This window comes from Acomys minous (genome assembly GCF_964271855.1).
Source record: "Acomys minous genome assembly, chromosome: 12".
Classification (NCBI taxonomy): Eukaryota; Metazoa; Chordata; class Mammalia; order Rodentia; family Muridae; genus Acomys; species Acomys minous.
In genome coordinates, this window is record NC_140493.1 from 370,617 (window position 1) to 440,000 (window position 69,384).

The window sequence follows — 69,384 nt, forward strand, 5'->3', positions numbered from 1 at the left end:
GATACCACAAAACTAGCCATGCCACCCAGAAGCAAGAAACTGCTGGCGGGAGGCCAGAGTGCTTCAGAGGCAGCACACTCTGGAAGGAGATCAGGCATGTGAAGAGCCCAGGGCACACAAAATGGCAAAACGGATAAGCACCATAAACCCAGAGGTGACCAATGGACCCCCAGCTCCCTGAACAGGCTCTGGGCAGTTGGGCTGGGTGCCTGTCAGGAGAGCACAGGCTATGTGCAACCCCTGCACCACCGAAATACAAGTGTGTTGGTTCTGTTGTTGTTGCACAGTCTGCTGTGTAATAGCAGTTAAATCAACCTTCTGTCAGTTTCCTGAGGACACCAGGATGCATAGACATCCATGCAGGCAAACATACACACTTTTTTCCCCAACAATTATTTTTATTTTATGTGCATTGGTGTTTTGGCTGCACGTGTGTCTGCGTAAGGGTGTTGGATGCTCTGGAACAGGAGTTATAGACAGTGGTGAGCTGCCACATGAGTGCTCGGAATTGAACCACAATCCTCTGGAAGAGTTGCTGAGCCATCTCTCCAGCCCCCAACATTTCTTTTTAAGATAGGGACTCACTATGTAGCTCTGGCTGTCCTGGAGCTTACTATGTAGACCAGGCTAGCCTTGAACTCAGAGATTTGCCTGCCTCTACCTCCTAAGTGCTGGGATTAAAGGTGTGCGCCGCCACTCCTGGCTTTTAAAAAGTTTTCTAGTGGGACTGGAGAGATGGCTCAGCAGTTAAGGGCACTGCTCTTCCAGAGGACTAAGATTCAAATCCCAGCACCCACATGGCAGCTCACAACTGTCTGCAACTCCAAGATTTGACACTCACACAGACATATATGCAGGCAAAACACCAATATGCGTAAAAGTAAATTTTAGGGCTGGAGAGATGGCCCAGTGGTTAAGAGCACACTGTCCGCTCTTCCAGAGGTCCTGAGTTCAATTCCCAGCAACCACATGGTGGATCATAACCACCTATAATGAGATCTGGTGCCCTTTTCTGGTGTGCAGGCACACATGCAGGCAGAATACTGTATGTAATAAATAATTTTTAAAGTAAATTTTTAAAAATGCACTATCCTTTTAAAAAAGTTATTTAGCTTTATGAATTTTTTTTTAATGTTAGTAGGCTGGTAAGGTGTCTCTGTAAACGTGACTGAAGCCCCAGGCCTGACGCCTGGAGCCCACGTAGACGTGGAAGGAGAGAACCGAGTCCACAAAGTTGATCTCTACACATGCGCTGTGGCATGGTGTGCACGCACACATGCATGCTCACACATACCTCGTTAATTCATTAATTTAAAAATATTTACAAACTATACTTGTATAAATTTATAAGGTTCGAAGTAATCTGTATATACACTGTGAGATAATTGAATTGAATAAACATATCCATCACTTCAAATGCTTCTCATCTCTTACTCCCATCTACCTGGACCTTTTTCACCCTTTGACCATCATCACCTTCAGGCTCTTCCAGGCACTTCGACCTACAGCTCAGAGGAAAGTGAACCGCTCCAGGCGTCTGGGTCCTCTGTAACGGAACCCGGCTTGATTCCAGCAGAACTCCCCGAGAGGCTCCTTTCCCAGAGACTTAAGCCCAGTCACCCTACTCTTCCGCTGCCAATTTCGGGCCTGTGACCACTGTGAGAGGTGGGGTCCCCAACTCCTAGAAGATAGCAGCTGGGCTAGAGCTATCAGCCCTGAGAACCTGGAGTCAGGCTGCTCGAGGTGATTTTGGGGTTCGTGCTGCCCTCTGGCAGCCACGATTGAAATCGCGTCCCAGTCGGCTCAGTGCAGGAGCAGACCACCTGGGCCACCATGGAGTCCCATCCGACTGGATGCTGGCAGGACTCAAGCCCAGTGTCCAGGGTTGCCAATGACATGTTCTCCCCTCCACGGCCAAGGGAGCCAGGGACGCCCCTTTCACTCCATGAGTGGGGTCTATCTGGGTCATTCCACGCGTGCCGGGGAGTCAGAACCACAGCCTCTTGGTCCCATCTGGAACTCTCCCTGCGAGGCTTGCACTTGGAACACCCAGTACACTTGCTGGTACTGGGGGTGGGGTGGGGCAGTTTGGAGAGCTGCGTGGGAACTGGGCTCATAGGAGGGAGGGTCTTTCCTAAGTGCTTTTCACAGTTACCCTTGAGGCTGCCTGCATGACCTTGGAGCGTCTGTTCGCCATGCTCTTGCTGCCTGAAAGGATCTGGTTTCGCTGGCTAGTTCACCATCCAGTGTTTGTGACTGACTATCCCTGGGGCTCTAGACTCTGTGGCCAAAAGTAGGACGCAGCAAAGAACTGACATGTTCCCTGTCTTGAGAGCGCTCACAGTCTGAGGAGGGCGAGGGGCCAGATGTCTCTGCAGTGCCGGGGCAAAGGCCTTGGTGCCAGGAGACCCGTGGAGGATGGCGGAAGCTCTTTTTCTTTTATCCTGGGGCGTGTGTGGAAAGAACCTTTCATACTGCAGGCGAATGCTCTACCACTGAAATATATTCCCAGCCTTTAAAGACAAGCATTTTTGTTTTGTTTTGTTTTTCGAGACAGGGTTTCTCTGTGTAACAGCACTGGCTGTCCTGGACTAGCATTGTAGACCAGGGTGGCCTCAAACTCAGTGATCCACCTGCCTCTGCCTCCCCAGTGCTGGGATTAGAGGCGTGCGCCACCACCGCTCAGCAAAGATAAGCATTATTAATAACAATCATTATTGTACCAAGGTCCTGCTGTGTAGCTCTGGCTGGCCTGGAATTCACCAGGCAGCCTCGTCTGAACTGAAACTCAAAGACAATGCCCCTGCCTCATCATCCAGGGTGCTAGTTCAGGTGTCAGCTAATACCTGAGACAGTTTTAAAATTTTATTTAATAGGGTCTTTCTACGTTGCCCAGGTTTTGCTGGAATTTGTGATACTCCTGTCAACCCCGAGCAGCTGGAATCCCAGGCCTATAGCACCAACTCTTATCTGTCCAGGAGCTGAGAGGGCTGGAGGGCCGTCTTGGTGGGCGACAGCTCGTGAGCAATCCAAGGGGTGCAGGTAGTCAGGGGTAGGGTTAGAAGGCCCAGTGGGTGCAAGCCTGGCCCAGAAGCAAGAGACCAAGCTATACAGGGCTGTTGGCAGAAGGCAAAGGATGACCTCTTCCAGAGCAGACATCATAATCCCTGTTCGAAATTCTGAAGAGCCCCTGGAATTTTGGGGGTACCCCAATCACATACACCCCATTTCAACAGGGTATCTGTCTAGGAGATTGCACCAATCCTTCAGGAAGGTCGGACAAGGAGGGAGCCCAGGCTTTCTTGGAGGATAGTCTGAGTCTAAGATTGGGTGTAGGCAGGCCTCGGCAGGCAAGCGAGGCCCAGGGATGCCCAGAAGGTGGCGCGAGCCGGCGATGGCGGTTGGGCACAGACAGCGGATGCTCCGGTGGCGCTCAATCTCCGCTGCAGTACCGCCCGCCTACCAGGAACCGAGGGCTGCAGCGGTGCGCAGCTGGGTATGCAACTAAGTGCAAATGACAGGGCGGCAGCGAAGATTCAAAGGGTGGGGGAGGGAGGGCGGCGCTGTCACCGCTCCGGCTTCGAAGTGGGAGTAGGGTGTGCATGGTCCCAATCCTGCTTTTTGGGTGACCGTTTCCAGTGATCTGGGATCCCACACACTCAGCCGCACCCTGCGTAAGGTGCAGGCAAAGAGCAGGCCTCTGGCATGGAGAAATATCTCCGCCCCGCCTGACAGCTTGAGCGTGGTTCCTTAGTGAACAGGCAGGTGAGACACGGCAGGCCAGGCCGTACCGATCCCATGACAACCCCACACTCACACCCGCTCAGAATCCACTCTTCCCAGGACTAGGCGATGGCCGGATCTGCAGATCTGCCCCCCTCCACCCCTTCGTTGAGATCCGTCTTCCTGCTCGCTACCCGAAGTCCTTCCAGGAGTCTAACCGCAGTCCCTCTTGCTGCTGTTTGTACTGCACTTTTCCTTGCGGTTTGGCGAAGCCGTTCTGCAAGTCCAGACTGCTGTGTTTTCAGGGTGCGTGAACAGGTTGAAGGATTCGGGCGTGGGGCGGGGCGGGGCGCTTCTGAGGACGTCGGGGAGTGAGTTCCTACCCCAGGCTTCTGAGAACCCCGGGAATAGGGTCCTGCGCCTGGCGGCTCTCCCTCGCCTGCGCCTCCCGCAACCGCCACACGGGGTCTTCCTTGCGCTATGAATGGGAACTCGCGCGCCCCGGGAGGGTGCGGGACTCTGCGCGGAGCCTCAGGCCTCCCACCACGCACCTCCCTCCCCCTGCAGCCGCCCGCGACCTTCAGCTTCCGACCCCCAACCCCGACCAGCGCACCGTAGGAGCTGCTGCCCTGAGCCCAGAGGGCCGGGAGGGAGCCACAGGCGCAGTCCGGTGCCCTCCCCGGGAAACTGGTCCAGCTTTGTGGGGCTTGGGTGTTGGCGTGGAAGAGGGCGATCAGGAGCAGCGTTTGGGTGGCCCGGATGACAAAAGCGAACGGGATGCAAGATGGGGGATCAAGGGGTAGGGTAGGGGGAGCTTCTCCTGGAGGGGAATGGAGTTGTGAGCATGGGAAGAAAAATCAAGGCGCTCACTTTCTCCAGTGAAGGTATAACATGTAAGATTTGGCTGCGGCTGCAGTAGGAGAAACGGTGGTTAGACCCCTTGAAGGACTTCCCCAAAGCAGTCAAATCTGGATATCCAGGGAGAAGGGCTGAAGATGACATTTCCGAGGACTGTGACTTGAAGCCCCTTTACACTGGAAACTGGTGGAGGGACGAGGGGTGGGAAACGCTGCCTAGGGTGAGGCGGTGGGTGGAAGCTCAGGTGGAGTGGGTCGCCCTCCCCACGGAAGCGGCTGCGGGTCGCACTGGGGCGCAGGTGTCCGGCAGGGGGCGCCCGTGAACGTGAGGTCTTGCCCTTGGCGGCTCGCCTCGCGCGCGCCCTCTGCTGGCCGCGAGGCCGCCTCCGCTGCCCCCGATCCCTGCGGCAGGCAGGCCTGGTTCCTCTCCATCCATCCATCCATCCATCCATCCATCCATCCATCCATCCATCCATCCATCCATCCATCCATCAGAGGTGTGGGAAGATTTTCACAACAGCGCGCCCACCCAGTTCTGCAGCCACTCAAGACCAGGAGAGAAAGGAAACTCCTGCAGCCCGATGCCGAGGGATCTTCGCGTCCACCATGGAGGCCTGGAAGGCAGCCTGTTCCCGGGGTCTCCCAGCCTGGCGCCGTAGTGTAGCAGCGCTGTTCCCCATTTGCCAGAACTGCCTTCCTAACACACAAATCGGTGTGAGTCTCTCTCCTACCTCCACACTGACCACAGGAAAGGGACACTCCTCGGGCCACCCCAGCCTTGCCCACGTCCACGTGGGGTGCCACCCTTACACACTTGTTCTGCTCCTCGACAGCCTTGGCCGTGGCTTGTAGCCTTCACTAGTAGTTTCCTGCTCTTTTCCTTAAAGCTTTGTCCAGATGTCCACTCCGGAGTGTTTTCTTCCGACAGAGTCCAGCTGGGCCTCTAGCTTGTAGCAGAGTCTGGCCTTGAACTCCCTGACGCTGGGCGCACACCACCACCCTAAGGTGCATGAACTTTAGAAGCATCTCTTTTCTTAGGAGGCTTTGACCCTAGGCACGATCTACTTACTATTCTACTTTTCATGCTTCCAGCTAGAAAAAGATAGAGTTCTTATCCACACTTAGTGATGCTGGGAGCTCACCTTAGCTCTCTGTCAAGCACCCAAGCACCCCTGGCTCAAGTGTGGTGCCTAGGCCTAGACTGACCTCCACCTGTCCACCAGAGGGACAAGCCACTTCTGGAGTAAGCTGTGTCTCCATCCTCACCTCCCAAGAGACCCGCTGTCTTATTTCTCTGGCTTGGCTGAGAACCTGAATCTAAGGGGTCTGCAAAGCCTAGATGCAGATGGAGGGGGCCTCGCTTCCTGGAGAGTCCTGAGGACTCTGGCATCTTCTTGGGTCCCGCCTAGTCCTTGTTCATCTAAACTGGGGACTGGGGACAAAAATCATAAATTTGGAAGGCAAGAGACAGATAAAGATCATTTGTTGAAAATGGTGTCGTCAATCGTGTGCTGGAAAGAATGCATGTAAGAATCCTCCAAACATCCAAGCGTGGTGGCGCACGCCTGTAATCCCAGCACTAAGGGAGGCAGAGGCAGGCAGATCTTGGGAGTTCGAGGCCAGCCTGGTCTACAAAGTGAGTCCAGGCCAGCCAAAGCTACACAGAGAATTCCTGTCTCAAAAAACAAAACAAGGATTCCCCAAACCTAGGTGTTCAGATGCAGGGCTCCAGGCCAATTTGAAGTTGCCAACCTCTAGTAATCTCCTCTCTGCGCTTAAGGTTCCTGTGGGTTCCTTTCTTTTCTCTGTCTGTGTTATCTGAACTGCCCCTCGCCCCCAGCCCTTTCCTCTCCCACCTGGGAAGGGTTTTGGGATGGGGAGAGAGACCCCCACCCACCCTGTTAAAGATTATATTTTTGAAAGAGCCTGGAGGGGAGATTCCCAAACTCCCAGTTTCCGAGTTTCAAGTTGAGGATAGCCAGATAAATAATGGCTTGCCAAATTAATTAATTATTTTATTAACCTGAGTAATTATTAATCAGGCCATTAATCACCCAGCTGTGTCCTATGAATAGCAATTAGTTGGGTGGGGGTGAGGGCATCGGAGAATCAGGTCACGGTTGTAAGGTCTGCCAGCCTAAGAGATTTCACTGTGTCCCCATGTCTCTCTCCTTTCACCCTCACACCCAGATGTGGATGTGGACTCCAGAGTGGGGTCTGGCAGGACGCCTTTGCCCTCTCTCTTGGCTTTCTGAGGTCATACCGGATAAGACCACATACATAGGGGAAAGGAAGTAAAAACTGGGTATAGAGATGGGCTGAGGAGACAGACGGTGACATATGCCAGATGTCTTCACAGCCCCGACAGGATACCGACATAAGAGATGAATGACTGTTTTGCCCCTAACACAATGAATGTGACCATGGAGTGCAGAGATGGCTCAGTGACTAACAACACTTGCTATTTTCCAGAGGATCCAGGTTCAATTCCCAGCACGTAGAGACTCACAACTGTAACTTTATTTCTGCAACTCCAGTTCCAGGGAATCTGATGCCCTCTTTCTGGCTTCTGAGAGCACCAAGTGTCCCTGCGGTACACAGACAGGAGAAACACTCATACACATAAAGTGATGATAAAATGATTTTTTAAAAAATCTGGTGTGTTGGGAGTGTGGAGAGGGGGGAGGTGGAGGACCAAGGGGAGTAGGTCAGGTGGGATGGAGCACAGCCGGGTGGAGGACCAAGGAGAGTAGGTCAGGTGGGATGGAGCACCGCCGGGTGGAGGACCAAGGGGAGTAGGTCAGGTGGGATGGAGCACAGCCGGGTGGAGGACCAAGGGGAGTAGGTCAGGTGGGATGGAGCACAGCCGGGTGGAGGACCAAGGGGAGTAGGTCAGGTGGGATGGAGCACAGCCGGGTGGAGGACCAAGGGGAGTAGGTCAGGTGGGATGGAGCACCGCCGGGTGGAGGGAAAAGGTAAAGGATGTGCTGGAGACAGATTGGCTTTTTACCTTGGAGTTAGGAGCCTGCCCCTCCAGAATAGATGTGGGGGGTGGGGGCGGTGCCATGGGGGACACTCACTGCTAAAGCAGCTTTTGGTTTGGACCTAGCTCTTGATTCTCAGTCCCTTGGTACTTTCTGGCACCCTGTCACTGCACCCTTGGTAGGGGTGTGTGAGATGATGGAGAGCTGGTGAGGCTGCGATGGCCTGGACGCAGCCTCTGTGCTATCTCACCCCCTGCCCTTCAGGTGTCTAAGAGCACCCCTCCCTCTGATGCCCTGGAGATCCTCTCCCCTTTCTGTTTATGGAGGCCCCCCGCTTTGTATTTACAGTAGATCTGTTTGGTTTACAACCTACCCCCACCCCACCCCCCTAGTCCCCACCCTGGCCCACTCCCTCCTGCCCCCACCTCTCCCCCACCTCCCCACAGCTGCACTTGGGAATCTCAGGCCCTGTTCCTTGCACTGTGTTTACTCGTGAGTGAAGGAGACAGTCCTGACAGCTGGGGGGGGGGGCGCAGATGCGTTAAAGAGGCAGCACCCAGAACACAGACACACTGGGGAGGCAGGAGGGACCCCTTCAACCCGCTTGCTGCCAAGTCAGCTGGGAAAGAGACTTCTCATGCCAGGCCAATTTTTTTGGGGGGGGGGGGCGGGGAGCTCAGGCTAACTGTGGAGAAACAGTTTTCCTCCAGCCTCAGACAGGGAGGGCCAGTCCACCAGTCCCTCTCAATGTATCTTCCAGTAGAGCTCTGGGGGTCAGAGGTGGGCAGCTTCTGGCCAGACAGAGCTTGCCCTGACATAAACAGGGCCTGGATCCCAGCCTCTTGTTTGGAATTCTTGGCAGCTGGAGTGGTGGTGTGGGAAGGGAGGGTTGGGCAGCTGGTGGGAAAGGGAGTGGAGAGGGCAGGGCAGACCTCAGGGCGGGTGGGGATGGAGTGGGCGGCACAGCTCCATGGACTGTGACTGTTGTGGACCTTGGCTTTCAAGAAAGGTCTACCACCCAAAGTCTGTTGAGCTTGCTTGACACCCTCTCTTGCACAAGCAGGCGTGGACAGGACAGGAAGCAGGAAGAAAGAAGGGCTGCAAGACTTTATGGCTTGGGGCCACATAGACTTTCCCCTATGGAGTTGGGAGCCTGCCCCTCCAGAATAGATGTGGGGGGTGGGGGCGGTGCCAGGGGGGACACTCACTGCTAAAGCAGCTTTTGGGTTGGACCTAGCTCTTGATTCTCAGTCCCTTGGTACTTTCTGGCACCCTGTCACCGCACCCTTGGTAGGGGTGTGTGAGATGATGGAGAGCTTCCCCTAGCACCTCCTTCCACCCACCTTCCTCAGGCTGGGGGCATCTCAGGAAAAGGCCATGTCAGTGTTTTTTCTCTAGCTCCTCGGCGGAGCTAATGAACTACTGCCCCTGAAACTGTTCCACAAGGGCTACGTTCCACCTAGAGCCTGATTCCTACGTCCAAACCTCTCTAGTCTGCATGCCTGTGATTCCTTTGCAGATTCCAGGGGACCTGGGGACGTGGAGAGGAGCCCCTTCCAGCCCCAGGTTCCCAGACAGTCCGTGGCAGAGAGTGCAGTTCTCCGCACTGCCAGCAGAGGGCAACACGAACCCAAGTGCGGGAGAAGGGTGCGGAGGGGCGCTGGAGGTCCACCCTAGGGGGCGTAGCTTGGGCAGAATCAGCGGACCGAGTGTAGGGCTGCTGGGCGGAGGGATTCTTCAGTTCTTTGGCTTATTTACAGACTCCATAAAGCTAATCATATCAGCTATAACTTGAAGCAAGAAGTGTGTACCTGACATGTCACATTCTCGAAATAATCGTGAGGAGCTAAGATTTCCATTCTTCGAAGACTGAACTGAAGCTGGGGGAAGGTTAAACCACGGAGCCCAAGGTCACAAGGCAGGAACAAGCAGGGGCGCTTAGGTGGCGTTAGGTGGCCCTGCCTGGGGGGTCCTGCCCCTCCAGCTCAGTATGCCCCCCTGCGGGCCCCGAGTCCCAGCCTCTTCCTTCCGGCGCCCAGCAGGGTTCAAAGGAGGGCTGGGCGGGGAACCCCCCCCCATCCCCGCCCCCCAAGCCTCCTGGCCAGGCCAGATGCCTTTGGGGCCTGGAGACAAGGGCTGGAAAAAGGGGCAGCCATAAACAGTGTCCGGGGCTGCGGGAGGCTGTAAAACTAGCGGAGGCTGGAATGCACAAGGATCCGGGAAGGGTTTTCCGCAGGGTCTGGCTGATAGCATCTTTGGGGCCCCGGGGTCAAAGGGGAGCTCACCTCCCTTCCCTCCCCCCACCCCGCAGTCCTGCAGCCCGGGCACTGTCTGGCGATGCCTGTCACGTGTCTGTCTCCCAGACTCTTCCTGCTCTTTCCCAGGAGTAAGGTCCCCACTTGAGCCTGCTGGCTGTGTAGCTTCAGGCTTGCTCCGCCTTGCCCCGCTTCTCTGTGAAACCCTAACCACTGAGACCACATCCCCTCAAATCACGCAGGGCAGGACCTAGCTCACATTTCGATTGTTTATTCATTTCTAAATGCCACCGTGTCCCTGATTCTTTCTCTGTGGAGGGATCAGGGTCAGCGGAGCCTCTTTCTTGTTCTCACAGCCTTCACTGGGACCCAGGAAGGAAGCAGTTGGGTAGGGTGAGCCTAGGGACAGGGTGAAAGCTGGTCAGCCTATCTGCCACCAAGCCTAGCTGTGGCAGGAGAGGCGGCCACGCCACTCTTGGCCAGCAGGGGGCAGCAGACGCCCGGCCTGTGGCACTCAGAAGTAGTGTGCCAGCTGACCGGGCACTGGTGGCAAGGCTGAGGAAGACCAGGGCGTTAGAACCGCAAGGTCAGGCCAATGCCTTTAACTCTGAACCTCTGTGTGTACGAGAGTGAGGTAGGAGAGGGTCTCCTCGTCCCACTATAATCCCAGTGATATGTATGTCTTAGAATGCAACACCCAGTCATTTTCTTATGGTCAGAGGGGACTCGGACTGTCTGATGGCCCAGTCCCTTAATCTTAAGATGAGGTAGCTGGGGGAGGTCAAGCTGCTCACCCAGGCTTGCAGCAGTTTGTGTGTCACTGGTCTGGTTGGTGCAGAAGCTCAGCCTGGGAGCTCGCTCCTGCTGCGCTCCCAGTTCTAACTCTCCTGCCTCTGCCCTGGTCTCTCTCCCTTAAGGCTCAGGTGACCCACTTCGTGAAGGCAGAGCACTTTCTTCTCTGAATTCCAGTGTTTGGAGCCAGGGCAGGACATCTGGTAATAAAAAGTGTAAACCTTGGTGGGTGTGGTGGTCCACGCCTTTAATCCCAGAAGGAAGCAGAGGCAAGTTGGTCTCTGTGAGTTTTGAGGCCAGCCTAGACTACAGGGTGAGTTCTAGGACTGCCACAGCTCCATGGTGAGACCCTGCCTCAGAAAACCAAAAAGAAAAAAAGAAAAAAAAGAAAAAGAGAAAAAAGAAAAGAAGAGAAAATTCTCCCCCCCTTCCTCTTGAATGTGTCTTGAATAAGAAGCTAATAGTCCTGATGGGATCAAGCCCACTGTGTACTGACCTTGAATTCCTGTTCTTGTGCTTCCTCTCTCTTCCCTCCACATCCTGAGTGCTGGTATGACCTGTGTGTCCCACTATGCCTATGATGGATAGGGATACACAGATGCTAGGCAAGTGCTGCACCAACTGAGCTCTGCCCTCAGCCTAAAAGCCACTGTTATAGCTGACATTTGTACGGAGATTATTGCCACACACATCAGATCACTTAATTACTCTATCCCTCAATAGCCCCACAAGGGAGGCATCCTGACCACTCATCCTTTATACACAGACATCGAGGCTCAGAAGGGTCAAGGGTCTAGCCTGAAATCACACAGCCAGCCAGTGCCCAGGCTGTAACGAGCACCGAGTTCCAACCATAGTGTGTCCCATACAATGATGCCAGACACCTGACAACCTGCCAGGTAGCCTCTAGGATGCTCATCCATCAAATGCCAAAAAATCACTTCTCACTTACTATGGCCCTGAATTGCCAGGCAAGCCCTGTAAAGCACTTTACAGAAGAGTGAGGGTATGGGGGAGAGGTGCCAAGCCTCTCAGCCTCGTTGTCTGGCGTCTTCACTAAAGTCACAAGCACAGCAAAGTAGATTCTGAAACAAAACCTGGATTCCCGGGGCCTCTCTTCCAGAGGACCCAGGTTCAAGTCTCAGCATCACATGGCTGCTGACAACCATGTGTAACTCCACTTACAGGAGATCTGACACCGTCTTCTGGGCCCGATAGGGTGTGCAGGTGATCTATGCCAGCAACCCACAGTCAGCCAGTCAGGCACGCAGACACACACACACACACACACACACACACACACACACACACACGCGCACACACGCGCACGCGCACACGCACGCGCACGCACATGCACGCACATGCATGCGCACACGCACACACGCACACGCACATACACACACGCGCACACACACACACGCACACGCACATACACACACGCGCACACACACACACGCACATGCACGCACGCGCACACACACACACACACACACGCACATGCACGCACACGCATGCGCACACGCACACACGCACACGCACGCGCACACGCACACACGCACACGCACATACACACACGCGCACACACACACACACGCACACGCATGCGCACACGCATACGCACACGCACACACACACGCACATACACACACGCGCACACACACACACACGCACATACACACACACACACGCGCACACACACACGCACACACACGCACACACACACACACACACGCACACACACACACGCACACACGCACACGCACACGCGCACACACACACACACACACGCACACGCACATACACACACGCGCACACACACACACGCACACACACACACGCACACACGCACACACACACGCACACGCACACACACACGCACACACGCACACACACACGCACACGCACACACACACACACACGCACACACGCACACACGCACGCACGCGCGCACACACACACACACGCACACGCACACATCTTCTTGGGTCTTGGTTTCCCCTTCGGCTCATCCCTCCTTTTCTGCTGCTTGCTGTCATCCCCGCTTCCCAGATGGGCTCTAGGTCACTTGTTCACTGGCTTATAGGTGTGGCTTTGAATGGCAGTGCCAGTCTGCCCTGCAGTGCTGCTTAGTCTCGCACTCACCTTACCTAGGATGATGCCTGCACCAGATTCCTGCAAGAGAGCGTGAGGGCTGGCTGCTGGCTGAAGAAGGAGGCAGACCTTGGCACCGGGTGGAGGTGGGGTATCAGCCATACTCAGGCTGGGAATGAAATGAGTTCCCAAGGTCACCTCTGGCTTGCAGTAGCCAGGCCCCGTTGTTGACTGCTCCCTGCCTTGGCTAGGGTGCTGCCGCCCCATTTCCCAGAGTTTTCCCTGTCCCAGCATAGGTTCAGGATCTTTGGTGCCCTGGCCAGCCCAACTGAGGGAACTGGGACCCAGGCCTTTTCCAGACCCTGGCAACATGCCGCTCTGCAGTGTCCAGGGGCCCTTCCCATGGCAGCCACAGAGCTGGGCTCAGACTGGCAGAGCCTCTGGCTCTGGGGACTGAAAGGGGATTTGGGGTAGGGGCCACCACAATCGGAACCAGGGGCTGAGAGGCAGGACAGTGTGTGTCCCCTCCCCAGAAGGTGGAAGCCAGCTTGGTAGGGCCTGGCCTTGTTTCCCTTTCTGTGTCAGGACAAGGCCATGTGAGTGGGTCGGTGGTGACTTAAAACCAGGGGTATGGGGAACGAAGACCCCAATGCCTGGGTTCTAAGGGGTAGCACACAGAGGCCTGAGGAGATCTTCTCAAAGTCCGTGCCCCCCACGAGCACTTGTCAGTCCACATGGGGAACCAGTGTGGGTGTGCTCAAGCTAGGCCTCAGTCAGGGGCCATGCCTAGCCATGTCCATCTGAGGTGCGGTCGTGGACAACGTGTCTGTCGCCTTCTGTGTGTGTTTATTTCTCCTCTTCCTTCCCTATCTCCTGTCCTCTTTCTCCCTGTCACGCTCAGTTTCTAATTAGCTAATGTGTTTTCAGAGAATGTCATAGTGAGTCCTGTTCTGGGAAGTCCTCCCTGTGGTCTCTCTCAGGTCTCTTCTCCGAAGCAGCCCATGTCTCAATTCATCCTCAAGGGAGAAGACAGGCCCTATACTGGTGTCCATCTAACTGTCACAGCACTGTCTGATACCACCCTGTCTCCCTCCCTCCCCTTCTGTTTACCTCTCTCTCTCTTCTCTTCAGAGTTCCAAAATAGTTTCTTGGGTTTGTTTGTTTGTTTTTTGAGACAGGGTCTCTCTGTAACAGCTCTGGTTTTCCTGGAACTCTGTAGTCCAGGCTAGCTTTGAACTCACGGAGATCCACCTGCCTCTGTCTCCCAAGTGCTGGGATTAAAGGTGTGCGAAACCACTGCCTGGCTTCCAAAACAGTTTCTATGGCTTAAAAAAGGCAAGAAGCAGGGCTGCAGAGATGGCTCAGAGGTTAAGGGCACTGGCTGCTCTTCCAGAGGTCCTGAGTTCAATTCCCAGCAACCACATGGTGGCTCACAACCATCTATAATGTGATCTGGTGCCCCCTTCTGGAGCGCAGGTATACATGCAGGCAGAGCACTGCATACATTTAAAAAAAAAAAAAAAAAAAAAAAAGGCAAGAAGCTAACCTAACCCCCATAGTGAAATTCTCTAGGTTAGACGTCTGGACGAACTTCCAAATAGCCCAGGAGAGTAGCCCTAGAGAGTGCGGGTCCGGGAGGAGACTGGCCTCTGTGTTAGAGTTCCTCCCAAACTGGGTGTGGTGGTGCACACCTCTAATCCCAGCACTGGGCGTGGGGGGATGCAGGATGGTGGTTAGGGGTTGGGGGGGTTGAGGCAGAGAGAGGCAGGCAGACCACTGTGAGTTCGAGGCCAGCCTGGTCTACAAAGCAAGTCCAGGACAGCTAAGGCTACACAGAGAGACCCTGTCTTGAAAAAACAAAACAAAACAAAACAAACAAACAAAAAGGTCCTCCCCCCTCCCATTCCTTCTTACCACACATTTCCTACCCTGTAAGGACCCTCGGCCTCCACCATGACAGCTAGCAAGGGTCCAAAGCTCCTGGTCTCCTCAGCGCCCCTCTCTCTTGCCCTTTGCTCCTGGTCTAGGACTTATACTCAGCCATCTGCTTATGGCCAGCCTACCGAGTCTCTGGGCGAGCCACATGTGGGGAGCCCCGAGTGTGGAGATGTGCCTGTGGCTTCAGTGGTGTGGGAGGCTGAGCATGTGTGAGTGCCTCTTACCCAGGACAGCAGCCTCTGGGCTCTGCTCCACCTTGACCCTAGGCTCTGTGTGGAGGGAGAGGATCACAGCCCAAGCGCATGGTGACACGGCAAGGGGGATGCCAGCTCTTGAGGGTTCCCTGGTCTCCTGCTGGCCTCTTGTGGTCCCAGGACAAGGCTTGGAGGCCACCCAGCCCAGAAGGCACTGCAGAAGGGCTTGAGTCTTCAGGGTCTCTCTGTGATTCCTTCTAGGGGATCCTGGGGCCCCCAAAGATCTCAGCAGGGGGAGAGGCATGGGGCGGGTAGAGCCCTTGGTACCTCTGTGTCCAGTACCTGAGCCTTCACCCGTACGATACACTGACACCTTTTTGTCTTTGTCTGCTTTTTGTTTTGTTTTTTCAAGACAGGGTTTCTCTGTGTAGTCTTGGCTGTTCTGGAACTCCTCTCTGTAGACCAGGCTGGCCTTGAACTCAGAGATCCTCCTGCCTCCTGCAGGAGAGTGCCTTGCTGGAGTTTCACATGCTGAAGCCTTTACAACTGTTCACAGAAGGCCAGATGTGGTAGTTTCAGCTTGTATTCTCAGCACTTGTAAGACAGGAGGGTTGCAGTAAGTCTGAGGCCAGCCAGCTCCTCTGGCTTCAGTTCTCCCATCCCCCGGGGAGGATGAGGGCTGGGGTTACACGTGTGCAGGAATCATCCAAAGTCAATTTGATCTCTTTGGATGGATGAGGAGACATGCCAAGGGCCGGTGACTGTGAGAACCCAAGGCATTAGCCCCTGTCCTCTGCTCTGGGCTGTCCAGCCAGGCCTTACAGCACAGCCAGGCTGGGTGCGAGCTCCGAAGCCAGTCCTGTCCAAAGCGGCCACAAGGGGGCTCTGGGACCAGGCTTTTTCCCTCTGGTGGCTGATGCTGCGAGGACTCCTGCGAAGCCAGCACACAGCTTCTTCGCACCTTGGGTAGTTACCCCAGTTCCTGCCCCCCCCCCACTCCCACCCCCACCCCGCAGCTACCACCCAGAGGCCTGCCAGACCTATACAGACTTTGACGCCATCTTCCTATCCCAGAATTCCTCCCTTGCCTCAGTCAGCTAGTCCTTCCAGTTGTCTGCCCTCCGTTTCAACTGCAACAAGGGGAGAGAGGAGGTGGAGGGCGCTGCCTCCTCCTCACAGTCCTCCCGGTGCTCCCCCTCGTCCTCAGCCGGGTGCTCCTCTTCCTCCTCCCACTCCCTCGCTTGCCCACCATCCCCCAAAGCACTAGAGCTCTGGCTCTGCTCTGTCATTCTTCAAAAATGGAGTATTAAGAAAGATGTAAGCTCCGGCCCAGGAAGGAGTCATGAGCTACATTATTTGGCGAACTGGAGGAGGCTGAATTCAGGAAAGCGGCTAGTTCCTCTGGAGCTGGGCTCTGGCTCTGTGGGGGGTGACCCACTGGCCTCAGCCTACATTCCCTCGGGAAGCAGAGGGGCAGTGGCAGTCCAGTTACCTGCACTGCGCATCTTTGCGCCTCGGACAACCGTGGACACGCGGCGCCAAAAGCGCCTGAGCCTTTTGCCAGGGTCAGAGGAAGGAAGCAGCTTCTGCAGTCACTCGTGTGCCCGGAGGCTCAGATGGCTAGATAGAGGCTGACAGCTTCCCACGAAAGGGTAAACCCGCCTGCCTGCGCCCGGGGCTGCACAGTACCCGGGTCTCAGCGGACAGGTGACAACCTTCTGCCGGCTCTTATTCCAAGGTCGGGGAGAGGGCAGTAGGGAGACGCATCCATTTCTCAGACGGATAAACTGGCTAAGTGTGTGTATGGCGGCTCACACCTGTAATTCTAGCCTCGAGAGCTGAGGCTGGAGGATCACTGCCAGTTTCAGGACAGCTGAGACCACACTGGGAGACCCTAGCAAACAAACAAAGCCCAAATCAAACCAAACCAAACCGAAAAACCAGGGCCGGAATGACCAGGCCCAGACCGCACCACTGGGCTCCGCCCTGCCGCTCCTCCCCGCCTCTTCTACCCTTGCTTTGCGTTCCTCTACTTTTCCGTGCCTCCCCCTACGACCCTCCCTTCCAGGGTCTAGTTTTTTCCCTCCACCCGGTCCTGCCCTTCCATGCTCTATATGCAAAGGGACCATTTGGGAACGCAGAAGGCGTCCTTCGTGCACCCAGGACCCCAGCCTGGTCCTGGCTTCCGGGGTTGCTATTCCTTCCAGACCTCTCCTGGGGTGCGCCCCTGCTGGGTACTTGGAATGCTAAGGAGATCTGAGCCGTGTCTCTTAAGTGGTGTGTTCTGGGGAAGGTTGAACAGTATGTGTGGCTCCTGCCTAGTGCTGAGGGTGTTGTTGTTGAGGAGGAACGTTAGGGAGGGCTTCTCAGGGGAGGTGACTGTTGAACGGGTTTTGAGGAATGCGCTGGAGTTTGCCAGGTTCATAAAGGGAGAAAACAGTTCTATTTGCGAGATCGTCATGAGTTGGTCTATAAGCTGTGAAAGCCCTGTGCCATCCTCTGGTGACAAGACAGACAGTTTTAAAGGGGCCTTTCAGCATGGAAGAGGCTGGCTGCAGTTGGGCTAAACAGTTGAGGGCCCGGGAGGGGTCAGGGATCGTCATAGCCCGGGCTCCTGGGATTGGCAGGGCCTCCTGGGGCCGGGTGGCTTTAACCCGCGCAACGGTGACTTGTGCTGCAGTGCGCAGTGACTCCCCTAGACTCCACTGGGCGACTTTCTCACGTCCAGTGTCACTGGGGCCTAGCTGAAGTCCAAGGCGGGGGTGGGGGTGGGGTGGGGGTGCACTGCAGAGTCCGAGGGGGAGGACTGGGAACTGCTACATGTAAATGAGATGCAAATGATGCGCCGGCCACACCCACACTTTGGGCCTGGAGGAGCCACACCCGCGCATCCTAGCAGCTTTGCTGGGCTGCCTCGGCCTTCTCCAGCCTAGAATGTGCCTTGAGCCTTCCTCCACTGGGGAGTCTGGGAGATTCCCCACGCTCATAGAAATGTCTGTTTCCATGAGCTAGGGCGAAGGGCAAGTCACGAGGTGCGGTGACTGGACCGGGGTCACAGATAGGGGGGAACGAAGGGCAGGCGTGGTGAGCTCGGAGGCAGGAGAATGAGAGAGACGCAGACTAGAGCCAAGTACCCAAGAGACCCCGGTCACATTCCTGCAGAGCCTTGAGTGACATGGGCAGGCGGGAGGACTGGTTCACGTGCCTGCCGGCGGACGTGCAGCTGTCTCTGCCTCGTGGCTGTCTGCCTGTCCCCAGCTACAGTCCCTTTGTCTGTCCAGAGCTTTGTGTGTTTCTTTGTCTGCTCGCTTCTCTCCCATCCCCCTTTCTTCCTCTGCCCGCTGTCTGTTGGTCCAGACCCCGCTGTCTGTCCCTCCGCTGTGCGTCGGCGCCTTGGGTCCTAGCCTGTTTCCAGTTCGGGTCTCCATTTTCTTCTTTCTAGGATGGCCCAGCCGTCTGTCTTCTATCATGCTTGCAAAACTCAAGAGCGTGGGCCGGTGGCTTTACTTGGACTGCTCGGGCATTGTATCTAACAAAGGATTTAAAGCATGTGAGAGGCGGCATGGCTCTCTTATCTTCCAAAGACGAAACAAGAAGAAAATGAAGCATGAGGCACAATGGTTAGATAGCCAGAAGGACTTCCCCGAAGAGAGGTGCAGCAAATATTAGAAGTGGTCCATAGAGGTTAACCAAAGAGGTTAAACGACCACCATTATACTCTGCATCAGGAGGACGGACGACAAAACCTAGTCGCCCCAAGAAAAGGCAGCAGGGACTTGCACAGGACACAACCCCTGTGAGGCTGCCACCTGCAGAAGCTCTTAGGTGGGGAAGGGGCGCGCGGTCATGGGCGGCTCCCCACCTCCACCCGGCTTCCTCCCATCCTCAGCTCAGGACCCCGGCCAGCCCCCCCACCCCGACTCCCCGCCGCTCGCTGAGAGATGTCTGCTGGGGACGGAGTGATGTATGGAACGCAGATAAAATGTCAGCAGTTCTAAATGGGTCCGGAGATGCAGCCGTGGGGGGCGCGGGGTCCCACCCCCACTCCCTGCGAGCCCCGCGGCCGGAGCCCAAATGAGGTTTTGAAGAGGAGCCGGCGGGCGGGGCGGCGGCCGGGCGGGGCGGCGGGCGCTGATGTATGGCGGTTTCATAACTTCCTCGGTATTAAAGGCGGGTTCACGCGGAGGGCAGCGCCATCAATCAGCGGCCTCAATGGGCTGGGATCCTCCGCGAGACGCGCGGCTGCGCGGCCCGGCCGGCGCGGGGGCGCGGGGACCCAGGCCGCACCCCGGAGGATGTGCGGGGTGGCCCGCCCGCACGGGGCGAGGGGCAGGCTTTGAACGTGAAGTTGATCACATGCAAATCGCATGCAAATGTATGCAAGGGAGCTTTTGCTGCGGGGGCCCGCCGCTCCCGCGTCCTCCTTCCCCGGGGAAGGCTGGGGAGGGTTTGCATCCGGTTCCGCCTGGTGCCCCGGGGTGCCTGGGCTCCCTCTTCATCCTGGCTGCGGGGGGGGGGGTAAGGGTGGGGGCAAGATGGTACCAGCCGGAGTGACAGGGAGTGTTGGGAAAGGCCGCTGATAGACTGGACAAGGAGCAGAAGGTCCCTGGTGCCTGGGCCTGGCGTCCTCTCTGACAGGTGGAGTGTCAGCTCAGCATAGGTGGCAAGCATGTATCACAAGTCCGCTCTGATACTTTGTTTCTTAACGAGCTGGAGTCAGACTCCCGTTGTAGCTGAGGAGGATGACCTTGAGCACCTGAAGCTCCTGCCTCCAGCCTCCCTGCTGGACTGCAGGTGTGTGCCACCTTGCCTACTCTGTTATTTTCTTTCTTCCTTGTGGGGGTTAGAACCCAGGACCTGGAAGCTGCTCAGCCAGGGCTCCCCAGCCCCGCACGGGGAGTCACTAGACACCCTGGAGAGAAGCAAGTGCCAACCTCCAGGGACACACACAGGCTGGCAGAGCCATAAGCCCTAAAGCTCCACCAGACAGGCTGAACTATCGGTTCCAAGGGTTGCCAGCCGGATACAGGCAAAGGGGAATCTTTCCCATAGGGGGTCTTGGGATATGGGAATAATTCCAGGCCAGAGGGTGGTGGCATTGAGGATGAGAAAGTCAAAGTGCTGGACCGGGAGTGCTGGGAGCCCTCCTGAAGCACTTCCGTGGGGTGTCTGGTGTGGGAGGAGACTCAGCAGAGCTCAGCCTCTCCTGCTGGCTTCCCAACACTGTTCTGTAAGCCGTGGAGTGGAGTATAGAGGTGAGGAGAGGGTCATGTGTGTGTGTGTGTGTGTGTGTGTGTGTGTGTGTGTGTGTGTGTGTGTGTGTAGGGGGGTATGGGGGCGTTGGAGAGTACTACATGGGACGGAGCCAAAGAAGGGGGATGTGGGAGAAGGCTGTGAGAGAACAGGGATAAGTATGGCCTTCAAGTCTTCCTTTGTATCCCGCGGCTGTGGACACAGTCAGGGGTCAGGGTGATGGCTAGGTGGCATGTTGGGTCACAGGACACCTTCTCACTTGGCTTTGTGGCCTTGTTTCCGGCCTGGATCTCCTTCCTTTCCTAGTTGCTCTGCTCGGCTCAAGCGTGGGAGATGCTCTCAGTCTGCAAAAATCGAAATCTGATGTCCATTTTTCTCATTCCAAGACCTGGGCATCAGTCCCCCACCCCCGCCCCAAATGCTGTCTGTCTGATGTCTGTGTGGTCCCCTCAGGATAACTGGTCTGAACAGCTCTAACACCACTCAGACAGATTACGAGGCTCCCAACCTCTCCCACTCCACCACTGCATCCAGCCAAATTACTCAGCATCCCCCTCCCCCAGCCTGGGGCTCGGATGAAATCCGATTAGTGAGAAGCGAACCTCACTGAGCTGACGGGTCCTCCAATAATTGCTTCCCAAGTAAGCAATGCACATCAGCTCTCGAGCTGCCCACCCCTCTCCTGGGTACCCATGCATCCAGAGCCAGGAGCCGGGCATCTGAGCTGCAAGATTAGGAAGCTGCCACCTGCCTTCAGTTAAGTGGGTTTTTCTGTTGGTTTGGGACTGAGGGTCAGAGTAAAGCTTTAGCTAATGGACGTCCACATTTCTACCGTCTCACCACACGGGGAAATCTCCATACCTATTTCTCTGTAGGATAGAGGAAGGCAGACATAGAGACCAGAGGCTGGGAATTGGCTTGATATGAACTCAGCTTCCCTGCTTGGGAATTGGAGCCTGGGCACCTGCAGGCAGCATCTATAGATTAACTCCCGGAAGAACTGGACAGTCCTGTAACAGATGCCTTTGCAGGCTGATCAACCTTTGAGGTTTCTGAGCCAGAGTCAAGGGTAGCCTTGGCTTTACACACATGCTTACACACACACACACACACACACACACACACACACACACACACCCTGCCCTCCTCTTCCCCAAAGCAGGACATTTAGTGGGTTTGGTGTCTGCTTGGCATTTATTTATTTATGAATGTGTGATCATGTGCCACTACACATATAAAGGCCAGAAGACATCCTCTCCTTCTACCATGTGGACTGGAGTCCTTTACCTGCTAAGGCACCCTGCCAGTCTAACCCCTCCCCTTTTCTTTCTTTTTCTTTTTCTTTTTTCTTTTATACAAGGTCTGGCTGCATAGCTCAGGCTGGTTTCAAACTTGTGATCTTCCTGCCTCAGTCTCCAGTGTTGACATTACAGGTCTATGGAGCTATACCCAGCAAGAAGGGCATTTTATGTGCCTGCTAATCTCTCCTCATTGTCTTTCAGTGGTGTGTGTGTGTGTACACTGGCATGGGACCCAGTGTGTGCGTGCTAATCTGTACTTCACCACTGAGCTATGCCCTGCCCTCCTTCCTTCGTCTCTACTGGAAACCCTTCCTTTTTCTGATGGTTCTTCTAATGTCCTCCCGACCTTTGGAGACTGAAGGGCACTGTGAACCACTGACTCCCAGGGCGAATCCTAACTCTGGCAGAGTGTGGTCTCTGATGGACTCTCGGGGTGGGGGTGGGGGGACCACTGACTCCCAGGGCGAATCCTAACTCTGGCAGGGTGTGGTCTCTGATGGACTCTGGGGGGGGGGGGACCACTGACTCCCAGGGCAAATCCTAACTCTGGCAGAGTGTGGTCTCTGATGGACTCTCGGGGGGGGGGGGGGACCACTGACTCCCAGGGCTCATCCTAACTCTGGCAGGGTGTGGTCTCTGATGGACTCTGGGGGGGGGGGGCGGATGAGTTGGCTAGTACTGTGCCTTTGTGTCTGGCCATGAGGTGGAGGGCTCGGTCCAGCATCTGCCTGCAGGCCTGCCTGTAGCCATAGCAACAAGGACTAACCTTCACACGGGGCCCCTTCTGGGCCAGGGCTTAATAAAGCACCTTGCCAGTTAATTTATTGTGAAAGACATAGAGATTTCAAGGATTGTACCATTTTACAGCTGGGATAACCGAGGCCCAGAGAAGTGAAGTAACCTGCCTGAGGTCCCCATCTGTAAGCCAAGATCATGCCTGCAGATCTAGCCCCAGTTCCAGACTATCAGTTTTCACTCTGATGTTCCCTCATGTTTGCTGACCTGGCTGGGAAAGAGGGGATCAGAGCGTGGAGAGAAGCCCCAGAAAGTCCTTTGGAGTTTCCCAGGGAAGTGGCCAGGTGACACCTGGTACCCAGAGAGGGGGAAACGTGGCTTGCATTCATCCAATAGGCAATTTTAGCTTTGTGCAGCCACGGAGGTCCTTTGCAAGGGAAGGGAAGGGCTGCCTGGCCTAAAAATCTCAGCAAGGCAGAACCAGCTCCCTCAACAGCCAATAGATGGCACTCGTGGCCCAACACAGCTCCCGTAGCCTGGGGAAATCCGAGGGAAACAAGAAAGCAAATTAACCCTTCTGCAGGCTGAGTAGCAGCTGTTGGCCCTCAGAGGCCTCTCTAAAGCCCAGGGCACACCTGCTAGCTCCTCCTGAGCCATGGCCAGGATCTACTGTCCCCCCTGCCTCTCAAGGCCATGAACCACTGTCAGCCTGTAGATTGAAGGCTTCTGGAGGGCCAGGAGACTAGGGAAGGGCTACGCCCACCTCTCATCTCTGGGAAGTCTCTGGGTCTCATCTCTAAGCATCTTTCCTCCAGCAGAGCTCTAAGCCCACGATTTCTGAAAGAGAGAAGGACTTTTGGGGAGGGCTTCCTAAGCAAACTGTTCTAGGAGAACTTGGAAAGATGGGGTGTGTAATGGCTCACAGGGGTCAGCATTAGCAGTTCAAGGTGACTGCCTGCACCTGTTTCTCTTTCCCTTGGGACTTGCTCTGAGCTTCCAGGAGTCAGTGGGCTCATAGGGACAGAAAAGCCGCTCAGTTCTACAGAAGTGGACATTAGGTGGTGAGCATCTTTTTTTGTTTTGTTGTTTGTTTGGTTGGGTTTTTTGTTTGTTTGTTTGTTTTTGAGAGAGGGTCTCACTATATATTCCAGAGATCTGTCTTCTTCAGCTCACTGAATGCTGGCATTAAAGGCAAGAGCCACCATGCCAGGCATGTGGGGGCATTTTGTAGCCTGTTTTCCAGTTACTCACTTTACTGACTGTTGTTCTGCCTGAGGCCAACGTGGGTGCTGAGGGGTTGTTGTAAATAATTGGCCTTGGGGTGGTGGCCCACATGGGCTTTTAGTCCTAGCATTCAGGAGACAGAGTCAGGCAGAGCTTTGAGCTTGGGGCTAACCTGGTCTGCATAGTGAGTTCCTGGACAGCCAAGATGAGATCCTGGGGGGCAGGGGTATCTAAAAGGATGGTGGGACCTATAATTAATTTCTTCTGTCCCTCCGTCAATCTCTTTTCTTTTCTTTCTTTATTTTTTTAAAGATTTATTTTTTATACACTGTTCTGCTTGCATGTACACCTTAACAGCAGAAGAGGGCCCTAGATCTCATTATAGATGGTTGTGAGCCACGATGTGGTTGCCGGGAATTGACCTCTGAGCCATCTCTCTAGACCCTCCCCCCCCCTTTTTTTTTTAAAGATTTATTTATTTTATGTATGTGAGTGCTCTGTCTGCATTACCCCTGCAGGCCAGAAGACACTGCTCTTAACCGCTGAGCCACCTCTCCAGGCCAGGTTCTTAGGATTTTTAAAAAGATGTACATTGGTGTTTTGACTGGACATACATTTGTGTGAACAGGAGTTACAGACAGTTGTGAGCTTCCGTGTGGGTACTGGGAATTGAACCTGGGTCCTCTGGAAGAGCAGTCAGTGCTCTTAACTGCTGAGCCATAGGTCCAGCCTGCTCTCAGGCTCCTTAAATAATGAGACGACCACTATGGTGAAGTCCCTCCTCCCTCATTTTTGTTTGGAGAAAGGAGAATGTACAAATAATGAAACAGAAGTTTATTTTCACTTATTGCAGAGGAAGCAGAGACATTGAGATACACCCAGGGGAAGAGAGAGACGGCTAGCGACAGAAAGAAAGCCATGCAAGAGGCAAGTGACAAATCTAGATTTGCACAGCAGAAAAGGGGCAAGACTCAGAGGGAAGAGGCTGTTGCACGCTATAGCTCAGCAGACAACGGGCAGTCTCTGGTGTCGTGGGGATGCAGGTGGCTCCTCACCTCTATGCTGGAGGTCATAGCAGCTGCACCCGTTGCTTTTATCTGTTCATGGGACGCTAGAACAGTCTTGGCAAAGGGATAGTGTTTTGGGCACACTGGTTTTCTTCCCTAACAGCTGCTGGGGGACCTTACTTTAGCGTTGAGAACCCTGGATTTCTCAGACATGTGTGTTGGAGGAGGCAGAGGACCCAAAAGATAACTATCTGTATAAAAGATTCCACAGTCAGCACGCAGAAGCATCCAGATGGCCAGGAATAAAGCAGGAACCGAACAGCTTTGGAAGTCAGTGCGGAGGAGACAGATAGTCAGGTGCGTTTGGGGGTTAGGAGTTGTTGGGGAAGGTTTCGTGGGTAGACTATAGTAGGAGAATTTGGAAAGGTGGGATATGCAATGGCTGTGTTTGTTTGTTTGTTTGTTTGTTTTCCAAGACAGGGTCTCTCTGTGCAGCCTTGGCTGTCCTGAACTCACTTTTTGTAGACCCGGCTGGTCTCGAACTCACAGCGATCCACCTGCCTCTGCCTCCTGAGTGCTGGGATTAAAGATGTGAGGCACCACCACACCCGGCGCAGTGGCTATTGTTATATGTCCACTTATGTGGGCTAAGGGACACCCAGAGTTGGTAAACAACAAACATCTGAGGTTTGAATTGGCACACCAAGTCGGGAGAATTCTCCTGGGCGATTCAATCTGAGTGGGCAGCACCCAACCTCTTCAGAGCCCAGTGGAACAAGTGACTGAGCAAGGCTCTCTCTCCAGGGCCTCACTGTGTAGCCCAGACTGGCCTTCAGCTGATGGTCCTGCTTCAGCCACTCAAGTCATTGGATTACAGGTATGCACCACCACACCGGCCATACTGGCTTCCAGTTCTGCCCCTGCAGACTGGGCTGTGTCTACCCTCTGCCTTCAGGCATCGTGGGAGACTTGTCTGAGAGCCTTGGCTCTCAGATCTTTCCGTCTCTTGCGGCTTCTCTCAGAAGCTTCTCTGTAGAACCACTTCAGGCTCAGGCAACTGCACAGAGGGCTTTCCTCATAACTTGGGGCAGCAGGCGGGCTAAAAAGGGTCTCTGGTGGGTGAAGGATTGGAGATGGCTGGAGAGTCCAGATGGTTGTGACGTCTTAATTTAAATCACATTATTAAACTACAATCCCCAGCGACCCGTGGAGCTCCTGTAGCGAGCTTTCCGGGGATCTGGCATTTCCGGAGGAAGCGGACACTGCTAGCCATTCTCCTTATTTAAATGCTGTTGACTACGACTCCCAGTGTCCTTCTCGCCGGAACGAAGAAAGGAAGCGGAAGCTGCAAGGGAAGCCGGTGCAGGTGAGGGCGTAGTGGGGCTGCATCTATGCGCTGGGCGGAGGGGGCTCGCGGGGCTCCCGAGGGGTGTTGGCGCTGCGACGCCGAGGACTTACAGGGACCCCTGTGAACCCTGCAGCGCTATTTTGATTGGAATCCTGTGGATTCCTGAAGCGCCTACAACGGGCAGGGGCTAGCTAGTGGCTTGGGTTCTTGTTTTTATTTTAGGTTTATTTATTCATGTATTTTACACATATGGGTGTTTTGTCTGCACACCAGAAGAGGGCACTGGATCCTATAGGATTACAGTTAGATTGTTGTGAGCCGCTTTGTGGGTGCTGGGAATTGAACTCAGGACCATTGGAAGATCAGCCAGTGCTCTTGATGGCTGAGCCGTCTTTGTACCCCAGTGTGGGCTGGATTCTGTTAAACTTCTTGGAGTTAATTTCACAAAGGTTGCATAGAGGTATGCAGTTTACCACTGACCATATGTATCCCAGTGTCGCCCTTTGCTTTTAAATGTATTTTGACATGTGTGATACATTTCTTAAGCTTTTGGGTTTTTTTTTTTTTTTTTTTTCTTTTTAAGAAAAGAAAACGCATAGTCCAAGTTGGTCTAACCCTTGTTATGGGAGATCGCTCTTGGTCGTCTCATCTTTCTGCCTCTACCTCCTGAGTGCTGGGCTTATAGGCATGCGCCTCCACACCTGGCTGCAGTGCTGGGGATTGATCGCAAAGCTTCATACATCCTTGGTAGCCACTCCACTGAGTTGCAGCATAAAGCTTATGGCCGTTGGTGACTTTAGGTGGAACCACCAGGTGTCTCCTTAGAGCTCCTAATGTTTTGTCCAGGATAGTAAAGCTCAGATTATACTGTATTTCAGCATGTTTATCTGCCCTCTCAGTTCTTGGCTTCCCTTAATTAAGCCTGTTTTACATTATTCATTTAGGAGACCGATATGTAAGGGACTCATAAATATTTAAAAATAAACATCAGCTGGTGGTAAGTTGGTGGACTATGTGGCTCCTATAGAGAAGAGCCTTAAAATGAAGGAGAGTCTTCTTAGGTATCTCGGCTGGGAGGGCACTTGCTGCCAAACCTCATGACCTGAGTTCGATCCTCAGAGCCTTGACAGAAGAAGAAGAGAACCAGCTCTCAAAAGTTGTCTATGACCACACGTGTGATACGGCACACTTTCTGTCCCCAGTAAATACATAAATGTTAAGAGGAAATAAACCAGGACTAGAATTCAAGTCAGCTGACTTTTAGCTTGTGGTACTTGCTGTCAGACTGGGCTTTAACGATTGAATAGTGAGCCGGGCAGTGGTGACGCACGCCTTTAATCCCAGCACTCGGGAAGCAGAGGCAGGCGGACCGTTGTAAGTTTGAGGCCAACCTGGTCTACATAGTTAGTCCAGGACAGCCAAGGCTACACAGAGAAACCCTGTCTCGAAAAACCAAAAAAAGATCAAACAAACAAAACCAACCAATCAACCAACCAAACAAAAAACAATTGAATAGTGAAAACAAAGTCTTAATGATTTCTGTTTGTCCATTTTCTGTATGTCCGTCCTTGCTGTCTTCAGCAAACAGCAGGTCTGTGTCAGACCGGAGAGAGATCACGACTGCTGCTTTTTCTAATATTGGTCCTGCACAGGGAACTGCGAAGCAAGGTCCCAGAAAACCAAGTTCAGCACACCATCCTCAGTTTTCCAGAATGTTCTGGGAGCCCATGTGGACAAATCAGTTAAATATTTCTGGCCTGGTGTGGTGGCACATGCAGGTAATCCTAGCACTCAGGAGACTGAGGCGGGAAGGATGCTGCCAGTTTGCGGTTCGTCTGGTCTACATCTTCAGTTTCAGGACAGCCAAAGCCATGTAGTGAGACTTTGTCTCAGAACACGTAACTTAAAGATAAAGTTGAAAAGAAAAGGGGAGGAGGAGGCAGGCAGCAGCGGGTGATGCAGCTTAGTGACAGAGAACTGTCACACTGTCATAACTGGGGCTGCGGGCTCCATCACGGATGGTTCAGTGATCAGGGCGGCTCAGTAGGAAAGTCCTTGTCTGGCCCCAGGGCTCTCTCCCTAACACAGAGAAACAAAAACTCGTTGTTTGAAGGTAGCTTTGTTTATTTTTTATTTTTTTATTTTTGTTTTTTGAGACAGGGTCTCTCTGTGTATATCCCGGGCTGTCCTGGACTCACTTTGTAGCCCAGGCTGGCCTCGAACTCACAGCGATCCACCTGCCTCTGGGCTCCTCAGTGCTGGGATTGAAGGCGTGCACCACCGCCGCCTGGCCCTGAAGGTGGCTTTAAACAAGACTGACGAAGTAGAAACGGAAAGAATAGGGCAGGGATTGTTAATGACCTAATAATTTCTAGGATCTTGTAGGTGTGGCAGGGAATGGAACAGAGCCTGGCCCCTGGTCTCCCTGGCTCCGGTTGGGGGAGGCAAAGGGTGAAGTCATGAAGAAGCCACTAACTTTGGCAGCACCCCGAGGCTCTCAGCTTCCACCTGCGCGTGCGAACCACGCATTGTTTGAGACACTTATGTCTTGGCTTCGCAGCCAGCCTCCTTGTGTGCGGTCTGTCGGGATTTATTGCTGTGATAGATCCCTGAGAAGAAGAGCACGAGAGAGGAAAGGTAACCCTGGCTCACACTCTCAGAGGGTCCAGTCCCCAGTGGCTTGTGCTGAGGCAGGGCACCCATGATGGAAAGGTGGGTACAGGGCAAAGCTGCTCGTAGCCTGTTGGCCAGGAAACAGAGCAGTGGGTGGCTGGAGGGGACCAGGGCCGAGATACACCCTTCAAAGACCCTACTTTCCTCCAACTAGGCCTCATGCCCAATAGCCTATGAAGTTAGCATCCTCATTCATAGAGCCATCTCTCGATAGTGCCGCCAGCTGGGGGCCAAGCCTTCCACATTGTATAATCCCAGCTGTGGGGGCGGGGCTGGGCTCTGAGGAATGTCCTGGTACACTGAAGAGGCAAAGCACCAAGGAGATGGTTTGAGCTGCACCTTGAAGGATGAGCATGAACCGGGTCGCCCTCCTGGCTGGCGGCGGTTGGTGTCCTGGTTACCTCGGGGATCGTATTAGGTTGGGTTGGTAGAAGTGACCTGGGCAAAGTGTTGGGAGTTGGGGGTTAGGAGAAACATTTTGAAAGTGAGCGGGATGGCCAGCGACGAGCCCTGGGTGTGCATAGGCGTGTGAGAAAGAACAGCTGTTGCAGCTTAGAAGGCTTGCTGCTGAGTCCCTTCCCCTCTCCCCATTTATAGACAGCTTTATGAAGTGGGTATTATTATGATGCCCCGTATTCAGATGTGAAAGCCCAGAGCTCTCTGGCCATGGTTGCGTAGCTTGTAAGAGTCTATTCAGAGTCTAGTAATCATCCCACTTACCTCTGAGGATTCTTGAGTGTGGGAGATAAGCTGGGCTGGCCTGGGGTTAGGGGCTTGTAGAATTAGTAGGGTGCCCATAAAACCATCTAAGGCAAGATGGCATGGGTGGTTAAGAGCATAGCGTGAGTCAGATAGTGTGGGTTCAAATCCCAGCTTCATTACTTGCTAACTGCATGACCCTAAGGCAGCTTGCTTGATCTCGTTAAGCCTCAGTCTCCTGGCTTGTAACTTGGGAGCAATAGTACCCACCTCATGGGGTTGTTATGGAGATCAATGATGTGTACCTGGCGTAGAGCAATTGCTCACCACCTGGAAGACGCTGTAATTAGCCCTCTCAAGTCTCTGGGCTGTGGCTGTGCACCTGCATCTCATCCGTCAGCTCAGTATTTCCAGGACACGCTCATCCTGGCTGGACCGGCTTTTTTTTTTTTTTAAATTAAGGATGACATTGGAGAGAAAGGATGCCATAGATGTATCCTGACGGTGTAGCCTGGCTTGGTGCAAGCTGTAATCCCAGCACTTTAGAAGTGGAGGCAGGAGAATCGGGAGTTTCTGACCATCAGCAGCTACGTAGCAAGCTTGAGACCAGTCTGGGCACCTGTGACCCTATCTCAATAAATACGTAAGGAAGGGGGTAAGGATGACCTAGTGGCTAAGAGTGTGTTCTGCTCTTGTACCCACACATATGTAGCACGTGCGCGCGGACACACACATACAGAGAGAGAGAGAGAGCAAGAGAGAGAGAGAGAGAGAGAGAGAGAGAGAGAGAGAGAGAGGCAGACAGGCAGGCAGACAGGTAGACAGAGACATACACACAGATAAAGACAAATATTTTTCTTTTGGGGGGAGGTGTTGTGGGGTTTTTTTTGTTGTTGTTGGTGGTTTCTTTCCTTTTTCTTTTCTTTCTTTTTTCTTTTGTTTTTTTGAGACAGGCTTTCTCTGTGAAATAGCCCTGGCTGTCCTAGAATTCTCTTTGTAGACCAGGCTGGCCTCGAACTCACAGAGATCTGTCTGCCTCTGCCTCCCGAGTGCTGGGATTAAAAGCGTGTGCCACCATGCCCAGCTCTGGTTTTGATTTTGTTTTTTTTGAGACAGGGTTTCTCTTTGTAGGCCTGTCTGTCTTGGAACTCACTCTGTAGACATGGCTGGCCTCAGAATTCACTCCCTGCCTCTGCCTCCTGCGTGCTGGGATTAACGGTGTGTGCCACCACCACCTGGAGGCTTGAGGCATTTCTTTGAGATAGTCTCCGACATAGCCCTGAATTTACTATCTAGACCAGGCTGCCTTCAAAGTCACAGAGATCCACCTGTCTCTGAAGTGCTGATTAAAGGCATTACCAAAATGCCTGGCACTTTTAAAAAAAGGATTTATTTATTATTTATACAGTATTCTGCCCACATGTGTTCCTACACTCCAGAAGAGGGCACGAAATCTCACCAAAGATGGGTATGAGCCACCATGTGGTTGCTGGGAATTCAACTTAGAACTCAGGCCCTTTGGAAGAACAGACAATGCTCTTAACCTTTGAGCCATCTCTCCAGCCCCACATTTTTTTTTCTTAAGGAAAAGAAATGTCAGCCAGGCCTGGTGGCACACATCTGTAATCCCAGCACTCCAGGGAGACAGAGGCAGGAGGATCTCTGTGAGTTCAAGGCCAGCCTAATCTACAAACTGAGTCCAAGACAGCCAAGGCTACACAGAGAAACCATGTCTCGGAAAAACAAAACAGAACAACAACAAAAACAAAAAAAGAGAGAAAAGAAATATACTAGATAACCGTGCCTGATTGTGCAGGTTGAAATCCCACTTATTTCAGAGGCTTGAGGCAGGCAACAGGATCACGAGTTCAAGGCCAACCTAGGCTAGAGTAAATTAAAGGCCAGCTTGAGTCACTTAGTGAGACATCCCCATCAAAACATGGGAAGGGTTAGGACTGTAGAGCACTTGCCTAGCATGGTCAATAGCTCGGGTTTAATTTATCACTGGAGGTAAAAAAAAAAAAAAAAGAGAGAGAGAGAGAGAGAGAAAAGGAAGAAAGAAAATGTGCTGTGTGCTCAGCGTGGCCTAAGAACCGTTGGCTCTGGCCTCGGCTGGTGGAAGGCTTGGGATGGGTACCATTGTGGGTAATATCTAGGCCAATGTGATAGGATCTGGAATGGTTTTGAAGACGAGTCTCTGGGTGTGTCTGTGAAAGACTTTCTTTTCCTTTTTTCTTTTTTAAAAGATTTATTTATTTATATATGTATACAGTGCTCTGTCTGCATGTACACCTGCAGGCAGAAGAGGGCATCCAATCACGTTACAGATGGTTGTGAAGCCACCATGTGGTTGCTGGGAATTGAACTCAGGACCTTTGGAAGAGCATTCAGTGCTCTTAACCTCTAAGCCATCTCTCCAGCCCCATGAAAGACTTTCTAAATTGGGCTAATTGAGGTGAGAGAACCTGTACTGTGTGCGTGTGGTACCATGGGCTCTCGGGGCCGTGGACTGTCTTAGGGTTTCTATTACTGGCACAAAACACCATGACCAAATGCAACTAAAGGAGGGAAGGGTTTGTTTTAGCTTGCTGTTTCATGTCACAGTCCATCATCAAGGATGTCAGGGCCGTGAAGGGGTGCTGCTCACAGGCTTGCTCCCCCCTTGGCTTGCTCAGCCTGCTTTCTGATAGCACCCAGGACCACCAGCTCAGGGGTGGGGGATGTTTTCTCAGTTGAGGATCCATCTTCCAACATGACTTTAGCTCATGTCAAGTTGACGTTAAAAACTAGGCAGCAAGTGGCTCACGCCTGTAATCCCAAGAGGCAGGTGGATCTCTGTGAGCTTGAGACCAGCCTGGTCTACAAAGTGAGTCCAGGACAGCCAAGGCTACACAGAGAACCTCTGTCTTGAAAAAATCAAAACAAACAAACAAACAAACAAACAAAAACCCACAACCAAAAATCCAAGCCGGCACAGCATAAAAAGGAGAACTCTAGCCAGGTTTGGTAACACACACTTTTAATCCCACGTAGAGACAGGAGGATGTCTATGGGTTCAAGGCCAGCCTGGTCAGCATGCTGAGGTTACATAGTGAGCACCTGTCTCATAAAACCAAGGCAGGTGGTGGTGTTCAGGGAGAGAGAGGGAGAGATCTAATTGAATGCAGGCGTTCATTGCTTTCTGAGTCTTTACTATGACTCCTGCAGCCATGGCCCACTTCCATGAACCTGTATCCTCTGTGAGCTGGGATAAATCCTTCCTCCATTTGCCTGTGAGGGACTTTGTTGAAACAAGACAAGTAACTGTAACTATGTAGCGAGCTCTTAACTATCAGGAAGAGGGTGGGTCTGGACTCCCGGAGCAAAGGCCAGGAAATGATAGTAGGAGCCCCCAGCTAGTACAGAGCCTAACATTGGGTTGAGGTTGAAGGAAACGCTGTCCCCTTCTTTTCCAGGTGACAGCAGCATGGCTGTGCCCCAGACTTTTCCACCAGGGCCTACCCATGAGCCCTCAGGTGCCCTGACGGAGCCTCTGTCTTGCACCGGAAGCTTGGCTGAGGCTTTCCTGAAAGAGGAGCTTCGGCTCAATGCTGAGCTGAGCCAGCTGCAGTTTCCAGAGCCTGTGGGTGTCATCTACAACCCAGTGGACTATGCTTGGGAGCCACACCAAAACTACGTCACTCGCTACTGCCAAGGCCCCAAGGAAGTGCTCTTCCTGGGCATGAACCCAGGGCCCTTTGGCATGGCCCAGACTGGGGTAAAGGCCTGCCTTCCTCTGGTGGGCGGGTCTGGGGCTGTGAAGGAGGGATGTGTAATTGCCTGGGACATGTGTGGGTCCCCTGCCCCATCCCCTGCAGGACACACACACTGGCTCCTGTGGTCTCAAGCACTCTTCCCCACTTCTCTGTGCCTAGTTAACCAAGCACGCTAATGGTAGTTCCGTTTCCCCTGCGAGCTCTCCACTAATTGCCTCTGAGAGCCCTTCCTTCCTGCCCCATACCTCACCTTGCCGGATCTCCCTTGTCCCTAGAGTGTGGTTGGAGTCAGGGCTGGGTTTGCTGGGTCCTCCAGGAAGGTTGGCTGGGAGTGGGATGAAGGTGCAGGAGCCGCAGGGCATTCTGCTGGCAGACCCCGCAGTCTCGGAAAGGTTCAGAACAGGGCCAAGCTTAGGGGCTGCCTGCTTTCCCCTTAGGGATCAGGGTGAGTGACTGTGGTTCAGTAGGGGGGTGCACTGCAACTGGGGGAGGTAAAGAGGCCTCAGGGCAGGAGGCTCAATCGCTTTTATTGACCCCAACCGAGTGCTGAAAGGTGATCGATGATGATCGATGAAATGGCAGCCTGAGGCCTGAGGCTCGGAGGGTGCCCAGAGATCAGCGGTCAGCCTGCCCTGTCTCCTTTCACTCTGGCGATCTGTCTGTCACCAGCATTAGAATCATGCCCTCTGTAGGGCCAAATGCCCTAGTGTTCTGCCCATATTTGGCCCCAGCACCTGGAGAAAGTAGAGGCACACAGTTTCTGCTGGGCACAGTCCACAGTGGGGGGGGGGGGGGGACGAAAGAAAACCAACAGTCGCAAACCACAGGGCAGAGAGTCCTTAACACAGAGCCGTGGGTGACGGTGGGGGTGGGCGAGATCACCACGGTAGGTGGAGAGGGTCAGGTCTCCAGGGCGAAATCCCATGTGTGTCTCTCTCCTTCCCTCACAGGTACCTTTTGGGGAAGTGAATGTGGTCCGGGACTGGTTGGGCATTGGGGGCCCAGTGCTGACCCCTCCCCAAGAGCATCCCAAGCGACCAGTGCTGGGACTGGAGTGCCCACAGTCAGAGGTGAGCGGAGCCCGATTCTGGGGCTTCTTCCGGACCCTCTGTGGACAGCCCCAGGTCTTCTTCCGGCACTGCTTTGTCCACAACCTGTGTCCTCTGCTTTTCTTGGCTCCCAGCGGACGAAACCTCACCCCGGCTGAGCTGCCTGCCAAGCAGCGGGAGCAGCTTCTGGCGATCTGCGACGCGGCCCTCTGCCGGCAGGTGCAGCTGCTAGGGGTGCGGCTGGTAGTGGGAGTTGGGCGTCTGGCCGAGCAGCGGGCACGGAAAGCCCTGGCAGGGCTGACGCCAGAGGTGCAGGTGGAGGGGCTCCTGCACCCCTCTCCTCGAAGCCCACAGGCCAACAAGGGCTGGGAGGCAGCAGCCAGGGAAAGACTCCAAGAGTTGGGGCTGTTGCCTCTGCTAACGGAAGAATGCCAGGGCCAGGCCTAGGTCCCCAGTAGAGACCCCAGTCAGCCTTGCACAGCAAGATGGCTGCACACAAGGTTTGCTGCACTCGCTAATGCAGGAAACAGTGCTTTCAGCCTGCTGTGCTGTCCTCTAATGGCCAGGCAGACTCTGATCCCAGGGTGGGCAGCTCTCCTGCTGTTTTCCCCTTTCTACAGTGGCCGGTTGTGCACAGCATCAGCAGAGGGTGAGCATTTTCTTGTGAGCCTCTGTGTCTGAGGTCATATTTGCCGTTTCGGAGGAATTTTTTTTGTTGGCACTGCCTTGTGTACACTGGGAAAGCTCTTGAACACTGATCTACCTCAGCCTTTTTGACACTAGCTGTACATATTAGAGGGGGTTCAGTGTGATGCTTCGACACATGTATTCAGTGTACACAGATGGAGTGCAGCCTCCTCCGTTATCAGTGCTCCCCACACTTCCCTTCCCCCACCCAGAGGGCACTCTTTCCAGAATCTCCTCTGGCAGACCCCAAGAGGGCTTGGGACCAGAACAGACATCATGTTGAGAGCGAACTTCTTACCCAGGTGTCCTGGCATACCCTTGTAATCTCATCACTAAGAAGGAGGAGGATCAGGAGTTCAAGGCCAGCCTGGAATGCATTAGGTTCTGTCTCAAAAATGAGTAAATAAATAAGTAATTTTTAAAAAAAAGTTAATTTTGCCAGGCGGTGGTGATGCACGCCTTTAATCCCAGTACTCGGGAGGCAGAGGCAGGCAGATTGCTGTGAGTTTGAGGCCAGCCTGGTCTACAAAGCAAGTCCAGGACAGCCAAAGTTACACAGAGAAATCCTGTCTCAGAAAACAAAAACAAAAACAGTGAATTTCTTCAGGGAGACCAAGGCTTGATCTGAGGGAGACTTCTGTGTAGTAGACTAGGAAAAATTTAGATTTTCATCCTTTTTTCTCCCATAAGGCCTATGAACTTTTAAATTTATTTTATTCTTTCGTTTTTCAAGGTTAAGGTTTTCTCTTTGTGGACCCCGATCTGGAGCTCATTTTGTAGACCAGGTTGACCTCAAACTCAAAACTTTTGTTTAAAAAAAAAAACCCTCCCTCTGTTTTGTTTTTGTTATTGATACTTGTTTTTAAATTTTTAAATAAGGTCTCATTGTGTTGGCCCAGAACTCATTGTATACACAGGATCTGCCTGCCTCTGCCTACTGAGTGCTGGGATTAAGAGTGCCACCCTGCCTGCCCTGCTTATGAACAACCTCTCTATGCCTCAAGATCCTCTGTAAAAATGGGGGCGCTGCCTCCTGGAACTGGTGTCGGGTGTAAGGATTGCCTGAGGTAACACTGCAGAGTGCTTTGCAGACAGCTGGCGCGTGGTACTCACTACACTCTTTCTGCTGGCCTCCCTCTGCGCTGGGGCTCTCCATCCACTCCTCAGGCCTTTGCCTACATTCCTGCTGAGGAAGGACCAATGATGTGAAAAACGCAGCCTGTGAGTTTTCAGACTAAGCATTAAAGACTCTCAAGCCTTCTTGTGTGGGCTCCCTCTTCTCCTTCCTTCTGCACCTCATTGAGGTGGGGGAAATGCTGCTTTTAGGACACTCCCTTTTCTTACCTATTTACTGTTTGCAAAAACTTCTCTCAGGTAGCTTGGAGAGGGCTGTATGAGGCCTCCGATTGCCTGTCTGAAGTTCATCAGGCTCTGCGCACTGTTGGGGTCGATGGGGAAGCGGGTGTCTCATCTGGCTCTTGAATGGTTGGTGGGGTGATCTGTGATAAGGGCTGGAAAGTGAGCCACAGCGGGAGCTCCTTAATGAGACGTGGTCTCCTGGGACACAAATCATCTCCAGCATTTTAAGCATTAGCAAGATTTTAGTTTTTGGGTTTTTTGAGACAGGGTTTCTCTGTGTAGCCTTGACTATCCCGGACTTGCTTTGTAGACTAGGCGGCCTCGAACTCACAGCGATCTGCCTGTCTCTGCCTCCCAAGTGCTGGGATTAAAAGCGTGTGCCACCACCACCTGGCAAACATTGCCATCTTTAGCTCCTAAGTGGGAGACTAAATCTTTGAGGGGTCTCCAGTGATAGGAGAGTCATTATTATTCATGTTGGGGGCTCAGCGCATACTAGAATTTGTGGGCCAACCCTGCAGGAAGCCCAGCCACATGCTTTGAGGGTTGGGACTCAGCCTGAGCGCCAGGATGGGACGAGGACAGAGGTTGAGTTCTGCCATGTGGCCCATGCGTGATCTCAACCTCTGGACACCAAATTCCTGCCAGGCTTGCTGGTTGGTGAACACACACACACACACACACACACACACACACACACACACACACGAATGACACGTAAGTTTCTTTTGAGGTAGTTGGTGCTGGTTTGTACATTCTTTCTCTCACTCACATGCTCTGTGTGTCATTTTGGAGTTCTGGGGATTGAGCCCAGGGCTTTGTGGATGTGAAGTGTGTGCCACTCTATACTGAGCTACACCCCTTGATTTGTATTTGTGATAAATTGTAATAAATAAACACTGTCTTTTCCCCTGTGTTTTGTTTTGCATATTACTGAAGCTGAAAGGGTCTCTGGGAATTCTCGAGTTTATAGATCGTTGGTCAGAAGTACAACTGGCTTCTGAGGTGACAGCATCATGTTGGGGACCCTTCCGCAGCTGGTAGGGTGTGTGCAGACTCCAAGTAGTCATCGTCAGAACCACCTCACAGCAGCACACCATCACAAGCCGTGGTCCTTTGGCCTCTGCAGCTGCTGCTAAGGATGGATCGTGGTAGCATTGTGAAGGCTGTGGAGGTGACGCTGCTGCTGCTGCTGCTGCTGCGCCCTTGCATGTGTAGCTGAGGTGGTGAGGAGGAGCTCTGGTGGGGGTGGCCTTGAAGACTGGGAAGGTCAGAGCTTAGAAGAGGGCATTGTCATGTTCAAAGGGGAAAAGCCCACGGATGCAGGAGCCCATCCCGGCACACACCATCACAGAGCCACATCCCGCGTCTGGAAAAGGGTTATTTTTACTCATGATTTACGCATTCCCAATCCGTGGTCACTTGGCCGTGTTGCTTTTGCCCTGTTGTGTAGTCCATCCATGTTATGTGTGGCAGAGGAACCCTGCTTGCCTCAGAGAAGAGGTAGGGGCTGGAGTCCTGGTGTCCCCTCTAAGGACACACCCAGTGACTTCACTTCCTCCAAATAGGATCTACTTCTTTATTTCAAGGATCCAGTCCTTAAAGGTTCTACACCTCCCTGTAGGACAACGGGCTGGTGCCCAAATCTGAAAGGCGGGTTTCTGAGGGACACTGAGGGCCCAAAGGTTAGCCAATGAAATGAGGGCACTAGGGATGGTGGTACAGTGGGGAAGATGCTGCTGCCGTGGGGGAGGCGATGCTGCAGTGGGGAAGGCGATGCTGCGGTGGGGAAGTCGGTGCTGCAGTGGGAAGGCAATGCTGCAGTGGGGAAGATGATGCTGCAGTGGGGAAGGCGGTGCTGCAGTGGGGAAGATGATGCTGCAGTGGGGGAGGCGGTGCTGCAGTGGGAAGGCAATGCTGCAGTGGGGAAGATGATGCTGCAGTGGGGAAGATGATGCTGCAGTGGGGGAAGTGATGCTGCAGTGGGGAAGATGATGCTGCAGTGGGGGAGGTGATGCTGCAGTGGGGAAGGCGATGCTGCGATGGGGAAGGTGTAGGAGGCGAGGGGATTAACATGTAGTGAGAGTTATGCAGGTGTAGAGGAAAGTTTGACCTGGTGTACTTGGCTGGTAGAGACCAACATGGTGCCTCAAAGGCCTGCCTATGGGTGGTTGTCCTCCAATGTGACCTGTCAGAGACTGGTTAGAGTCCTTCAGTTACTGTAACAAAAATACAGAGTCTGGATGACTTAAACAGTGAAGTTTATTTTCTCCTAATTCTGGCCACTGTAAGTACAAGATGACAGGGTTAGCAGCTCAGGCCCTGCCGAGACCTTTCTTCATTGCAGCAGCTTCTGTACTCTTGCCTCACTTCCCGTGCCCCTCCCCCCCAGCCCTCCGCCAGTGGCTGGCTGGCTCTGTGGTGCCCCTCTTCTTTCCTAAAAGGATAGCAATCATTGGATTATTGCTTCACCCTCAGGATTCCATTTAACCTTTCTTTAATGCTTCTTCATTTATTTAAAGGATCTATCTCCAAATATTAGGGCTTAAGCGTATGAATTTTGTGGGGCATAATTTAGTTCCTAGCAGCAAAGTCATTTTATTCCTCACCAAGGTTAACTTCAAATAAGATAGTGCACTCAGGAGAGAGTCACACCCTTCCCCGCCCCCCACCCAGTGCTTCCAATATGATCTGGGTCCTCCTTATCCAGCTGTCCGGACTTTTATCAATTAAATCAAGTAGGTTTCCTCAGTGCAGATAAAAATATCCTTAGGGGGAGGAGCCTAATTGCTATGGGCCTAGACCCAGTGCAGAGACAGAATCCCTAGGGCTGGCTGGCCAGTTGGTCCAGCCGGATGAGGAGCGCTGTTTTCACTGAGAGACCCAGGGGAGCACTATCTATCTATAAACTATCTATAAACTCAAAAATAGGAACAGTACTATAGGAAGACACTTGACATTGACCTCTGGTCTACACAGGCATGCACACACACATGAACACCTACATACACCCGATCTCTCTCTCTCTCTCTCTCTCTCTCTCTCTCTCTCTCTCACACACACACACACACACACACACACACACACACACACACACGGGAGGGCAGCTGAAGAAGACACCTGACAACCTCTGACCGCTACAGGCACGTACATACATATAGATTTAGACATGCTTACATATGCACAAACACACATTCAAAACCTGTTATCATGAGAAGTGAAATCTAAAATCAAACTGAGTGTTGTACAGATGGCTCGTGCGCTGGGTAAAGGCATTTGCCACACAACCCTAAGGATCTGGGTAAAAGTGCTGCCTGCTGACCTAATCATGTACCCATCAGCCGCACAGCAATACTTTTTATTTTTGAGACAGGGTTTCTCTGTGTAGCCTTGGCCATCCTGGACTCACTTTGTAGACCAGGCTGGCCTCGAACTCACAGCGATCCTCCTGCCTCTGCCTCCCGAGTGCTGGGATTAAAGGCGTGCGCCACCACCGCCCGGCTAATACTTTTTATTTTTGAGACAGGGTTTCTCTGTGTACTCCCAGCTGTCCTGGAACGCACTCTGTAGATCAGGTCAGCCTTTGAGCTTGGAGATCAGCCTGCTTCTGCCTCTGCCTCCCTGGTGCTGGGATTAAACATGTGCACTGCCACGACTAGCCTAGCCTTACATTTTAAAAAATAAGTGAAATGGGGCGTGGTGGGTGGCAACTGGAGGCCCTGACGCGGCAGCAAAGAGCATTTGTTCTTGCAGAGGACCTGGGTTAAATTCCAGTGCCCACATGGCAGCCCACAAATGGCCATAACCACAGTTCTGGGGAGCAAAGCTCTCCTTTGACTTCTGTGGACAATGGACAAACATAAGCTACACAAATATACAAACACTCAAGCACATAAGATAAATGAATCGGAAATAGAATTTAGGGACAGCTAGAATTTTGTGGTCTGACACAGCAATCAGTAGCCATGTGCAGCCTATTTGTTGATTGATAAATAACTTCCACGTGGCCTTGCTTGAACTTGCTATGTTGCTGAGGGTCCACTTTTTTTTGAGACAGGGTCTCTCTGTGTTAGCCTTGGCTGTCTTGGACTCGCTCTGTAGACCAGGCTGGCCTCAAAGTCACAGCAATCTGCCTGCCTCTGCCTCCCGAGTGCTGGGATTAAAGGTGTGTGCCAGCACAGCTGGCTGAGGGTCCACTTTAAAAAAAAAAAAAAATATATATATATATATATATATATATTTATTATGTATACAATGTTGTATCTGCATGTACAACTGCACATCAGAAGAGGGCGCCAGATCTCATTATAGGTGTTTTGAGCCACCATATGATTGCTGGGAATTGAACTCAGGACCTCTGGAAGATCAGCCAGTGAGTGCTCTTAACCTCTGAGCCGAGGGTCCACTCTTTGAATCCTGAGAGAGCAGACATGCACTTCCACACCTGGTTCTATATAGTGCTGGGAATTGAACCTAGGGTTTGTGCATCCTAGGCAGGCAAATTACCAAATGAACTATATACCATGCCCTGCATTTTAATTTTGAATGAGTAAGGATTAAGTAAAATTTCATTCTTCAGTTCACTAGCCACAGTCCAGGTGCTCACACACACTCGGCTGGTGGTGCTGACACAGCAGATGCAGAGCCTCTCTGTGGCTGCAGAAGTCTGTGGGATAGGCCTGAGGTAGAGGTCAGTGCCTGGCAACCCTGCCGTGAATCAGCGTTAACCTCGGAGGTTCAGAAAAAAATTCAAGTCCTTCTGCTTCACTTCAAGAGATCTTGATTTGAGATGCCCGCCCGAGGAGCCTGCTGCCGGGGCTTTTCCAGAGCCTCTCTCTCCTCCTGCTTACCTTTCGCAGCCTGGCTGACTCTGCAAGGTCCACATGGGGCCCTGAGGCCAGGAGAAGGGCTCTTATCAACCCTTTCTTCCCTGTGCCTGGCACAATGTAGGCAGGAATCTGGTCCATGTGCCAACCCATGAGCACGAGTTTATCCTGTGTCACTGCTTTTGCCCTATGATGCTGTTTAGGTTCTAATTTAGGGGAGTGGTGGATGCTTAGAGGTTCTTCCTCTAATACATTCCATCTGTCTGTCTGTCTGTCTGTGTGTGTGTGTGTGTGTCTGTCACTGTCTCTGTCTCTCTCTGTCTCTGTCTGTCTGTCTGTCTGTCTGTCTGTCTCTCTCTCTCTCTCTGTCTCTGTCTGTCACTGTCTCTGTTTGTCTGTCTGTGTCTCCGACTGTCTCTGTCTGTCTGTCTGTCTGTCTGTCTGTGTCTCTGTCTCTCTCCACCCCCACCTCCCATAGAGACCAAAGCTGTGCTTCGTTGGGGGTGGTAATGCTCCTGAGAGGAGGGATAGAGTGGGCTCAGGAAAAAGGAATCACTCTTTTCCCTCCTTAGCCAAACCGAACAGCTTGAAGGGAGATTGGGATAATGCCCAGTGTGTCACTTTTCTCACTTCAGCTGATGTCATCACATGCGCTGCGTGTCACTCCCATGCCAGGGACTGCACAGCTGATGTCATCGCATGTGCTGCATGTCACTCCCATGCCAGGGACTGCACAGCTGATGTCATCAGATGTGCTGTGTGTCTGTCATTCCCATGTCAGGCACTGCACAGCTGATGTCATCGCATGAGCTGTGTGTCACTCCCATGCTAGACACTGCACAGCTGATGTCATCGCATGAGCTGTGTGTCACTCCCATGCTAGACACTGCACAGCTGATGTCATCGCATGTGCTGTGTGTCTGTTACTCCCATGCTAGACACTGCACAGCTGATGTCATCGCATGTGCTGCATGTCACTCTCATGCCAGGGACTGCACAGCTGATGTCATTGCATGTGCTGCGTGTCTGTCACTCCCATGCCAGGCACTGCACAGCTGATGTCATCGCATGTGCTGCGTGTCTGTCACTCCCGTGCCAGGCACTGCAGGCAGTGGCAGCGGCGAATGAGATGACGCTTTATCCTCCTAGTGTTTACTGCCCAGTGCTAGAGATACAACATGTACTTTACAGGACAGAGGAAGCTGAAAGCATGTTGGGAGCGGGGTTTCCACACAGTACTGGCCATGCCTCAGTTGGAAGGGTGTGTGTGTACTGGTGGACAGAGCAGCTTAGCAGGAAGAGAGACTCTAAGACCCTAACTTCCCTTCCCCGTGGTCAGATGCTTTTCAGGCCTAACTGTCATAGGACAGGAGACATGGGGAGGGGAGGGACCCGGAAGGAACCAGACAGGAGCCAAAGATTGGACATGTCTCCATGGAAGATGGGAGGTATAATTTGCTCTCTAAAAGCAGACCTTGTTCTAGTAGCTTCTGGGGTGGAGACCTGCAGGACCCTGTGTCAGGGTGTGTTACGGTACCTGGAGCTGGGCTGGCTGCCCACCCAGTATGCATAAAGCCCAGGGTTCACCCAACCCCCCCTCACATGTTCTATAAAAACAAGACTGGGAATGTAGCCTGGCCGTAGCTGAGGAAAAGAGCGAACAGGAGAATGGGGAAAAAGGATAAAGGTTAGAGGTCACGGCCTCTCCCAGACACCAACTCTTCACTCTTCGAACATTCCTATTTAGCATGTCGGTCTTTTTTTTTAGATTTATTTATTTTATTTGACTGCTTTATCTGCAGAAGAGGGCACCAGATCCCATTATAGATGGCTGTGAGCCACCATGTGGTTGCTGGGAATTGAACTCAGGACCTCTGGAAGGGCAGGCGGCGTTCTTAACCACTGAGCCATCTCTCCAGCACCCCCCCCTTTTGTTCCCCCTGGTAATTCTCCAGAAATAACTCCTACTGGAGCATGAGGCATTGAGGTTAGACACATGAATGAACTGCCCAGCTATGGCCATCATGTGATGCAGAAATAAACCTCTTAGGAGGGAGCCGACTGCTTTCTTTTTCAGAAACCTCAGTATCAGCCTGGCCTGAGCCTACGTTATGTGCTATGCTTTGTGGTAAATTGATCATGTCTGTGGGGACACCTTCTCCTCACACTCACAGAATGCAAGCACGCCAGCCGAAATAGAATTGCCCCGTACATTTTGCCTGTTCCTTCCCCCCCCCCCCCCAAGCCCACTCAGGCCCTCAGGCTGACGTCAGCCTCTGGGCCCTGCTTGCCGAAGGCATGGCTGAGAGCCCAGAACGGTCCTTTCTGGGGACCTGGGCCAAGCCAGGTTGCCATTTCCATTTTCATTAATTGAAGTAGTGTGACCCTGATCATCTCAGGCCAGCAGTTTCCTGTTGCCGGTTGGGAGTGTGTGGGGGACATGTCTCCGCAGGGCACGCTGCCCTTGCATCTACCTTGATGGTGCGGACTTCTCATGTAGCCTCCCGCTGCACCGGAGAGGGGAGAAACCCCTCGCACACACACACCCAGCCTCACCTCTTTGAGGTTCCAGTTTCCACCCTCTTTGGAAGGCCCTCCTGGTGTCTATCCACCTTCCTGCTTGTTGTAATTTGGGCTCAATATTGTTTTTTTTGTTGTTCAGTTTAAAGGACTTCCTTACAGATGCAGTTGCTCTTGTGGTTTGGGAAGGCAGCCGTGCCACTGAACAAAAGGTTATGCTTTCCAAGCCCGGAAAGGTACAGCAAACGTGTGTCAGCTTGGCTGAGCGTGACGACGAACACAGGCAGGCTTCCCTCCTCACCCAGCTTCGGGCAGCCTCTCTGCATCACCCTAGGAGGTCACTGTGTTGGCATCTCCTTGTGCCCATACTCGGCAGTGTCATTTTGTGAGCGCTATTATCCTCTGGAGAGGTCAGGTCTTGCAGCATGAGATTGCAGTATATTAAAGGCATTTGTGTACTTCTGTGGTCCTGGGGACCCTTTTTATTTTGTTTGCCATTCTTAATCTTCCAGATGGACAGTCGTGTAGATGAGTGTAGCCCATTTTTGCTTCTGCTATGTCTTTGTGTGTCTGCGGGTTTGTGTGTGTGTGTGTGTGTGTGTGTGCGTGCGCGCGCGCGCGCAGCCTCTGAGTTTTCAGTCTTCATAGGCTGGTGTCTTTCCGAGTGTCCTCTGGCCTGGTTCAGAAGGGGAGGGAGAGAGAGGCGTCGGAGGCGGAGGATTGGGCGGGAGGGGGTGCGCGGCAATCTGTGACTCGGAAAAACAGACGTGTAGCGTGTGCGGGGCGGAGGCGGGGGCACTCTGGCCCCCAGCTCCTCCGCAATCCAATTAAATAACATTTAAATGCATAACCAGCCCGCGCGCCGATGAGGCTGGAGATTGGAGCGGGCGCGGCGGCGGGCCGCGCGGGCGGCGTTTTGTGGAGCTCAGCGATTCTGCCGGCAATTTCCCTGCGCGGCGCGGCTTTTACGAGCCCGCTCCCGGCGCCCGCCCGCTCCGCTGAGCCCCGCCTCCGCCCGCCTCCGCCCGGGTAGCCCGGCAGCGTGTGGTCCTGTTGCCCGCGCTGCCTCCTAGTCATTTCCTCCCACGTCAGTCTGTCTCTCTGGGCAGGACCCCCCAGCCCTCAGATCACCTTTGCGTTTCTCCTGCTGGCTGCATCCACCTCTGATATGGGCCTCTTTGTCCTGGGTCATAGGCTCCGCTCAGCTTGTGTTTCTCCCTGCCTCAGTTTCCCCTTCTCAGGCATCCTGTACCCTTTGCCCTGAGCCCTTCCCTTTCCTCTTGAAGCCTGCCTCCTAGCGCCAGAGGAGGTGGGAGGTGGTGGAAACAATGTATGCTCAGAAGAGATGGCTTGTTCTCTGCATCCTTTAGGCACAGAAAGGACAGTCCTGTCCATTCAGTGCCGCCAAACAACTCCTGTCCGAAGTCCTGAGGGTGCTCGAGAGATGTAGGTCCATCAGCCTTGCGATTAGGATGGAAAGGGGCTGCTGGCTGTAAAACCAAGAGCAGCCCCACTCTGAGATCCCTCATCATCTGAAGACGGTGTCCCAGGGAGACAGAAAGCAAGACAAGCCATTGCAGGTTTTGTGGGGGACCCGACTCCCACTCTTTCTCTCTCCCTTGCATATCTGTGTTCTGGCCCCCCAACATATGGAGTCTGGCATTTACCAGATGCTGCGGGCCCAGGCAGATTTAAGGGAGATTTTTTCCTGGCGGACACATAGAACAGCACAGGGAAGCCTCCTGTGAGCCGTATCTGTTAAGAAACAGCATCGAAGCTGGCATGGCTGGAGCAGGGAAAGTAGGGAAGGGAATGACTGGTGGCTTTTATGAGGTCACGGAAAGCCAATCGTGACCGCGTAGTGACTAAGGAGTCGCAGCAAAACTTCCGTTTCTGCTCAATGAATGGATAGCCGCTGGAGAGTCGGGCCTGAGAGTGGCAGCCATGTTTCCCTTGAGTACTCAGGGCTGTCCTGTTGAGAGTGCTGTGGGAAGGGAGGGGAGGAGCAGGGTGCCCAAGAGCGCACTGCAGCGGCAGGTAGAGATAGTCTGGGTGCTGTGGAGCAACATGCAGTGTGATGTGGAAGACTTTGGCAGAGTCAGCTCTGTGTGTGTGTGTGTGTGTGTGTGTGTGTGTGTGTTGCAGTGAGTCAGATGGGAAGTGTGAAAACAGCAGAGTCAAGGATAAACTAAGAGGCTTCTTGCATTGTGTTGCTTTGTTTTGCGTCAGCAACCAGGACACAGAACTTGCCGTTACGTGGCATAGCGGGCTTCAGGGGACGTGCTTGCTTTGGACACATTAGGTGTGCGATTCCTGCTAAATATCCAAATGGAGGAGGCTTGTGGGTCTTAGTTTCCTGCGAAGACCAGGCTGGAGATACAGATTTAGGAGTCCCCAGAGGTGCTGGGTAAGATCCTTCAGGGCGTCCAAAGACAAAAGCACAGGCACCTCAATATTGCCACAGAATTGAAAAGATTGCCGAGGAGGATTAGGGAGGGTTAGATGAGGGATCGGGGCTCTTGACTTGGTTACTCTTCATTTGGAGCAACCCTTGTCGGCCCCTATCTAAAGGCCCTGTCACTTGTTTCCCTGGAAACGCCACACAGCAGCCACCCTGGCCACCCTGGCCACCTTGGCCACCCTGTGCCACTCACTCTTGACCAGGGCCTGCAAGATTTCAGATGCTCAGCGTTCTGGCTCAGGAAAAACACCGGAGATCAATAGGGTCTGAAATCCTGCCTCATGTTAATGCTTCGTCAATAGGGAAACTGAGGACTTGAGAAACAGCTTGCCCAGGGACTCTTGCCAGCAAGTGACCTGGGCTCCTAGAGCAGACTGTTCAAGTACCTGCACTGCCACAGGCCGCAGAGGGTCGCTGAGCACAGGACTGTGCCCATCCGTGAGAGAGGGGATTGAAGAGACAATGGAGACAGAAGAAATCCTCACTCTTCAGAAAGATGTCATCTGCTCTCTCCCCACCTCCCCTGTTTGCTTTCATCCTTGGTGACTTCCCAGGATGGATTCTCCTCTCCACAGCACGTGCTTTCTGTCTTCCAAACCTTACTCTGACCCGCTCTTCCAGAACCAATCCCAAGATCCTCTTGGATTGCGGAGCCTGTCAGGTGGCTCAGGCCCTGAGCCGACAGCCAACCATCTTCTTTCTGTCTCTTAGGACCTTAGCCCAGAGGCCAGTATGTAAGTTCTTCAGCCCGTTTATGGAAACGCAGCTAACTAAGCTGTGCACTTCAGTGTCTCCACTTGAGGAATTTCAGTCGAAGCCGCTATTGCTCACCTGTGTTGCTGACTGCTGCAGACCCCTACCTGATGCTCACCTGTGTTGCTGACTGCTGCAGACCCCTACCTGATGCTCACCTGTGTTGCTGACTGCTGCAGACCCCTACCTGATGCTCACCTGTGTTGCTGACTGCTGCAGACCCCTACCTGATGCACCTGCTGGTCCCATTCTGTATGTAACCATTGCTCATCCATCCAGTCCCCACTGGTCCCCTGTCCTGTGCTTACCCTGTTAGGTGGGGCCTGCCTCCACTGTCTCAGCCTCTGGGCTCAAGGGGTCTGGAAGAAACTGACGTGACTTTATCTACAGGAGGTATCTGTCAGAAGATCAGACTGGCACCCCGGAGGGGGCCCTAATAAAGAGGTCCAGGGCTGGGGTACAGCTCAGTGATAGAGTACTTGCGTAGTGTAGCTAAGTTCCTCGGTCCCACTGAGGGGTGGGGAGACAAGCTTGAGAATGCCTATGGAATGGTGGGGCACACTTGGGACTTTCCACCTTTTCTATTTACTTGTGCTCAGAGCACCCCCGCGGCCCCCCCACCCCCGTATGACCCGCCCCTGTCACTGCTCCTAATCCTGTCTGTTTCTTGATCCAAAGGCTGGATCTTATCAGCCTCAGGGGTGAAAGAGTCTTCAGTTAAGCCCCTGTTCTGCGGAGCTGGGAGCTGGGCTTAGACAACTCGGTGAGAACAGACCTCCCAGCCCAGCCACCCAGACCTTCCACAGGTATCTGTGTTTATTTAATGTCTCTGTCTGTGTACCATGTGCATGTCTGGTGCCCAGGGAGGCTGGAAGAAGGGGAGAGCAGGCTTCTCTGAGATGGAAGTAACAGATGGTCTTGAGCTGCCATGTGGGTGCTGGGGATCAGCACAAGGTTCTCTAGAAGAGCAGCCAGCTCTCCAACCCCATTCACAGCTTTATCCCCAGGGCCTGGCGGTTTCCACTCAGCACGTCCTTATTCCTTATTTATCAAATAGGAACTTTAATGAATGAAGGGCTTGGGTGTTCTGCCCTCTGTGTGGCCCCTGGGTCTGCCTTTCTGGAAGTGCAGACCGGCGGCTTCAGCTTCAGTGTGTTCCACATCACCTGGGGGTCAGGGGCTTACCATGGTGTGGGGGGGCTTGGCTGGGGGTGGGGGGCTTACCTGGGGTAGGGTGGGCTTGGCTGGGGGTGGGGGGCTTACCTGGGGTAGGGTGGGCTTGGCTGGGGGTGGGGGGCTTACCTGGGGTAGGGTGGACTTGGCTGAGGGTGGGGGGCTTACCTGGGGCAGGGTGGACTTGGCTGAGGGTGGGGGGCTTGACCCGGGGTAAGGGGTCTTACCTGGGGGTAGGGGGCTTGGGGGGGTGGGGAGGTTTGGCTGGGGGTAAGGGTGGGCTTATCCAGGGGTAGGAGGGACTTGGCTGAGGGTGGGGGTCTTGACCCAGGGTAGGGGGTCTTACCTGGGGGTAGAGGGCCTGACCGGGGGTGAAGGGGCTTGACCGGGGGTAGGGGGGCCTTGGCTGGGGGTATGGGGGTGTTGACGAGGGGAATGGGGGCTTGGCCAGGGGTAGGGGGGTGCTTACTGGGGGTAGGGTGGACTTGGCTGAGGGTAAGAGGGGTTTGACCCGGGGTAGGGGGTCTTACCCAGGGGTAGAGGGGCTTGGCCGGGGGTAGGAGAGCTTGGCCAGGCATAGGGGATGCTTGGCCGGGGTAGGGGAGCTTGACCAGGGATAGGGAGGCTTGGCCAAGGGTATGGGGGCTTGGCCGGGGTAGGGGGGCTTGGCAGGGGTAGGGGAGCTTGGCCAGGGGTAGGGGGGCTTGGCCAGGGGTAGGGGGGCTTGGCCAGGGGTATGGGGGCTTGGCCAGGGGTAGGGGGCCTTGGCTGGGGTAGGGGAGCTTGGCCAGGGATAGGGAGGCTTGGCCAGGGGTAGGGCCAAGAGTTTGCATGTCCAGCATTCTTCTGGACATGCATATGTGGAAGCTTCTCAGGTTACACTTTGAGGAACCATCTCTCAGGTACAAGATGCTCTCAGCCTAAAATTGAGAGATCAGACTGAGGGAGAGAGGCGATGAGAGAAAGAGGCAAACTCCAAGCCTCCCAAAGCCACTCAGAAGTCCCTAGCTGGACAGTTTCAGGAAGGCCAGAAACACCACAGCACATCAAAGTCTCCTTCTCAAAGGCCCCACCCAAGATGGGGACAGGCCTTATGGAGTCACTGCTGTCCTCCAGTCCCTAGGTGGCCTCCTTACTCTGGGGACCCTGTGAGCCACAGAGGGGATGAGGTCAGGTTCTCATTCTCAGCTCTCAAGCGCGGCCCAAACTGCCTCGCAACACCAGGCACACAGGTGCACTCAAGAGAGAGGCCCGTCCAGGGAGGCGGGAGGGACTGCGGATGCAGTTCTTTTGGTGGAGTGCCTATCTGCCACGCATGGGGCCTTGAACCCCAGCACTGCACGCAATGGGCTTGTACAGGATATACACCTGTAATCCCAGCACTCCCTGCAGAGGCAGGGGGATCATAAGTTCAAGGGTGTCTTGGCTACAGAGTGAGTTCTAGGGCAGTCTGGGATATGTGAGATACTGCCTTTAAAAAAAAAATTATTGTTGTTTTGTTTTGTTTTCCAAGTAAGAGAATGAGAGAAGTGGGATTTAAATTTCCCCTTGGAGGAGGAGGGAGGGTGTACTGATGAGAGTGCTGGGCCCTGGGGAAGGTGTGCCAGAACAGTGAATGGGAAATGGGTGACTGAAGGCGTTGTCCCGCGGAAGTGGAAGGCGTGGGATATTATTTTCCTTTGGTTTCTTTCGTTTGCCGCTGATGCGCTGCAAATGGCCGAGAGAAGCTGGCTGGTGGGGCTGAGTGTGTGTAGGGGTTGGAGGCAGGAGCCCACTGGAGGACTGGCACCTCCCCTGGGTTTGGCTTCTCTGCTTTGGGAGCTCCGTGACCTCCATCTTTTCTGTTTCTCTCAGATCTTTAGCTGCCCTCCAGTCCTATAGCAAACGTTCTTTGCCTCACATCTCAGGAAAACAACAAACCTTCAAGCTTATACAGTGATGAGGTGAGGCTGTTGGTGACAGATTTTCTCATTTATTATTTCTATTTTTAATTCTGAGAGAAGTTCTTTCTACGTAGCTCTGACTGGCTTGGATCTCACAGAAATCCTCCTGGCTCCACCTTTCCAATGCTGAGATGATTTTTTAAAAAATTGTTTTTATTTTTATTATGTGTACGCATGTGTCTGTAAGTAGGTGTTTATCTGCGAATGGAGGTACCCACAGAGGACAGAAGAGGCTGCTGGGGTCGCTAAAATTGGAATTACAGGTGTCTTAGCTGCCCAACATGCTGGCTGGGAGCAGAATTCATGCCTTCTGTAGGAACAGTGGCTTCCTTCAGCGGATGAGCCAGCTTGCCAGCTGCTTGCACCATTGTTCTTTAAAGGTTTTAAAAATGTTTGTTTTGGGCCTGGAGAGATGGCTCAGTAGTTAAGAGCACTGTCTGCTCTTCCAGAGGTCCTGAGTTCAATTCCCAGCAACCACACGGTGCCTCACAACCCTCTAACATGTTATCTGATGCCCTCTTCTGCAGATAAAGCATTCACATACAATAAATAAAACAAATAAATCTTTAAAAATGTTTGTTTTATTTTATATATGTGTTATTTTGCCTGAGTGTATGTATGTGTACCACATGTGTGCCTGGTAGCCTTAGAGGCCAGAAGCGGGTGTCAGATCCCCTGAAACTGGATGGTTGTGAGCCACCGTGTTGGTGCCGGGGATTGAACCCAGGCTCTCTGTGAAGCAGTAAGCGCTCTAAGCCTCAGAACAAACTCTCCAGCGCGCACACACACAGATGCATGTTTTCTTTAATTTCATTTATTGGTTGGACAGATGTTTAAGTGGTTAAGAGAACTTGCTACTTTCGTAGAAGACTGATTTTGGTCCCCAGGGCTGCTATGGTGGCTCATACCTGTCTGAAACTCCAGTTCCAGGGGACCAGATAGATACCCTCTTATGACCTTCATGGGTACCATATATGCACATGGTACACACACACACACACACACACACACACACACACACACACACGCACTCACACACATAAAAGTAGGCACATCTTTAAAAATTATTTATTTATCAGTGTGTGCATGTGCCATTGAAGGCTCATTTGAAGGTCAGAGGGCAGCTTTGTGGAGTTCATTGTCTCCTTCCTCCTATACCTGGATCCCAGGGATCTAACTTAGGTCATCAGTACCTTTACCCGCCGAGCCATCTTACTGTCCCTGCCTGACAGTAAGGCTTTTGCTGCAAGGCTGGGAGCAGGAACGGTAAGCCTTCCGGTATGGGGGAGACTTATTCATTATTTGAAACAGAGTCTCATGTAGCCCAGGCTACCCTGGGATTCAGTGTGTATTTGAGGTTTAACTCCTGGTTCTCCGAGTTCCATCTCCAAATGCTGAGATTGCTGATGAACACCACCGTGTCGGGCTAGGGAGAATTTTGAAGCTGCTATCTATTTCCCTTTATTTTTATGTTGGGAGTCAAGGATTAGGTTTCTGAGTTCCTCTCCAGTAGCTGTACATTCTTGGCTCTTCTTCCCAGGAACATTTCTCAGCCCACTTCTTTATTTGTCCTGGTTCTCCCGTGGGTGGGTCTCAGAAGGCAGGTCATCTCTGGTCCTTTGGGGTGGAGAGTGAGGAGACGGAGGTCCAGAAGATACAGCTGTCATCTGCAGTGTGATTTCCTTTTTGGGTTGCCGCCTTCCAGCTTATTCCCAAGTGAAGGGGCTCCAGGCTGTATGCAGCTGTACCCATGTTCTGTTGGGAACCCCTGGAAAGGGAACAGAAGGAAAAGCAGCTTGAGATGTTGTGAGGTGGCCTGTTAGGAAAATAGAGGGTGAAAACTGCATGACGGAGAGGCTCAGCGGGGAGGGCTGTGTGGTCTCCCGATCTATTACACCGGGCCTTGGTGTGCATCTGGGAAATGGGTATGACAGCCGGCTCAGGGATCCGTCCATGCCCGTGATGTTCTGAAATGTGCATGGAGGGTTCTTTAAGACTGGGTCTTGTACATGTGAAGTGCTTCTCTTTGGTTTGTTTGTTGTTTTTTGAGACAGGGTTTCTCTGTGTAGCCTGGGCTGACCTGGACTCGCTCTGTAGACCAGGCTGGCCTCGAACTCACAGCGATCCACCTGCCTCTGCCTCCCGAGTGCTGGGATTAAAGGCGTGTGCCACCACGCCCGGCTATGAAGTGCTTCTCTTTTCTCTGTGGTGGTAACTGCTACTTTCCTGGAGGTCAACCTGCTGGTGTAGGGGGCTCTACCAGGAGGAGGCTGGACATCGGGCCCTGCTTGGGACTCTTCTTTCTCTGCCATCTGGTTGACCAGAGTCCAGGCACCCCAACATGCTCCTCCAGCAGGCTTGGTGTATGACGATGGGTGTGTGTGTGGGAGGCTGAGGAAAGGCAGGCTCTGAAAGTGAGAGCTGGGAGGAGGCCTCGGAGCCAGCTTGAAATCGTGCTCTGGGAGAAGCCTTGCAGCTCTGCCTTGCTGGTTCCAGCTCCAGGCTCCTCTGTTGATCCCTCTTCTCATTTCCCCATCCGTCTCCATTCTCTACCGTGCCATAAATTTAAATTCCAAGGGGGCTCCCCTTTATCTCCTCCTGGGCTTTCTGTTCTGTGCCTCTGGCCCATCTCTCTCTCTCTCTCTCTCTCTCTCTCTCTCTCTCTCTCTGCTGAAGTTTATCATCTTTTCTATTTCTGTCCATGCCCGTCTTTCTCTTACCCTTGTGTCTCCTTATTGAGACTTCTACCTATCCGCACAGCCTTCCCCATGCACCCCTCTCCTTCTCTTGCCTTTGGTAGTAGCACCCCATTATTGGCCACACTGTTGGAGCCAGGGAGCTATTGGCTAGGTCCAGGGTCTGTGCTTAACCTTCGCCTGCTCACCTGATGAAACCATAGTAGCAGCCTTCGTTTAATGAGCAGTTACTACAGAGCTATGTGCAATCTCATGTAATTCGCTCAGTCACTCTGGAAAAGGAATGTTAATTGTGTACATTTTGTAGATGAGGAGAGCAGGTCTAGAGACGCTAAACAGCTTGCTGAAGGCTTCTCAGTAAACCACAATGGGCAGACAGGTGCAGGCTGCCCACCTGAAGGACTCTTAACCACAGCCCTGGGGAAGATTGGTTCCACTCTCCCCGTGAGACTGAGAATCTCAACCTCAGTTAATCAGAGTCTGTGCCTGTCTGTCTGTCTCGTGTGTGTGTGTGTGTGTGTGTGTGTGTGTGTGTGTGTGTGTGTGTGTTTGTACACATGTGCATGTGAATGCGTGTGCCTGTTCCCACCAGGCTCTTTCTTCACCTTGGTTTTTGAGACAGTGTCTTACTGACCCTGACACTTTTCAGCTAGACTGATGAGGGATCAGTGGACCTGCCTGACCCCAGCACTGGAGTAACAGCGTCGGGGTTACAGCCATGCCTGGGTTCTTTATGCATCCCATGTTTGCACAATAAGCATTTTACACTGAGCTATCTTCTCAGACATCTTTGTGGGACCCCCAGAGTCCCCCCAGAGTCCCATGGCCCTCCTGCCATTTGCACATTCCTAGCTTGGCCCTGAGAGTTTGTCCTATAGTGCCAGGCACAGATCTAGGCACCTTATCCACTGTATCTCATTTAGTCATAGTAACTCTGGGAGGTGTCTGCTACTCTCAGTCACCGTAAGGGGCTGGTGAAACAATGGCACAGGGAACTTGCCTGGGGGGGAGGGGGGGTCACACAGTAAGTGTCTGGGCAAGGATCTCAGCCTGGGGAACTTTGGCTGTTCAGAGCCTACCATGTCATTAGAGACACCGCATCATGCAGCTCTCAGAGTAGGGTAGTGGTACCCACTGTGACCAGCCGGATGCTTTAAGCTGCTCTTGCACCCGACCCCAGCCTTTGGCCACAGCTTGCTTCTGCAGGCACTGCCCACTGCGGTGTCCTCTGTGCCGCAAGCACTGACGTCTGTGTGGACTGCTGGCCCTAATGGGCTCCTGGGGGGATTTATAGACGTTATTCCCGGGGAGCAGGAACAAGTGTTTTCCTCTCTGGCCCCACTGTGCAGCCTCCCAGCCCAACAGCTCCCGCGTTCCGGCCCATCGGCCCATCGCAGCAGCTGATTTAACTCCGTGGCTGGGGGATTTAGCTGTGGTACTGGTTCCTACTATAAATCCCCGGGCAAATAACCAAGTTGTGCATCAAAGCTGCCCAGGAGCGAGTGGGAGCAGACAGTCATATGGCCTCGGGGCGGGGCAGGTGGGGAAGACTCCAGGCCTTCCCATCCACACCTGGCCACAAGACCAGGCCACACCTCAGGCCCACCACGCAGTCAGTCAAGTCTCACCAGCCTTGTGTGTTCACCACCTCAGATGCAGGCTCTGGCTGGCGGCAGAGTCTGATCTCTACCATCCATCTGACATCCTCTTGTCCCCAGAAAAGGACAAAACTGACTACTGCCCTAGGGTCTGGTCCTGATTCTCAGCTGGGCTCTGCTTGGTTTCTCTCTAACTGTCCAACCTAGGCTCAGCTGGAAGGTATGAGATGCTTAGGATGTAGGGAGCTGGGTTGGGGCTGAGGCAAACTTAAAGATCAGAAAGGGGTGGGTGAACCCCAGAGGTTAGAGGCCATTTTCTAAGAGTGAAGAACAGTGGGATGGGTAGCCATAATTGGGATCCCCCAAACTTGCTATGCTTTTGCCCATACTCGGGAAGGCACTGTGTGGCCTCTGTGGGTTCGCCCGGATCTGGGGGGTTGAGGTGGCATTCTGTCGTGTTTGCCAGCTCTTCTGATGCTTCTGACACCTCTCTTGGCTTCCTCAGTAACTGTTCCTTGCACCCCTCCCCCCACTCTGCTTCTGTGTGTTTTTTTATTCCTTTTTGCATAGCTTTCTTCCTCCATACCTTGAAGCTGCCTTTGCCCGGGCTTACCAGCTGGTGGTGATGGGGCCATGTTGGAGCTCTGGTTCTGGTTTTGCTCTCTGGAAAACCCCCTCCTCCAGAGCCTGTCTCTGGTGTCCATGCTCTTTTCGTCCTCATCCATCTTCTCTGTCCCTGTCCCTGCCCCCCTGCCAGCAGACAGCCTCGGCTTGGGAGATTACAGACACTGAATCAGCAGCCCTCACCAGTGTTCTGCTGACAGGGAATTTTCTGCCTCTGAGGGCTCCTGGGTGGGATCAGGGTCCCCTCCTGGGGCCTGCAGGCATGGAGCAGGGGAAGGAAGAAAGGAAGGAAGGAAGGAAAGAAGGAAGGAGGGAAGGAAAAATGGAGAGAGAGGGAGAGAGAGGGAGAGATGAAGAGCAGACAGTAAGAGGGCAGGAAGGAACGTGGCCAGACAAAAGAAGAGCAGAGGGGACCTGGGAAAATATGGGGTGGGTGTAGTGGTGTGGGCCTGAAATCCACAGAGGTGACAGAGGCAGGTGGATTGCTGTGAGTTTGAGGGCAGTCTGGTTTACACAGTGAGTTTCGGGTCAGCAAGAGCTCTATAGTGAGAACTTCTCTTGAAATAAGATAGATAGATAGGCTGGAGAGATGGCTCAGAGGTTAAGAGCACAGACTGCTCTTCTAGAGGTCCTGAGTTCAATTCCCAGCAACCACATGGAGGCTCACAACCATCTATAATGTGATCTTATCATACTGTATACATAATAAATAAAATCTTTAAAAAAAGATAGATAGGTAGGTAGATAGATAGATAAAAGCAAGGCTGGAGAGACAGCTCAGTGGTTAAGAGCACTGGCTCCTCTTTTTTTTTATTTAATTTTAATTTTGTGTGTTGGTGTGAGGGTGTCAGACAGGGGTGAGCTGCCATGTGGGTGCTGGGAATTGAACCCGGATCCTTTGGAAGAGCAGGCAGTGCTCTTAACCGCTGAGCCATCTCTCCAGCCTACTGGCTACTCTTCTATAGGACCCAGGTTCAATTCCCAGCACCCACACGACAGCTCACACCTGTGTATAACTCCAGTTCCAACACTTCTGACATCCTCACACAGACATCCATGCAGGAAATGCATGCACCAATGTATTTATACACACACACACACACACACACACACACACACACACACACACACACACAATGCACCAATGAACCTAAAATAAAAATAAAATTTAAAAATAGTAACTCCTTACTCAATTGACAGGGTAGTAAAGGATAATTGATTTGTTTTTTGTTTTTGTTTTTTTTACAAAGAAAAAGAAAAAAAAGAAGAAGAGGTACATCAAAGATGGGAGAACAATGCAGGAAATAGAAAGGCAGAGGCAGAGAGGCGAGAGAGGCATGGAATATACAGTGAGCTTGTCTCAGCAGTGTGTGAACCCCTCTCACTACCCCCCCCACCCTGTGCTTACCCCAACCACCCTTGGGCCCAGAAGGTACCCAGGAGGCCCAGGTTCACTGGGCCTGGGTTGAGGGGTGCAAGCTGGGGCCTGATGGCCCTGGGCCTGGGGCTCTCCCTGGTACCTCCCTCTCTCCCTCTCACGTGGTAGTTTGCACTTCATCTTGTTTGCGGGGCGGCTGGGCCTGCTCTCGGGGTTTAATGATCTGTGCCATTATTTATAGCTTTGCGCGCCGAGAAACACACTGAATTTATCGCTTGCTTCTATAAATAACCCTGGCAAACGGGTGCCCAGGGATGAGGGAGGGAGAGGGAGGGAGGAAGCAAAGAAAAAGAGAGGTGGGGGCAGGGCAGGGGAGGTCTCTGTGGACTCTGTCCCTAAAACAGGGTGGCACGCGTGCACAAGGACAGCAGAAGCTGGGGAGAGCGTGGCTGTGCGGTTAAGAACAAGCTAATAGGAGCAGGGCGGCCTGTGCCTCTGTGAGGGGGCTGAGCAGATGCTTGTGTGTTTCTGAGGACGCTCGTGGGTTGACTGTTACTGGTTGTGTTTGTTTCTGGTGCCATGTTGGTGACAGTGAGATTGAAACAACACAAATGAGCCCCAAGAAATGGCTCGTTTGTACATGGCCGTGTACAGGAGCTGGGGTAGGGGGATGGAGAATTCGACTCCTTTCTCTGTAGTTGGGGTGACAGACTGTGGGGCTGATTTTTCTTTTTCCCTCTCTTTTTCTGTGTGTTCAAAGCTATAGGTGGGAAGAAATGAGGCCCGAGGATGCGGGTTAAGGCAGTAAGAGGGAGAGGGCTACCGGTGTCCTAGGGGGCAGGGACCAGGGTCGTCCTCCACTAGACCTGGGATGACCACGGCTTTGGGCTTGGGAGATGGAGAGGTGGGGGTGTGGTGAGGAGAATGCTGCACTTGGCACCGGCCTCCTCCTCCTCGCCTTGGTCCTGACAGGAGCAGTGCTCTGCCCTGTCCAGTCTGCCCAGGCATAGTCAAACACCCTATGCAAAGCATTCTGCTTGCCTGCCCACAGCTGCCCTTTGACCCTGCCATAGGCTCCTCCCCATTCCCCTCCTGAGGCCTGAGGTCTAGGATCAGCTTTAGGGATGGAAGGCCCTGGCATACTTCTTCTCCTACCCATAGTCCTCCCTGCCCCAAACCCCAACCCCCAGCACATCTTCACAGAAACACTGCAGCCATCAACTCAGGAAGTGCTCTGCATTGCTAATGAGGACATTTGCATACATAATGAGGACCCTTCACAGGTGTTGGGGAAGTCTCCCTCCTCTCCTTTTCTACTTTTCTTCTCTCCTGCCAGCTGCCACTTTGACCCTGTAGCTCTGGGGCTGAGGAAGGGGTTTGAAGATGTGTCAAGGGGTTAGAGAGCTAAGTAAGTAGCAGAGGTTCCTTACCTGGGTCAGACACAGTCAAGGTGAAGTCCACTGTGTCAGCGTCCAGGACAGGTCCAGGGACAGGGACTGCAAGCCTGTGCACACTTACAGAAAGTAAGTACAAGGTCATCGTGTCCAACTCTGCCTTGTGCACTGTGTGTGGCACATTAGGTAATATGTCCCATCAGTGCAGGTATTCAAGCTACGCCCACAGCACACGTACACAGCTGGCAGCACACTTGTCTTCACACGCACCACCTGACAAGGATTGGCATGACCTGGCACGCACACGGGCAGTTGGGGGTTACACCTGCCTTGGTGTTTCCTCCGTTCAGCTTCTACCCTTCTCTTCCTCCCTCATGGAGGTGTCAGCACCTACCGAGTCAGGCCAGAAAGCTCTGTCCATCTCACTGGCACTAGGTAAGCACACAAGACACCATTGCCCTTTAACAAGAGAGAGAGAGGGGCACCCAGATCTAAACCAGTGAGGTGGAAGGGCAGGAGAAAGTGCTAGAGCTAGGGAGGTGGGCCTCAGATGAGGAGCTGGAGGCAGATGGAAGGCTGTCTTGGGAGACAGGGCAGAGCCAGGGGCACTAAAGTCCCTACAAGGTCATGCTCAGGTTATCCCCCCAACAGCTCTCAACGCTGCTGCTTCAGCCCAGCCAATCCCTAGCTCAGAGGGCCTCCCTTTACCCTCCCGTAGGTCCTGCCCAGTCACGTGACCCTTCCCGTCTCTGGCAGCTGCCCTGATGATGGATGCTGCTGCTCAGCTGTACCTGTTGGGGGACAAGGACTGCGCAGCTCCTAATTACTTCCTTCTAGAACACAGACTGGGGGGCTGGGCTGTCTGAGGCAGCTTTCCCTCTGGGGCTAGGGCTGCCATCCCGAGCTGGAGGCAGGCGTACCCTCAGTGCCCCTGGCGACGGGGGAGTTACAGGGCCATCGGTCAGGGCTGTGAAGTGAAAGAAGCCATTCTGGAAGGCTGGTACAATGAAAGCTTGTCAAAGCCACAATGCCAGTGACCTGGTACCCTGGCATAGGACTTAAAAATAAATGGCCTTCGCCCCACATCCTTCCTACAGAGAGCAAGATCAAGGACAAGCATCACAGAGGGATGCCTAGTAGTCAGGGATAAGACACATTTGACAGAAGGCAGAAGCGAGGGACCAGGAGGATGGGGGTGCTGCTGGTGCTGAGGTGGGGCTCCTTTTCTTACCCACAGGCCTCAGCTGCAGAAGTGGTCTATAGTCAGAGCAGGAGGGCATGAGGGAAAGCCTGGGATCATTGCTTGGAGGGGAGGAGTGGGTGACACTGGCTGGCTGTTTGAGAAAGGGGTCATATGCTGGTCCAGGAGGCTCTGGTCTGGGTTGGCTTGGAGAGGAAGGAAAGACCTCAGGATTGGAAAGACGGCAAAGCTCCTGCTGACGTTTCCGCGGGGGCACCAAGGTCTTCAGAGTCAGAAGCTTGTGTTCAGCAGCTCCCCGTGTCCAGAGCTTGAGAGACAAGCAGACAGACATGGAGGGTATGGGACCTCCACAAGGTTTGCTGCTTCTGAGTGAGAATTCTCCACACACGTCAAGAAGGGGGACGGGGAAGGGTTAACAGAGAGCTGGTAGACAGCACCAGGCACCCAGCCTGTCTCTGTGCTCTGGGTGGTGGAGGCCACAATGAGGTAGCGCTGATAATTGCTAAGCACTGTTAGTTGATATATCTCAGTGATGACTACCTTGCCAGGATTTATTATTTGCAGTCACCTATCATTGGGAGTCTTGGGTAAAGGAGGAAGGATGAGGCACAGCCTAAGCACCTTGGGACCCAGGGTTCAAAAAAAAAAAAAAAGACAAAAGAAAACAGCCATCTGGCATGTGATATGAGAGGGTTCTTGTGACCACAGTACCTGACAATGGCTTTCAGTTGATGCTGAGAGAAAGATGCATTGTGGCTCAGGGTTCCAACTCCTCACGGTGAGGAAAGCTTGGTGAGGCATCTTAGCTCACAGTGGTGGGAGGGCTTGGCAGATGCCATTCACCCTGCAGCAGAGCCGGAAGCAAAGTGGCCGAGTCTAAACATCAAGGATACTTCCACCGGAGAGGTTCCCTTTCTGTGTGTGTGTGTGTGTTTGTACTCAGCCATGGCAGGTGCACATCTGTTTGTGTGTGTGCACCATTAGCTTATTTGCATATGGTGGTGAGAGGTTAGCCTCGGGTGTTACTCCCCAGCAGCTCTGTTTTGTCTTTGGTCAGAGCTTGACAATTAGCCTAGGTTGGCTGACCTAGCTATAATACCCTCCTCTCTCCACGTCTCCATCGATGAGATGGCTTTTTTTTTTGTTTTGTATTGTATTGTATTGTTTTGTTTGTTTGTTTGTTTTTCAAGACAGAGTCTGTGTTAGCCTTGGCTGTCCTGGACTCGCTTTGTAGACCAGGCTGGCCTCGAACTCACAGAGATCCGCCTGCCTCTGCCTCTGCCTCTGCTGGGATTAAAGGCGTGTACCACCATGCCCAACTCTCAGATAGCTTTTTTACTTAGCTTCTGGGGATTTATCTTAGGTCTTATATGTGTACAGCAAGCACTTTACTGATCCAGCATCTCAGCATCCCTGGTTAGGCTCACCTTTTTCCCTCCAAGACAGGTCTCTCTGTGTAGCTTTAGCTGTCCTGGAATTCACTCTGTAAACCAGGCTGTCCTTGAACTCACAGAGATCTGCCTGCCTCTGCCTCTTGAGTGGTGCTGGGATTAAAGGCGTGCGCCACCACAGGGCTAGGCTCACCCTCTAAAGGCTCCAAGGCCTCTCAAAATAACACTACTAGTCGAGCAACGAGCCTGTGAAGCTTGGACCTGTGAGGGATGTTTCCGCTTTAAACCACGCTGGTGGGCCTCCCTGACTTCCGTGAGGAGTGTGGCGAGCAGGAGGAACAGGGCAGGAGGTCCCTAGCGCCCCCCACTGACTTCTCTATACATAGTTCCCCAACTCTGCTTATATCTTTCTAAGGTGTTGTTTTTCAGTTATATCTCCACCGCGGAGTTTAAGTAGGTCCCGTCAGTTGGCCTGCCCTCACCAGCAATGTCTCGCCACCCGAGCACCTGGCTCTTAGCAACCCCTTGGAGCCCATCATTAGGCCGCAGGATGGTCAGTCCCCCTCCCATGCCGTGGTGTCAGCCACTACTGGAATTAGATGTGGGGCGGGGAGATGCTTACTCTGTTGTTGGATGTGTGTGTGCGTGTGTGTGTGTGTGTGTGTGTGTGTGTGTGTGTGTGTGTGTCTGCAGAAGTAACTGCAAAAATAGATTGGAGACCGAGGGAGAGCCTGGATACACAGATGCCTGGGGGAGGTGGATGCATTCTTGTCCATCCTGGAGGTTAGAAGGATGAGGAGGCAAAAGGAGAAGGCAGATAATGGTCCATGGTCTCCCCACGGCAGCAGGCTGGGGTAGTTGGGTGGAAGCAGGCTTTCTGGACTGATCACCAGGCTTACCTAGGCACGCGGCTGTGTGTGTGTGTGTGTGTGTGTGTGTGTGTGTGTGTGTGTGTGTGTGTGTGTGTGAGCACACGCTCACCTCCAGAGATAGTAAGTATCACACCAACCTTCTTGCTGCTTCAAGTATTCTTGCAGGCAGCCTGATTTGTGGGCAGCGGCCTCCAGGGCTCACTCTATAATCCTGTGCTTTCACTCCAGATAGAAACCGCCTGTAACTCCTTAGTACTGATGAAGAAGAGTCAAGACGTCCAGGAGGAATTCACAGCTTTCTCTGATCTGGTCCCGGCTTGCCTCCTGCCTTATCACATGAGCCTCCAGTGAGGACTCTGTTTGTGTCTGCGTTGCCTCAGCCTGAGTGACCAAAGCTGCCAGAGGCCCATGGCGCCACTCGTAGCTGCTGGATTGTGCCTGTCTCATCCAGGAGGCATGGGGACAGGGTAGAGGGCAACCTTCGGTGTCATTTCTCAGGCTACCTCCACCTTTAAGAAATATTTCCTTTTATCTTACGTGGTTTTTTGTTGTTGTTGTTGTTGTTGTTGTTGTTTTTAAGATTTATTTATTATTTATACAGTATTCTGCCCACATGTGTGGCACCACAAGAAGGCACCAGATCTCATTACAGATGGCTATAAGCCACCATGTGGGTGCTGGGAATTGAACTCGGGACCTTCGGAAGAGCAGCCAGTGCTCTTAACCTCTGAGCCATCTCTCCAGCCCCATTGTTGTTGTTTTTTGTTGTTTGTTTTTGGTTTTGTTTTGTTTTCTCCTGCATTTGCCTGTGTACCATGTAGTACCTACAGAGGCCAGAAGAGGGCGAAAGATCATCTGAAACGGGAATTACAAATGTTTATGAGCTGTTATGAGGTTGCTGGGAATGGAACCTGGGTCTTCAGGGAGAACAGCAAGTGCTCTTAACTGCTGAGCCATCTCTCCAGCCCCTCTCCAAACTTGCTTTTGGTTTGTTTAGTTGACTGTATTTATTTGAGGCCGAGTCTCACTACGTAGCTCTGGTTGTCCTGGAACTCACTGTATAGATCGTGCTGGCTTCAGACTCACAGAGATCCACTTGCCTCTGCCTCCCGAGTGCTGGGATTAAAGGCGGGCACCACCATGCCCAGCTCTCTTCAGTCCTATTTTTGAGGCGGGGTCTTGGTGTGTAACCCAGACTGGCTGTGAACTCCTGATTCACTTCCTCCCCTGTTGAGCACTTGGATTACAGAACCATGTCAATATACATGGCTCAGGAGGTTTGTTTGTTTATTTGTTTGAAAGGGTCTCATGTAGCCCAGGCTGGCCTTGAACTTAATATGTGACTTAGGATAACCTTAGACTTCTGCTCTGCTTTTATTTTCCGAGTGTCAGTATGACCTGGTCTGTGCAGTGCTGGGCGTCATGCCTGCTAGGCACAGTCTTTACCGGGTTCCATCTTCAGCCTCAGGCGAGCCTTTGGGCTGGTCTTGCTTACAGTGGCTTCTGCCTTAGGACTGCTGCTCTCCGTCTGGAGAGGGTAAGTCCCCCTGCAAGGTGTTGTGGAAGGTCCTCTCCTCTTGCTGAGCCTCAGACTCGGGGCTCCTATTAATTTTCATTCCCACGGCCTCACACGGTACCCTGCATGTGTGTGTGCAAACGTCTGAGAGCTTGGCTCCAGAGGAAATCATCCTGATGAACCGGTTCAAGTCCCTGCTCTGGTTTTGTCCTAGCTGTGTGGCCCTGAGCAAGCAGTTTCTTCTCTCAGTTTTGTATTGTACCATGAGGTGCTTGGGCCTCCCTACTCTGAGATTTTGTGCGTCTGTGGTAGTAAGACTGGAGACAGGCCCCGCTGCAGACGGACACACAGATGGCTGCTTCTGAGAGGTAATCCATGGACAACACTGAAAGTGAATTGGGGAGAGTTCTGGACCTAGAGACGGCAGCTGAGTTTGAAAAATATAGGCAGATTCACATGATATTAGGCCACTTTCCTGTTGCTTATACTTTCAGTTTATTTATATTAAAAATGGGATTAGTGTTTCAGAGTTGTGTTTGGAGTTTGGAGAAGGTTAAGGGCTAAACCAGGCTTGGAGGGTGCACGCCTTTCATCTCGGGAAGCAGAGGCAGGTGGATTTCTGTGAGTTTGGGGGGTCAGCCTGATCTATATACAGTGAGTTCTAAGGCAGCTAGCAGAGAGAGACCCTGTCTCAACAGATGGACAGACAGACAGACAAATGGTGGGAGCTTACCTGGCTCACACACAATGCTCCAAGGACTCCGGTGTCTGAGGAGTTTTGTGTAGCCCCTCACTCCCACTCCTCTCTGGTGGGCTCTACTCTTCCTGTTCCCCTTGACGGCTGCTGGGGAGAACCCACACTTGTCTCCCCTAGACCCAGCCCTGTAGCTTGGCGTCGGGCCTTCTCGGGGTCCCCACTGGGATTCCTGGGCTGCAGAAGCTCGGCAAGTTTCCAGTGGGCGCCCTGGCGAGGTCTCCGCTCCTGCTGCTACCTCAGGGACCAGAGTTTCCCATCACCCTGGGTTCCCATATTCCTGCCTCCCGGCCCACAGCCAAGACATTCTGCCTTCCATGCCTGACCCTGGCCTCTGGGGCCCTTCCCAGCCTGAGAACGGGCCTCCTTGCTTTATCACCCCTGCCCTGAGAACAGAAAAATTCTAAGAGACCAGAAGAATTCTTCCAAAGTGTGAAGAAAGTGGGAGGGCTCCTACAAGACCCCTGTCCCACATTTCCGCTTCTGGCTAGGCCTCATGTTCCCACAGCACCCCTGGGAGAGGAGCTGGTGGAAGCTCCACAGAGTGTACCCCTAGACTTCTGAGCTTCACATATCTTACAGACAGGCGCTGAAGGGGGTTAGCACATGTTCAAAGCGCCCCGGGGTCCTGGCCCGCACATCTCCCAGTCTCCTGGTGCTCCCGATGCTCCCGAGGATCTTGGATATATCCAGAGGCCCAGGAGCAGCTGCCCCTTAGCTTGCTCTAGAGAGAAGAGGGGAAAGGCCATGGGAAAAGCCACGAAAAACGTTAAGAAGCCGTCGAGGGGTGTTGGCTCCTTCCTCAGAGCAGCCTAATAAAATCCACCTTTGAAGGCTGAGGGCAGAGGAGGGTCTGTGGTTGCCGGGGGCCTGAAATTGCTCTTAGTGAGACCTGGCAAGATCCCAAAAATGAACCCTGCCAGGGCTCTGTGAGCGGAGTGTGGCTGCGAGTGTCATGTCAGAGCATCTCATCTCGAGTAGGTTTGAGGCTCCCAGAGGCGAGGGCTGAGTCACACTTTATTTTATGAGAGCTTTGCTAACAAGTGACCCAGAGACGGAAAAGATCCCGGCCAAGTCACACAGTACTTGTCTGCTCCTCGTGGTTGGCTGGGCCTGGCTTTCTCCTGCTCTCATTTTCCCAGCCGTTCTTCATATAACTTAAAGAAGTCCATGCACCCTGTACTCTCCACCGATCCCGTGCTTATTCCAAACCCTCTTCCTTCCAGCTAGTTACCTGTGAACTTTGACCTCAGGACTCCATTTGGGAGCGTTGAGAGGACAAGACAGAGCCACTTAACTCCCCAGAGCTTGCATACAGTCTGCTAAATTGCCCCTTCAGAGGACAGTTAAAGCAACGTGTGCTTGTGCCATCGTTTTCTTGGGCTGTAGGGCAAAGTGCAGCCCAGGACTGGGATACATGTCAGGGTGAGACACCTGGGCCAGCAGGGCCTGACACAGCTGCTCCAAAGCCTGGTACCCTGCTGCCTGTCAGAGTAGACAAGCCTGTCCAAGCTACCCCAGGAATTCCTTCCTGGGGCCTTTCTTCTTTCCCAAGGAGGCCCTTTAGCCCACCTGTTCTTTCTGGGGCCTCACCTCCTGGAGCATCAGTGGTGGGGATTCTGAGACCACGTTGCCAGGGTCCGTGGACACCCAGGTTTTTTTCTTACAGGCCGCTTGGGTACAGGGAAGAGGACCCTCCAGTTTAGGCTCAGGCTGTCTTGTTCTTGGCCCTGCACTGTTTTCTCCAGACAGTCAAACTGGTTTTTGTTGTTGTTGTTGTTTTGTTTTGCTTGCTTGCTTGTTTTGTGTGTGTGTGTGTGTGTGTGTGTGTGTGTGTGTGTGTGTGTGTGCTCGCCCGCCAGGGTTTCATGTAGCCCGGGCTGGCTTGGAAGTTGATATGTAGCCAAGGATGTCCTCTACTTCCTGAGTGCTGGGAGTGTAGGCACAAGCCACCACACCCAGCTTATAATGGCAGCGAGGATTGAACTTGGGCTTCATGCATTTTAGGCAAGCATTTACCAATTGTGCTGCCTCCTCTGGCCCCCCGTGGTCCCCACCTTTGCTGTGGGATTCAGAGTGAGTCATTTTCCCCCCTTCCTTTATTTACTTCCGGGGAGGCCTTCTTGAAAAGAGGATCTACAGTACTTATCCTAATAGAACGGTCAGGACAGAGGAAGCCACTGTCTGCTCGTTATGGCTTTAATACGAGAGCTCCACCACACAGGCTTACATGTAGAACAAACTGGTCCCCAGCTGCAGGCGCTGCCTCACTAGGAGGCGGGGCTTAGATGGAGGAAGGTGGCTGGCACATACCGCTGAGGTTACCCAGTTCCTGGCTATTGTGAGGGGGACAGCTCTGTCCTCTCTGCCACCCCAACCTTGACATTGTGCTTCACTGGACGTAGCGTTGCCTCAGCCATAGCTGAAAGGTCCAGAACTGTGAGCAGAGACGTGACCTTTTCAGCTGTTCCTCAGGCATTGACGCAGTGACAGGAAACCCAACACTCCCTGTGCCAAATAAAGTCTCCATTGTTCAACTAAGGGCAGGGGCATGTCTTGGAAAGGGCAGTTGGCCAGTAGGAAATCTGGGTTCGGGTTTTGACCCTTATCTCTTCTCTCTGGGCCTTAGTTTCCTCATGGATAAGACATGGATCTGGGGACCTGGAGAGATGCCTCAGAGGTTAAGAGCACCGCCTGCTCTTCCAAAGGTCCTGAGTTCAATCCCCAGCAAGCACATGGTGGCTCACAACCATCTGTAATGTGATCTGATGCCCTCTTCTGGCTTACAGGTGTATGTGCAGGCAGCACACTATCTACATAATAATAGATAAATCTTGGGGGAAAAAAAGCCATGGATCTGAGATTCTGTGAGCATCAAAGCTCCTGGAGAGGTGGATGAGGGCTGACGTAAACTGAGCACATGACAATGACAATAGCCAGCGCATTTGACCCCTAGGATGTTCTGGGTCCTGAAATTCAGCCACGTGGTGACATAGCATCATTCTTACGAGGAAACCAAGGCACAGGGAGGCTCAGTAACTGAGGTCTGTAGGTGGCAAAGGCGGAATCAGGACCTCGGCAACCCCTATCCAGGGCTTGGCTCTCACTTACTGTCATGTTGCCACGTGAGGTCTGGATCCAGGTCTCTTCACCAGGGTCAGGGACCTAGTCCTGCTGCCTGCAGTCCAGTGTTCCCTCCACTTGGTTCAGCCACCCGCTCAGCCAGGCCAGTGGTGACTTCTAGCTATCTGGAGCTAGAGCTAAGCTATACCCTACCGCATACACTTTGAGAAAAGGCCTCAGGACAGCATGAGGATTCTTGGTTGTTGTTTTGTTTTGTTTTATTATTTTGAGAGAGGGTCTTGCCGTGTGGTCTAGCCTGGTCTTGAACTAGAGATCTTCCTGTTTCAGCCTCAGAGGCAGGTGGATCGCTGTGAATTCGAGACCAACTTGGTCTACAAAGCGAGTCCAGGACAGCCGAGGTAACATAGAGAAACCCTGTCTCAAAAAACAAAAAAACAAAAAACAAAACAAAACAAAAATCTCTTTCTGGGTTTCCCCAGGCTGGGTATGTGGCTCAGTGGTAGGATACTTGCCTAGCATCCACGAGGCCCGAGGTTCACCTCCAAGAACAGAAGGAAGAAAAGCCTGCTCTTTAGCCAGGTGGGTGGCATACATCTCTAATTCTAGTCCAGATCCCTCCTCTGCTTCTCATCTGCCCCGGGAGACCCTGTGCCAGGAGCTGGAGTGGCCTACAGAGCCTGAGTGTTGGTCCACCTCACCCCATGCCACACAGTTCCTCTTGCCACTCGGTATTTTCAGCCTCCGTGTTGGGTTTGGCTTCCTCCTCAGAAGACAATTTATGGCGACGTGTCGGAGACTCTGTTTTAATGAAGTTGCAAAAGTAGGTTAATGGGCTGTGGGTGTTTTTCATCCCGTCCCCCTGCCCCGTTTCTCCACCCCTGGGCAGATGAGTGATGCGTCTCCCAGGGAGAGGCAAAGTCGGACTGAGCATCATCCAGCCTGGACTCCCTCGGCCTCCCACTCGGCTCCTCAGCCTCCACCGTCTTGACCATGAAGTAGGTGCTCCGAATGCCCAGCCCCGGTTGCTCTGGCTACAGCTAGGGCTCAGAAGATGTGCCAGGCAACCTTCCTCTCCTGCCCTGAGGGAGGGGCAGGTCATAGGTTGAGTGGCAAGGGATGTGGTGGGAAATAGAATCTGGGAAGAAGGAAGCTAGAATGCATACCTTTTGGATTATCAGACGCATGATGCAAAGGCCTCGAGTGTCAAGGTCAGTTTGGTTTTGTTTGTTTTGTTTGGAGGAGGAACCGAGTTTCTGGAGCCCTTCCACATGCTGTCCTTGCCTCTCAGGTCTCTGTGCCTCCTGGACCCGAGCCTGCTATATATACCATGATGCGTAAGAGCAAGAGGCTCTACCCCAAGTCTCCAGGGCATCCTTTGCTCACCTCTGAATGTCCATCAGCTTTGTTGCGCATAGACTGTCCCTACCCACTTCTCCACCCAGCCCTTGCCCGTACGGCGTCCATCTCAGGACGTTTGACAGGATAAAGCTGTGCCAAACTTTCCTGTTTGCTTGCCTGGACCTGAAAGTTCAGGGGTCGCCTGCAAGAAGGCTCCAGATCTTACTCGTGGACTTTCCCCCATGTCAGAAATACCTGAGGCAAAACTCTCAGCAAGAGGTGGGAGCTCAGAGCTTGCTGGGAAACCCAGGAGGGCTTTCCTGGGAACCACACCCCTGTACCTTGTCTTTCCAACCCCCACAGGAAGTCAGCTCTGCACTCATCCAGGGTAGCAAGAGTCCATCTCCAGCCTAAGGCCTTCCCTGCAGACAAACGAGGCTGTGGCCCACAGTTTGGGCTTGGAGAGCGAGGCCGTGCAGAACATGGCCTAGCTGCCTGGCTATCTGGCAGCTCCTTTCCCCGCCCCCTTCCTTGGGCACCTCTGTCCTCCTTTCTAAGCCCCCTGGCTCTCCTCTACCATTACAGACCTCTCTAGGGCGGGATCTCAAATACTGCCTGCCTGGAACTCAGTGCAGGCTGCTTCCGATGGGCTTTCCACGCTGCCTTCCCATGTGCATCCCATTCTGCTTCTGCAGCCCAGACAGAGTGTCAAGCTTCTCCTGGCCCTTGCTCCCAGTGAGTGTTGCTTAGAGGTAAAGCTTGGTGTGTGCACAGGGCACCTGTGGCCAGGGCAAGGCTTCAGGTGTAACTGCAGGACCCCGTCACTACCATCTTAGAGCTCAGCAGGAGTCAGCTGGTACCCGTTGGGGGAGGGGCTGAAGGGTGGGGGGGCAGGGGCGCTCCCTCACTTGAGATGCTAGACAGGACTCAAGATCAAGGTGAGTCAGGGGTTCCTGGATAGAGAATGGAACCCAGAACCGTGGTTGCGTTTCCTGTGGGGATTTTCCACGGATGCAGGAGGGCTGCGACCTCCAAAGGCCACACATTTGCCTATGCTGTTGGGGTTTGTAGGGGATCAGTAGTGAGGATGTGGGTGATGGGGAGCAGGACAGAGGAGGAGATGGGGGGCGGGCTACACCCCACATCTGGGGATAGAAAAGAGACTCGCATCCAGGACCTGACTTAGGAATAGCTCCAAAGGGTAAAGGGAGAGGCAGGAAAGTAGTAATTAAAACAAGGGCTGCATGGAGGAGAACTAGCCTCAAGTTGAGACGGGGATCTCTGATACAGAGGCAGGCACAAGAAGCTGGCTCAGGACACTTTGGGACCACAACTGACTACTGCTTTGAGGGCTCTTTCTCCTCGTTTGTAAACAGGAAGTAAGTGCATGGAATATTCCTGATTTTATTTAAAAAGTGCTCTCTCTCTCTGTCTGTCTCTATGAGTGTGTGTGTGTATGTGTGTGTGTGTGTGTGAGAGAGAGAGAGAGAGAGAGAGAGACAGAGAGAGAGAGAGAGAGAGAGACAGACAGACAGACAGACAGACAGAGAGAGAGAGAGACAGAAGAGAGACAGACAGACAGAGACAGAGAAAGTTGTTTGTATGAAAACTACTCTGGGCTGGAGAGATGGCTCAGTGGTTAAGAGCACTGCCTGCTCTTCCAAAGGACCTGAGTTCAATTCCCGCAACCACATGGCAGCTCACAACTGTGTAACTCTAAGATCTGACACCCTCACACCAATGCACATAAATTAAAAATAAATTAAATACTTTTAAAAAAGAAAACTACTCTACAGGCAGCTACTTAGGCCTGAGATTTAATATATGTAAACACTGTCAGCCCCTCCATGTGACAGAGTGAGTGCTAGTGTAGGATGGCAGTCCAGTGCTAGCTCTGCCACCATCTACCACCATCTAGTGCATCCAACAGGCCTCAGT

General features: G+C 53.0%; 1 protein-coding gene and 2 long non-coding RNA genes across 9 annotated transcripts in view; 2 read left to right on the top strand and 1 right to left on the bottom strand.

Moving 5' to 3' along the window:
* Positions 1 to 2,701: 2,701 nt before the first annotated feature.
* Positions 2,702 to 6,380, top strand: LOC311579234. The gene is made up of 3 exons (XR_014773100.1): positions 2,702 to 4,029; positions 5,114 to 5,585; positions 5,673 to 6,380. It is a non-coding gene; the product is annotated as an uncharacterized lncRNA (long non-coding RNA).
* A 13,140-nt stretch (positions 6,381 to 19,520) lies between these two features.
* On the top strand, positions 19,521 to 36,838 carry SMUG1 (single-strand-selective monofunctional uracil-DNA glycosylase 1). 7 transcript variants are annotated; one of them, XM_084748598.1, is made up of 4 exons: positions 25,564 to 25,720; positions 28,263 to 28,339; positions 32,530 to 32,831; positions 33,780 to 36,838. In XM_084748598.1, the coding sequence occupies exons 1-4, from the start codon at positions 25,641 to 25,643 to the stop codon at positions 34,323 to 34,325; spliced, it is 1,005 nt and encodes a 334-aa protein (XP_084604724.1). In that variant the 5' UTR covers positions 25,564 to 25,640; the 3' UTR covers positions 34,326 to 36,838. The 7 variants fall into 7 exon arrangements, with proteins under 7 accessions (XP_084604729.1, XP_084604723.1, XP_084604724.1 ...); XM_084748601.1 differs by lacking the exon at positions 28,263 to 28,339 and adding an exon at positions 27,284 to 27,480 and having other exon boundaries at positions 25,591 to 25,720; XM_084748600.1 differs by having other exon boundaries at positions 25,686 to 25,720; positions 28,263 to 28,414.
* Positions 36,839 to 66,460: 29,622 nt separating this feature from the next.
* Positions 66,461 to 69,384, bottom strand: part of LOC311578860 — a 7,051-nt gene continuing 4,127 nt past the window's right edge. The window contains exons 2-3 of the long non-coding RNA XR_014772980.1: positions 67,272 to 67,424; positions 66,461 to 66,906 (exon numbers count right to left, since the gene is read on the bottom strand). This is a non-coding gene — a long non-coding RNA (uncharacterized lncRNA). The remainder of the gene's footprint in view (positions 66,907 to 67,271; positions 67,425 to 69,384) is intronic.

Coding starts and splice junctions, on each gene's coding strand:
- SMUG1 (XM_084748598.1), top strand. CDS start 25,641: ATGCTGTTGACTACGACTCCCAGTGTCCTTCTCGCCGGAACGAAGAAA. Junction 28,340..32,529: donor AAGAGCACGAGAGAGGAAAG/GTAACCCTGGCT, acceptor CTTCTTTTCCAG/GTGACAGCAGCATGGCTGTG. Junction 32,832..33,779: donor TTGGCATGGCCCAGACTGGG/GTAAAGGCCTGC, acceptor CTTCCCTCACAG/GTACCTTTTGGGGAAGTGAA.